Genomic DNA, 71,481 nt, shown 5'->3' on the forward strand with positions numbered 1-71,481 from the left:
TTCTAGTGTAAATATTTCTCCTATTTTCTCCTTTTTTCTTTTTCTGTAACTGTATTTATTTATAAAATTTCAATAAATGTATATATTTAAAAAGTCAATACTATGACTTGAAATGTAATTAGGAATAACAATGAAAGTCTGTTTCACTTTGTATTTCAAAGAAGGGCCAAATCCTCAAATGGTTTGAAATGCCATTGCTTATTTAAGTCAGTGGTTATAGGCATATTATAAAGATTTAACTATGTTGTTTTTCTTTATCATACACATTAATCCAGAGAAATGCTCACTTTTCATAAATATTTGTTTTCTTTCTTTTTTCAGAAGTTCAGAGTTCCTTAAAGACACATGACTGCAGAGTGAGAACCCAAATATAATGGGTATTTCTCCTTAAGGTGCCAGAATTCCAGTGAACACGGAGGAATAAAAGGTTTGCTCTCAAAAAATCATGGTAAAACTAGCAAAATACATAATGAATTTCAATTCACTGAATACTTTACCTCATTAATTTAATCCAAAAGAAAAATCTTTGACCACATAATAATTATCATGACTTTTGTGAACATTAGGACATGCACAAGTCTCAAAATACAGTCTCAGGACTATAGGAGCTAAGTTTTGCCAGGTTAAAACAGGAAGGACTGTAACAGCATGTTTGAAGCAGGGTGCAAGACTTCTTCCTTTTGAGACAAACATACATAGATAAACATACACATGGACAGACACACATAGGTTCTACTCTTTGTTTCTGAGTAATTTGGCTGTGGGTGCACCAATAAATTACACTAATAGGTTTTTGCATTAGTAATGTGAAAAAGAAATTACTATCCCACAATTTAAACTACATTTCAAGCCTTTAGCTTTTTAAGAATCTTCTGGAGATTTTAACTCTTGTGATTCCCTCAGCCTAGTAAAGATCTGAAAAGGAATGGAAGAGACAAATATTTTGCTTCTCAGAAAGGCTGCTTCTTAAAAAGCAGAATACCATATCATTGTAATTCCCTTTCTCTTTCTTTGGATTAATTTTATACTTCATGGTATAAAAAACTAAGACTTCTGTGTCTGCTGAAGTGTTCTGGAAGTGATGACTGTATCTGTTTGAGGTTATTTCCATGTAATTTATAACTTAGTACCTTTTCACCTGCTTCCATGTAGTTGGTATGTGAGCAGAAAATGCTGATCGTCTTCTAATATTACATTCTCAGTCTTTAACGGAGCTTTCAAATAAACCATGAGGCTCTTCTTGGTCGTTCATGGCAGAAACTCTACACAGAGTTCTAATAAATTGCTTTTATAGGTTCTTAAGCTGTCCCAATATTTTCTAAAATACTTGCAGTATTTCACTAACTACATATAAATCAACTTTTAAAAATGCTTATTGTGTTAGCCATAGTAAGTTCATAAGGGGCACTGAGATCCACAAGTTGTTCACACGCTGATAATGTACTTCCTTGGCCTTGTGATTTGCTTTTAACTTACAACAGAGTTTTCACTCCGGAGTTAACATAAGGGTAATAGAAGTTCCAATTTGCTTCTGTTTGCATCAGAGTAGTTTGCATCATTCATCACCATACATGCTTTTATGTGATTATCTCCCTATTATCTCTGTTTGGCCAAAATTCTCACTGTTTCCATTTCCGCTTGTGCCGGTTTTATACATATGGCCACTCATATTTCTCTTCTCTTCTCTTGTCTATATCCTTGTATTTTCTGTAGTACCGTTTTTGAGAGGAGTATGTGGTGCTGTTCCTATTACAGTAATCATTCTTTTATTGATTTGATGACTCATTTGTTGGTTCTTCTGCCATCCTATCGTGTCGTTGTTGCAGCACTGGTGACATTCGGCTGCAAAGGGACAAAGTTAACCCACAGCACTTTACAGCAGAGCAGTTTAAGCCGTTTCCCTTCGGCCTGTTCCACTCGGAGCCTGCCTCCCTCCGGAGGTCTCCGCTCTCAGAAGCTCCTCCCCGCCGGCCGCGGGGCCGGAAGCCGCTGCCGGGTGCCCTGTGAACCGGGAAGGGCTCGGTTTGAATGAGATCCGGCTGATTCACCGCGGCCCGGGCGGCTCCGGCCCAGGTGAGGGTCCGGCCGTCTCCGCGCCGGGGTGTTGAGGGACCCCGCGGCGGCCTCTCCGCGGCGGCGGGAGCGCGGCCCGGGGAGTCGGCCCGAGCGCCGGGCAGGGCCGCGGACGGGACCGGGACGGGGCGGGTCTGGCGGGCGGCACCGGCCCGGGTGGGGAGCGCGCTGGGCCCCGTGGGCTTTCCGCGGGGGAAGTCCGGGCATTTCAGGGCAGCGGCGGCGCGGGGGCAGGTCTGAACGGGCCGGGGAGCGGCGGAGGGGTGCTCAGGCGCTGGAGCCGGACGGGCCTCGGCGCCGCACGGGCCCCAGGGCCCGGCCGCCTCCGCCCCGGCCCGCAGCGGCCGTCGTAGTTCGGCAGCGCCGGGCGCGGGTTCGTGCTGCGGGCAGCACCAGCGCTCTGTGCCCCATTAGAGGCACCTCACGGACGGCAGCGCTGCTGCTCCCGGAGTGCTGCATTGCCACGATCCCCGGCAGTGCAGCTGAAGTTAGAGGGGGACGGGAGGAAGTGAGGGCAAAGCGCTGGCTGGGATACCTGAAGGGGAAGGAAGCAGAATTAAATGGAAAAGGAGCGATGATCAGAAATTAACAGCGCTATTTCTAATATGTAGCTGACTTAAGTATTGTTTTTTTAACACATTTGTGTCGTGTAGTTGGATACTTGTAAACAGTTGACAAATCTGGTTGTGTGCTGGCGTCATGTCTTAAAGCTACAGTTGTTTTCGGTATACTGTGGAAAAACAGAAAACCAGCAGGGATTGAGATCCACTTTTTAAAAAGAAGCTTTATGTAAATGTATCTCAAAGCTATATATAACTGAAATGGTACTAGGCAAGCTGAAAAGTGTGACAGATTTGTATTCATCTTAAAGCTGTCGGCCCTGGGAGTCCAAGGTGTCCTGTATGCCTCGGGTAGGGAGTAACCTTGGAAGAAGATTCTGTGGGACAGAAACTGTTTGTGACCTTATTGAGACAGTGAAAAATATCTGTTTGTGAAGAAATTTAGAAATTGACTTGCATGTGGATTGCTTCTGAATCACTTAGTGTGACTTTGAGCAACAGGATTTAGCCTGTAGCTTAATGGAAAATGTTGTGTTCCATCATTTATTGTAACATACCATTTCAGTGATATTAATTTGAAAACTATGATTTAGAACATTATACGTTAGAGAATACTTTAAAATTAATATTAAATAATACCAGTATATAAATTAGTTTGTCAACTTTCTTGTAAGTGATTCACTCCTGACAAGAATTATTGCGTATAAACTAATAGTACCTACAACTACCTTGTAATATCTAGGATGATGGGAGATGGCAGGTGTTAAGGACACCTTGAACAATAGAGAACTGGTGTGATAAGTACTTGCTGGACTACAGAATAGTTCAACAATAGTTGTGTGTTTACCTGCCTTTCTGCAGATTTCAGAGAAGACCATTAGTTTATATATTGCATAAAATTAAAATAAATTCTATCCGTTTCTGTGGTTGTGCAGCTTGTTAATGAACCTTTGCTTATCCGTAAGTTTTTTGTGAGTGTACTTCAGTAGCTTTAAAGAAGTCTGTTTGAATCTGTGTTACTGAAGTAACTCCAGCTCAGCAATGAATGTAGTAGAATTAGGTCTGATGTACTTTTGGAAGTCAGAAAGCAGCGTTTGGGAAGCTGACCTGCAAACCTCCTAGTCCAGTTGGGGTCTGTTGAGATTCAGGTTCGTGTGATCCAGAAACAGGGTCTGGGTTTACAGAACCGAGCATATTTTGGAAGCAAGAGTCATGTAGCTCTGGACTTGCACTGCTGAGGCTGCAATCATGCATGACATGATTAAACTCTAGCTTTAATGAACAGATTACTTAGAATTGATGGTAACATCTATATTTTTTTCTTCTTTTCATACAAAATATATAGGAAAATAGACTAGCTCCACACCCACCCCCTCAACCCCCCTAGCCTTTTTATGTGTGAACTCTCTGTTCAGGTTTGATGACTTTAACTGCAGCGAGTTTTTGTTCTTTGCTTGGTGAAATGATGTTTTTCTGCAATGTGCAGTTTCTCAGCTGGTTTACCTCTGTAGCTGTTTACCGTCCCTAGTGAAGCTGAAATGGTTGCAGTTGCACCAAAAACCTTAAGCCACTTCTTTAGTTGCTGTTAATAAAATTGTTGATCATCTGCTATGTGTAACTCCTCAACAGGAGATCTGGAAGTGCTTGTACAAATCTTGTTATGTAGTCTCAGGTGGAGAAACTGAGTTACTGAAGATGATATGATTTGCATCCAGTCACTCAGTGTACAAATTGCAAAGTAAATTGCTGTCACCTGCGTGTAGCCTGATACTCTCTCCACTAATAGGGCAGTTTAGTAGACATTGTTTTCTATGTATGTCGAAGCTGATTTTGATACTTATTTCTTTACTAACTCAAAAGTTGCCAAACCAGGAGAACCCTCTTTCATTGAGGGATCACATCATGGAGTGTTAATGCTAGATAAAAATAGTGCACTGTAGTGTGAAACTCATGTGTCTCATGCAAAGAGATGCAGTAATTTAAGACTGTTTCAAGTTGATTTCAAAATACATGCTGAAGCATGCCAAGTATAAGCACAGTAGCTGTTGGTTTATACCTATACATGTACACACATTTGTGCATAATCCTTTTATATAATTTTATCCCTGTGTTACCTAAGGAAAAATGTTTTCATTATTAAAAGTCAGAATTTAAGTGACTTGAAAATACCAATGAACAGCTGAATAGTGAACCAGAGCCCTCCAAATGGGCAGTTCTTCCCAATTATTACAGTTACCTAACCAGTAGTATTAGGAGCAAATGTTAGACATGGGTTTTAAATTTTCTGTTTTCAGATCAGTTTTGAGATGCTCTGTATATACTTTCACTGCATTATTAATATCCACTGATTTTTCCCTTTTGAAGCAAGGACAGTTAAAAATAAAATTGCAGTAATGGAAGTTTAGATTTTTAAATACCATCCTATGACCAAGATTTTTTTAGTTACGGTGTTTCCAATCATAGACATACTTAAGCAGAGAAGCTATTTAATTCTTTTTGTCTTAAGCCATTAGTGACCATATTGATTTCAATGATAAGTACATGTCATCTAAATCCTGCAATGCACCAAAATGCAAGTTTATTATGATAACTGTCTTGCATTTTTCTGATATGGAACTATTTGATACATTTACTTCCTTAAAGTTTTGCTTTAAACAGAGACTGTTAATTCTTCCTTGCAGACAGAAGGAAACAGTATCAAAATAACTTTTGCCAACTTTGGAAGGAAAAGAGGTGAGATTTACTGTGAATTGTTTGTTTGCTTTTCTGGCTTTTATTATATACATATATATATATGTATATATAATGTGAGTGTGTGTGTGCAAATATAGGGAAAAACCCAACAGGTAAGTTGGTAATCAAACCCAGCTTTTTGCACTTTGTAACAGAGGTAAGATTCTCAGCTGTAGGTTACCATGTGTGCCTCCCTGGGGAACAGACCAAGCTCATGGAGATTTGTTTCTTTCATATCCTTATAGTAAGTGGAGAAGGGAATGCAAGACCACTGGGTGGTCAGGTGGCTAAAGGTGAATTGGGTTGTAACTCAAGCCCAGTTGATGAAGTGGTTGCAGTTCTGTTGTAGCCTGGGCTCCTGGCTCTCATGGTCTCTCCTGGATCATTGCCTTCTGCAAAGCTGGCAGAAGGATAGTAACTTTCCATTTGACTTGTTAGTGATTTCCACCCCAGCCTGTCAGCACTGAGAAACGCTGACTTGTTCTTTTTTTCCAGCTTTCTGGGAAGGTGAACACATCTTCCTTTGCTCTTGTACTACTTTGAGTTAAGGTTCAGAAGGGTCTCTGTTAAATTACCTCAGTTACTAAAAAGCAAAACAAAAGCCCTCCACCCAAACAGAAACACAAAACCAACCCCCAAAACCCACAGACATTCTTTGGGCAGCTTTAGCTTAAAGAATGATTTGACAGAAATGTCTTCTGGAACCTGTATTAGTGTTAGAAGCAGTCAGCTCTTCCAAGACCTCTTTTTCTGTTATGGCAAGACAACTATTTCTGGGATGCAGCGTGAAGCCTCTCAGAGAAGTGAACAGGGTTAAACCCAGCGTTTTTGATAGCCTCTCAGTTTGCTGCAGGGCTGCACAAATGGCTGTCCTGGCAGTACTGAGAAAGCAGCATCAAGTTGGTGAGCAGCAGCAGCTTCCTCATTGCTCCTTATGTTAACACTGACATTGAAAAAAACGTCTATCAAATCATGGCCACAGATCATTTCACAGATCTGTTTTAAAACACTGCTCTACAAATGAATGAGTGGATGCAGTTAATGGGCAGTGTTCTCAGGGAGGAGGATAACATGAATTTTAACTCCTAAATTGAATGTGAAGCATTCTTTCTCAACCTGAATTCAGGCAAACCTAAAGGTCTTTGTGACTTTTCCAGTCACACCAATTGCTCTTGCAGAAATAAACAGGAAAGCTTTCTGTATCTGCAGACTGCTCTTACCCTTGGTGCTTAGGGGATCTTAGCTACAACAAGAGCTTAGTAAAAAAAGACTGTGGTTTTAGTTTCTAACAGCAGTTTAAATGATCAATTAGCTTTAAATTGCTTAAATTAATTATTAAAGTATTTTTACATGTAATTTTGAGAAAATTGGAAGCGTCTTGCAGTATTATGGATATTTGAGCAAGACATGGCATGTACCACTTCGAGGGATTGTATGGTAAAAGGAAAAGAAAAAACCAGTAGACTTTATTTGGGTTTTTCTTCAGTGGTGCCTTGTCCTTTTGTAGCTTATCAATGTAATGTATCTTTTTGCATGTGTTTCTAAATTTTACTGGGTTTCTGCCCTTCTCGTTTCTGTTTCTTTCTACAGGAAAGAGATCTACTGGTATCATCTTTACAGTCAAAAAGTGGGGAGCTGCTGCTGAGTTTGTTCTGTGAGCACCTCTTGCTGAGCACCAGGTTAGAAATGCATAGTTGCTTTATTTGTAAAGGCTAAAGTTACCTTCATTAATGTCTAAAAATCTTGCTTAAGCTGTTTTAAGTTTTACAAAAACATTGTTTCAGAAATGGAGTCTATAGCTGAAATAATATTTAGATACAGTGGATTAACAAAAATTAAAATTTGTTCTGATTTGCTTCACTGACCTAAATTCTTCAGATGTTTATACATCTGAGTAAACAGTTATGTTTAGGTCCATATAATCTATGGCTTACTAAAACATACTCAGTTACAAATAGGCAAGTAAAGCATTAGTTGCCACAACTCTAACCAGAGTCAAGTCATGGAGCTAGTGAAATAATTTGCAGTGCGTCTAGAACTGGGTTTTGGAGATTTTCTGTCTGTGCTGCTGTCTTGAAAATCTAAATATCTCAGTTCAGTGACTAGTCTGTGACAGTTAGGTGGGAAATGTTACATCCCTCCAGTTCTGTAGGACAGTGAGATTTTGTTGTAAAGTTATGCTGACAAATAATCAATTTGTTTAACACATTAGTCTAATCCAACTTTAATATGGCAAAGTATGGTTCTATAAATGATGTACTATTCTATTGGGTTAGAAACGGCAAAAAAAGTGTAAATAAAATATTAATTAGTACTGTCTATTATTTTTCACTTGTGTTATAGGATTTGTTATTCAATACTATTTCTTAAATGTATGTAGATAATGTACCTCATCAGCTTATGGAAGTTGCTGTAGTTGTCAGAACTACCAGTTTTAGGGTTACCAGTTGTAGAGACTAAAAGTTTCTTAAAATAAATGAACAACCATGATGGATTAAAATAATCGTTTTAGTAGCTTAAATCTACTTCTCAGTTACTCTTCAGCCCTCTTTAGTGTCATGGAAGATGAATCATTGTGGGTTTCAATGGAGGAGTATCTACCACAGAGGGGTAAAATGAACTGTAGTTGGCGTTAATTTGTGGTAACATTGTGACTGTTTTATTGAAGCCATTTAACATATGCTTACATAATATCTTTAAACAGCAACTTAACCTTTCCAAGGCAATCCTCCAACTTGATTTGGAATTTATTGTAGTTCAGGATAGAAAAGCATATACACTGTGTGCAGCTTTTACCTCTAATAAAGAAGCTTGGTTTCAGTGAACTTACTGAAAAAGTGAAGCATAACCATTGACGCCTTAATAAACTCCTTTTTAATTTATATGGCGCCAGTGGAGCTTTAAGAAAATACTTACTGCTAGGTGAGGCTGCACTTGTTGGGTTTGCAGGTTCTACAAAATCAAGGCAGTGAATCATATTAAACTAACAGCCTGATAGTTTATTAAACTGGGAAAGTGAAATTAGCAAGTAAAGCAAGTATTTCTGATCGATGTACCTTGGATAGCTTATGAAGTCATTAAAGTAGGAAGTAAAATGCTGCTTCTCTGTGTGTTTAGAAGCTTAAACTATTTGTTTTAAACTTATACTGAAATAAAGTTTGTTAGTCTTTAGCCAGTAAAAATTCTAGCAAATTTCAGAAGAAATGATGAAAATGATGGTGATGTTCATCTTCAACATGAAGATTTTTTCATATACAAAACAAATACGTTTTTCAAGTTCTTTTGCATAATTACTTTCAAAAGAAGACTATTGAATTAGTGTTATTAATGTAATCTGAAATCATGTATATAATTCTCTTATGTGTAATGTAACATCCACTTGGAGAATGAATGTGTTTTGGAAATCATACTTTGTGTTCTCAATTGCTTTTATATCACCTAAACAGGCTTTGTTGTGTTGTGTTAAAACTTGTCCAGTTAAGACCATAATTTTCGATGCTGTACTTTGTATCTTCTATTTCACAAATAAAATAAGCCAGTAAAATTTTCTGATTTCTGTAAGCCTTGGAAATTGCTTGATTTGCTGAAAACAGATGTTCAAAAATAAATATTCAGTAGGCTTTTTAAAATTTTATCCTTAAGTTCTGTTGTATAGAGCTAAGAAGTTGAAAAAGCCAAGTAAGCATGGGGTAAAGTTCTGTTAAAGCTGGGGCAGAACCTGTACTTAGGTATCCACCATGAAATTGTCGATGTCTTTTCAACAATAGAAAGTAAAGAAACTAGAGAAAGAAATATCAGTGTAATTTTTTTGGTTGGGCACCTTAACAGCCTTTATTCCTAGGGATCACCCCTTTGAAAGTTACAAGACATAAAAACTGATGGGGTTGTTTTTTATTGGCTTTTTTTCTAAGGTAAGACATTTCATTGATTGGAATAATCTTGCACTAAAGCAATGGCACATGCAACACTGGAAATGTATTAAATGACTGTACTGTCACTAGTCTTCTAACTATATACACATTAAATGTTTACTTTACAGTATTTCTTTTAGTATAATGAGTTCATTAAAAAAAAGCTTTTGATGCTAATTCAGAGATCCATAATCTGCTTAGTGTCTTTCACATGTAGTTTTGATGATAACTGACAAGCTGTAAGTTAATTAGCGCGGAACTTACTAATGAGGATGCTAAAATCCTTACTTTAACATTTTTATTGATGATTTCTGAGCAAACTGAAGTAAATTCGATTGTATATCTAATAAGTTTTAGGAACTTTCTGGCTGTAGGTACTGATCATAAGCAACAAAAATCCCCCAATTAATTGAATGATGGGAAAGTTTTGAGAAGTTTGACAAGAGTGTTCATCTTCAGAAATGGGGATAACCCAAAACCAAAGCAATAAAACAAAGTCTGTTAATTAGCATGGAAGACAGCTTCTTGAATTAATATGTGGTGTTAATTAACAGGAAGTCTGATGTTGTGTTGTAATTACCACCAATATTTTTGACATACTGAGTGACTGAAGGTGAATTATATAGATAGCAATTTAGTAAACATTTTGAGTTTGGGAACATTTTTCCTTTGTTTCTGTTTTTCTAGAAATATGGATAGACTTCTGCGACTGGGAGGAGGTATGCCTGGGCTGGGACAGGTTAGTATATAGCTTGTCAATCTTTTCTTTAAAATTAATGAATTCTGGAACATGCCTTCTGTTATATTTTAAAACAGCACCAAAAAGCAGAGTTCATAGTAATCTTTGACTCAAGAGACTCTATATGTGTATGCAAATCTTTGTTACAGCCTGACCTTTTTTTTTTGTAAATACGAATACCTGTGTTGGCACTAAGTTTACAGAATGTTTATAGACCTTTCTTTTTGTGTCTGAGCATTTTAAAGTTTGAATTGAAAAGCATTGGAAACACATAATATATTTTTTTAAAAACCAGTTGCAAGTAATACAGAATTTCAGAACATGAAGGGTATTCTAAATGGCCAAGCACATCCACTGCTCTGTCATAAATTACATCTTTCGGTTCTTGGATCACATTGTGAATGGGGCATTATAAGATACTGAAGTATAGGTAAATTTCAAGAGGTAATTTGAATTGGATTTATCACGTATGGGTAGTTGTAGCTACCTGTATGTGTGTTTTATTGTGTCTCCTCCTGTTGATTGTCCTCACTTCTCTAACTACTCACAGCAAAAAGGTCTCCCTGGCAGCTGTCTTGTTCCAGTGAGAGACCTATTCACATCGTATGGCTTCTCCTACCTTTACAGCAAGTCCTAGTGCTTTTTTCCTTGATCAACTGGCATTGCCAGCAGTCTTCAAAAATAAAATCAAGCTGATCTTATTACATTGTGCTGATTACTCTGGATACAGGGGAAAAAATAATTAGGAACTTCTTTGTTTGAGGTCTGTAGAAAGAATTCTTTCCTTCAGGAATGAGCCCCAGCGTAATTTCCTTTGTAGTCTTGGTTGGCTGCAATAGCTGGCCTTTCTCTGTTTCCTCATCTGCCTCCTGGGCTCTTTCTAAATCGGGAATCCAGACTCTTGTTCTTCCGGAGTAATCAGTTCTGTATGTCTTAGGCTTCATGATGTGTAGGCAGGGGTTGTTTCTGGGATGTTTGAAATTGCTAAACCCAAAGCTTCTTTTGGTTGTGTGTAGTGTGTTTGTGTCCAGTATAACTACAGGAGTATAATACTGAAGCATTTGGTGAAATATTCTAGGCTGATCTACAGACTCTAGATGTTTTGCCAAATAAGCTGTAACTTTTGGTGCATAATTTTTTTTCCCCTTTTTATAGCTAAAATTCTATTCACGTTCTCTTAGTGAATCTTCAAGCCGCCCTCAGTTATTTTTAGTTTCACTTTCTTAAACAGTTATTTCTCTTGTTCCTCTGAGCTGCCAGCCTGCTTCATGACTCTTCATTTTTTTAACATCTGTGCAGTCTAATCTCTCAAGCTTTCACTTCTTAGTCCTCTCTGAACTTGACGCATATCAAAGCTGTTTTTCACATTTACGGTTAACTCTCTGCTGTTTTCTGAATTTTTCATCTTTAACTTAAGGCTTGCTAAAAAACTGTGGCAGACAATAGAACATAACATTCAGAGGAAGCTCACTGAACTCCTCTGGTAGCTTTGGCCTGCAAAGCTGCTCTGTGTATGTTTAAATATGGAATTGTCTCTTAAATGAGTTGATGAGTATGTGTTGGATTAAAAAAAAACGCATAAAATTGAATTGCTCTTTACTCAAGCTGCTGCTTGCACTGGATGTCTTGACTGAATTTGTAGTCTTTTGGTTTATTGAATCAGCAGGAAGGCTTTTCAAATAGAATATTTTTACGTCCTTAAAATACTGTGTTTCAATGGACCTTCAAAGGTCACTTATATCCTGAGTATCGATTGATAAAAATTGAGAGATAATCCAGAGTGAATCAGATGTCTTTGAGATAGAAGAGAGGAGGAAGGTATTTCTTGGATATATTTTGTACTGCTAGAAAGCAAAGTTATTACCATTTGTTTGCACTAGGGTGTTTTAAACAGCAGTACAAAGCTTTTTGTTCTTCTTATTGCTGTGTCACAGTTGTTCTAAAGGTTGAATGTAGTAAAAACATCTGACTGAGTCATTCTTGCCAGCATAAGAATCATCTGTGTATATAGTCTGGTAGAAAAAGGGGCATTTTTAAAGTAATTTTATCACATAGTTTGGAGATTTCTTTTTTGTGTAGCTTGGGGTCTGCTTTGCAAGAGGACTGCATGTCCTCTCCATTAAAGTTTGCTAAGAGTCCATTTGGTTTGATTTGCTTTGTAACTGATGTTAAAGTACCGGCGGATGCTTGGTCAGCACAGTTCCCGTTTCGTCTCTGCCGAGGCATTCTTTCTCAGTGACTTGCTTTAGCTTCTTCAGCAGCAGTTACTTGACTCTTTCCCCTTGGCAAAATTACCTCTTCTGATTATTGTCTCATTTAGGTTTTCTTGGTTTTCCAAACTCAGATCTGTTGTCCCAAATGAACTTTAAATTAATGTGTTTGCAATATGCTTTTCAGGTCTTTTGGTGTAGTGTATTACACTTGATAGCTGCTGTCACTGAATTTGTGGTTCTCTTTCCTTACTTCTTGCTCCTTCAGGATGCTATTGAGTGGCTGATTGGCCTTCAGTTGTCCAGTGGAGGTCAGTGCTAAATCCCATCTACCCTAAGCCTGTCTTCAAATGGCTAATAAACAGATCTTTAAGGAAGTAATCTTAAACTGATACTTCAACAATAAACTTTCCCTCCAGTGACTTGTGGCTTTTCTTGAGGCATTTCTTCTCTTTTAATCATAGGTGAACAAAGGGGAGGAGGAGGTGGACAAGAGAGGAGAAGGGAGGAGAATCTTACAGCTTTTGGCATCACATAAGCCATTCACAGTATTTCCTGACAGTGCACTTGGTCATTAACTGTGTGTTCTTTTTATGGCAAGGTACCTGTGTTTAGTTTTGAACTTGATGCCAAAAGTATGACCTTCTTTGGAACACTGCTTCATGCAGAAATTGTTTATGTCTTACACGACTGGTGTTGTAGACGTGGTCCATAAGTTTGTTTTGTCTTGAATTTATGCTCTTGTGATAAATGCATAAGATGAATGAATGAATGAATGAAGCCTTTTAGAAAAGATGTAAAAGATTCAAAGTGTTGTGATGTCTCAAAGAAAATCTTATTACTTCAGTTTCCCTCCTGTAGTTCAAGGGAATTAAGATTTTGGCAATGCACTTGTTTTTCTTTACTTATATGGTCTCCTGTCTTTTTCCTTCTGCCCCTCGACATGTTGCGTTTTTCTACTTAACTTCTCTTTCCTGATTCATTCTTTTCTGTCTCTCCCTGTTTGTCCCCCTGGAATACTGCCTACCACAGAATTTCACTAGTGGTTTAGTACTTCGGTTTGCATTGTACATTTGCTGCAGACAAATGAACAGGTTTGTGGGGTACGTAAAAGCATCCTGCTTATGTAGCAGGCGGGAATTTGGAGCAACACTCATCTTCATTTTGTATGCTGAACTATTGTTTGCTGGTGAAATCAGTTCCACATATGCCTCTATTAGGTAATCCCACTGCAAAGGGTGTGAGCAAATTAAGTGCATTTGTAGACAAGCTTTCTCTCCTCAACACTTTCAGAACAGTAATTCAAGTTAAGTTCTTGTCCATACTAGCACATGCTGTCTGTTTTTCTGAATCCAGATGTGATAGGGAGCAGTGAAATACTGACACTTTTAAAAGAGGCTGTTGAAGTAATTTTTATTGCTTGATAGATTTTTGAAAATATTCATTTACACTGCTCTGTTAGTGCAGACAACTGTTCTAGTACAATAGATGAAAAATAAAACTGATTCTGTATTTTTGAATTAACATATTTGATGACAGAGGGGAAGGGGGAAAATTCCAATGGGAAGGGAGGGGGAGACAGAGAACTGACCTGTGGCTTATAAGGAGTGTTTACACCTTGACTTGGAATATAGAAAAAGAAGTGCAGATAGCTATTTTATTTGAATCATGGACTTGCCAATTAGCCATCAAGTGCTTCCATCTGTGAAATAGTTGATCAGATGGGTTAGCTGGGATGTTTCCAGATTAGGGCATTGTAAATGGCACTTGAAAACTGTCACTTTGATTAGGAGGTTTCAAATACTGCACTGCTTGATGCTGTGGAACCTTTTTCCTCTCATAGGATCTTGGTTTTTTCAGAACATGCTTATGCTATTTAGTAAATTTCTGGCACCATGGGAACTTGGGAGACCTGCTGCTGATCTAAAGTTCTGTTTCATGTGCTGATGTGGTCGGGGTGGTTGTTGGAGGACAGCACAGTGCACTCTTTTGCATGCAAAAAAAGGCTTCCAAAGAGGAGTTGATGGTCTGGCAGACAGTGGAGGATCAGACTCAGTGTAGATCATTCCCAATTAACGACTAGATGCAAATTTCCTTGAGTTACTTCATTAAGCTGATTTGTCATTCAAAGTATATGACTTTTTCTTGCATCTTACATCTTCCATATGTAAACAGAAGCATCCACCAACAACAAAAAAACCTTAAGCCCAAAACAAACCCAGACAACTCCCATCCCTCCTCTCCAAAAAAAACCCCAAAAAACCAAAATCACACCAACAACCCAACCAGGAAAAACTGCAACACCTTAACATCTTACCGAAGATTATTTTGGTTCATTGATTCTTGAAACAGGTTGTGTTTTAATTTGAAGGGTGCAAATGTGTTGTCTTTAATGAAGTGCCTTTTTCTTTGTAAAGCTGTAGAGTGTTCTGTTATCTCAGTATCTGTTTAGCTGTATGACTTTCTCCTTTCTGTGTCTCCTGGGTATATATGCTTTATGGGGTTTGAATTGTGGTGATGCACTGTTGTCTGCTTCTCATATGTATTTGAAGCTTCAAATACGCCTTTTGAGACTATTTTGCCAGGGGAATAAATCTGAATTATAGCTCTGAAAATTGTGCATCATTTCTGTGCCATTGCTTCTGAGACATTTTCCAGCAAAGTTCTCAAGTACGAAGAATGTTACTATTTCTAGAACTCCAATGTAACTCCCAGTAGATGAGATGGTGTACAGTTTGGGTGGGTTATTCCAGTTTTACTTTTTTTCCCTGGAAGCTGTCAACGCACTTAAGGAATAAAAAAATTTTCTCAGTGACAAACATTTTTTATCCATTAAAAACATCTAACATGAAATCCCATAGAAAGTTCAGAAGACTTAATTGCCTGCATTATCTTCTGTAGAAAGTCTCAGCATCAGTTTTTATATACAAAATATGTGATTTTGTTTTAAGGAGAAAAAAACCACCTTAGAGATAGTAAACTGTGTTGTTTTACTTTCATTGTCTGGGATGAATGTTTTACTGCATTGATTAGTGCTTTAGTACAGGTCTGTTCAACAAAAGCTTCATATCAAATTTAGGGTACAGGTGTGGCCTGGGTCTGATTTCGCTGGAGACAGTAACTCCATGGGTCATGTTAGGCTTGTTTGAAAGTTGCTGGGGATTGCAAAGGCAGAGTGTAGTTCTCATACATTTGTAGTACAGTTGAGTCATTGTAATGTGATTTATCTCCTAAGGGGCTGATGGGAGAGAGAGAGAGAGAGAAACCTGCTAGAGTTGGTTTAGAGCAGTCATATAATTTTACTTAAACCCTGTGTGTAATTTGTGTTATAAAGGCTGTCTTAAAGTAGGATGGCTGGACTATAGACACGTCTTATGTATTGATCACAAACATAAAACTGAAACTAAAATACTAGTGGATTGTGTCTGAGCATTACAGTTTCCTCTGATCTGCTGTTTTACTCTAGAGAACATTTTTAGCTGCCTCTTCTTGGCCTCAGATCTTAAACTTCAGTATTTCTAATAATTAGGCAATTAGGTTCTCTCTCCTCAGTTTAATTGACAGCGCAGTCCAGCTGACTTTCGACTTTCCCCAGAAGAGACAAAGGAGCTTGGACAAGGAAATGAGTGTAGCCATAACGAGAAAGAGCTTGGGGAAGAAAGACTAAAGAAGAGACATCTTTGTGCATTTTGCATTGCATCTATTCACTTGTAATGTTCCTTTCTTCAAGCACGAAACAGCTGCCTTATAGTGATTGATGTAATTTATTTCTCTTGGAAGTTGTATCTTCTTTCTGAAATCCCATGCACTTGAATATTAAGTTGCAGTGCCACTATCTACCACCTTTGAACAAGGGTTTCTGTTTTCCTCCTGCTGTGTAGAAGAGTCCTCTTCAAGTTTTTCTGGGAAGTTTGAAATGTTTTTGTGTTATAGTGGTGTGGTTTGGGGGGCTGGTGGGTGTTGGTTGATTGATTGTTTTTTTCAACTGTTGCAAACAACTGACTTCCCTGCATATTGCCACTGAGTCTCCCAGTTCACCTGCTTGTATCCAGAGAACCAGATCTTCACAGCAGAGAACCTATAGGCATATAGAACCCATTACATTCTTCTGCATATTGAGAAGATACCTTTAACTGCTTTGCTTCACAAAGTGTACTTTAGGGTGAGCTTAGGCAGAACCTGCTGAGGGCAGACCTTCTTCTTGGCAGAACTGTGTCTAGAATAAGGTAATTAAAAATCTACATTAGAGCAAGACTTCTGAAGGCAGACAGAATTACAGGTGCTGACTTGTCTTCTGCCTTGAGGCTCTCAGTTCTAAATCCCAATACCTTCTGTAATGCTGATTGGAATAGATAACAGGTTAGTCCTGGTTTTATTCTGGAATGAAACTGACCTTTGTATTTTCTGGATTTTCTTTTTATTTACAGTACATTGAGGCTGTGAAAAATAATAGTTCTTTTCAAAAAGATATACAGTGTTACTGAGGATTTGTTTTGTGTCCCTGATCTTATGGCTTTTTGCTAACCATAACATTGTCATAGAATCATAGAATGGTTTGTGTTGGAAGAGACATTTAAAGGTTATCTAGTCCAGATTGTCCTTATGCTTGATAAGGAATATTAAATGCAGTAATACAGCATACCTACCCCTTTGTGTAATGTCTCTCAAGGAATTTGTAGATTAAATGGGGTAAAGATAGCGGAAACACTGACCCAGGGAAGATTACACTTAAGCAGCCATTTCATGCAATGGTTATACTGGGACCATTGCAGGAAGTCTGACTATTGCAAGTTGCAACTAGGTGATATATGTAAATAATTTTCTATCATGAATACATGTTAATATTGAGTAGTAAACGTTTATTTCTGATAATAATATTCTCTGAGTGTCCTGATAAGCTAGAGATTATTTTTGTTTGAAGTTCTGCTTAGTTAGAAACAATCAAATAACAAAACAAACTGACCAAAAAACCCCTAAAAAAGAACCGAACCAAAAAACCAAAAACACCCCCTCACCCCCCTGCCAAAGCCCTAGCAAAAAAACAAACCAAAACCCACCCCACACACACAAAAAAAGAAAACCTCTCAACCACCCCACAGAAACTAAAAAATTCTAAACAAGCAGAAAAGCTAAGCAGTAAAATTCTGGCTCTGCACCAAAGAGGTGTTGGCAAATTTATGATCCCAACCCGTTTAACCAACTGCTCAAAGCTATACAAAGTTCTGTGGTTTGTAATTTTGGTTTTGAAGAGGAAGGGAGATGGGGAATGTTATATATTTCAAGTCCATCTATATTGCTGTTGTAAATGTGAACCTGGGTAAACTTTTTTTAGGAGACAGAATTTTGTAAAACATACTGAGACAGTTTTTATCTAGCCTGTTAAGCTGGGGTTTTTTTCAGAGAATTTTCAATTTAAGGTAGCAGTTGATGCCACAATACTTCCTTAGTATCCCTACTCCATTTTGGAGTCTATGAGACTAAACATATTACTACAATTTTTATTTCATCTGACATATGGTGTATCAAGACAATGTGATCCTTTGAGAAATCTAGGCTGTTTTTTGAGACTTATGGTATTTTGTGGTCTGTTATGCATGCTTGATTATAAGTGGTATAAAAATGGACCTAAACATACAAACTGTTTAGACATAATGCTAGCTTCAAAATCTAATCCTGTTGATCTGGAACTAACTACAAAATTGTGTGTGTAATAGCTTGAAAATAACAATAAAATTCTAAATTGCTGCTAATTAGTATGTGATTCACAGTGCAAAGTAATACGTTTTTCCCTTTTTTTTTTGAGTTCTCTGATTTTTTGATATTTTTGTATGACCTCAATAATTTTCTCTGCCATGACTGATCACGTTAACTTCCTGTACTGCAGAAAATGCAATACGTGGCTTCTGGTGCTTGTCATGACGAAGTTGTTAGAACCATTGAGATTTCAGAATATGTCTCACTCCTTTTGCCACTTCCACTGATGGAACATGAGTTGGTAATTTCTATAGGTGTATTGTCTCAGTCCAGGAAAAAAATTGTTCCACAATCCCAGCTCTGCTTAGATTTTTAGGCTTAGCAATGTGTAAAAAGCACTATGCTGATCTAAGAAATTTCTTATTCTTTATATCAATGTATCAGCAAGTTGTACCACTTACTGGCCAAAAGTAGAGAAGAGCAGTGGTACTCTGGTGAACTTTTAAGGCCTTACTATCATTAATACCTCTACCTCCTCTGCACACTTGCTCATATTTGTGTCTTCTCTGCAGCTAGTATTTTATAGTGGTTTTTTTTTCCTTCTACCAAGCTATACACACGAAGTTGAATTTACCTCCACAAAATGGCAGCTATAAGCTCACTTTAAGTGCCTCATCCTTCCATGCATCTTTTAATATGATAAACTATTGTTTTATAATTATTGTCATTGCATTTGTACCTCAGTTGCCTTTCTCCCCCTTACCTACATAATAAAATGTCATCTTTACCTGAAACACATGTTCTGGAGGAGGTAGAGAAGGGCAGTGAAGAAAAATTGGGGGGTGAATAAATTCAAAAGTAATGCAAGGGGGTTTTTTGTCCTGGGTTTTTGTTGGTTTGTTTTTTTTTTTAGCTAATTTTTCTCAATTGTCTTTGGATATAACAGCTGAAAATATGTAGTGAAAGGGTTAAGTCAGCATGAAAGAATTCATTTCCACTTTAATGACCTAGCCTTGCTGGGTTAGGACGATGGGGAACATGCTTCTGACTTGTACTCCTATTGCCAATTAACACCTCCTATAACAGGTTGCCTCAGCTAGTCATTGAAGCAGAGGCAGTAGAAATAGTTTACATGCAGCTTGTTTTTCACACTAGTTGTTTAATACCCACAAAATTAAACTATTAAAAGGTTCTTTCTTAGCTTACTGGGAAAGAAATAAAGCATGATAGCAGTCATTGTTTGCTTGTGTGTCCTATGTTTGTGTTTAAATCATTCCAGTTACAAAAATAAATAGAAGTAGTAATGATTCTTTTATTTTACACAGTGATATGTCATTTGGTGCATTAAAGCTGAGATGTGCTTCACAGCACTTAAGTTGACTGCCTTTGGGTTTTTATTACAGTTGCCCCTGCAAAACTGAGTTTCTTTGAAACAGCTATGATGTATTTCAAAATCATCTTTTGTGCTATTAGCATGAAACCAGAGCAGTGTTTAAGATCCATCTAAACAATGGAAAGTGTATCCATTTGTGGAATATTTCTCAGTTCCTTGTGTAATTATTCAAGTCCACTTTCTATACCTATTTGAATAATTCTAAAATAGTACAAATAAAGAGCAGTGCTCTAAAATAACACTTTAGCTCACATTTAATAATAAAATTGGTTAAATAATTGATATCAGTTCACACTAAGAGAAAGGTGAAGTAATATACGTAAGAGTGTTAACAAATTTGCTAAAAGGCCTGAGTAGGTAACACTTCAAGGCGTTAGTTTTTATCCTGTAAGAATGGCAAATGCCTTTAACACTTCGTCAACAAGGGCTGCCCAAGTAAAGGACTGCTTTTTATATTGGATCATCTCTTTAACTATTTGAAACAAAAATAGTAACATGCATAATTTAATATTACAATGTAATTTTCTGTCCATAACTTGCATGTGAATCTTTTTCCCTTTCAAGTCTTACTAAAAAAAAAAAAAAAAAGTATTTTAATAGCAGTAACTTAATTTTATCAATTATTACTGAACTTGGAATTCTGCTATTCTAAATGAAAACAAACCTAAAGCTTGGTTGGGTTTTGTGAGGTGGTTATCAGGCAGTTCATTTCACTGACTGAAAGCATAAAGTTAATTCAGAAGAAATACCAGTTTTTTAGTAGCACATAACAGTATTTTTTACAGCAGTTCTTTAATTTTAATAATTACTGTATCCAGCTTATACATGCATAGTTGGGACAAAGAATGTTCAGTATTCCTTGCAGTTTCCAAATCTAATTTTTCTCTAATTCCCCAAGAAATAATCCAATAAACCTGTAGGTATGCAATATTCACTGTTTACTGTGGGATGGACAGTCTTCTAAAACTATGCAATGAGATAGCTGTTCTTTGAATATGATAATGTAACCAAAAGTACCAGCAGCTCTTTTGCATTGCAGACACAAACGCTTTCTTGTCTGCTTTCCTGATACCAGTTAATTTAATTTGGTGCTCTGCTTCGTAAGGATGGTGCTTCTTTGTTAAAGTTGGCAGGCAGTGAAGTTTATGAACAGTGGTAATAGCACATGCTGTGGAGGGTCAGTGTAAAATATTTGCCTCCATGTAGAGATTAGCTAATAAAATCTTTCTTCTTCTTTGCTTGATGAAAGAAAAGCATAAACTTTTGTGAAAGACTACCAGAAACAGGCCAAAGAGATCTCAAAACACTAACTGGTAGCTGGCTCCCACATACTGTGTAACTAACACGCAGAAGCTGGGGCTGTCACTCCAGGGCTGTGTTAGATTATCAGCCATTTGTGGAAAAGGAGGTGATCAGAGATGGAAGAAATTGGTTCTAGTTTCCAAATGTCTTTTTCTTCAAATCATCTAAAGTCAAGTAAGCTACTTGGAAGACCCAAGTTCCATTTGGTTTTATCTCTTAAATCTTTAAAAGTTTTGTGTTAAGAATTTGATGAACTTTGGTTTAGAATTTTCTATAGAAATACAAATGTGTGCTTATAGTATTTTATGTGGCAGTTTATCTTTGGTAGAAAAATAATTTCCTCCTCTAAATTCCTGAATTTCAGTACTCTTGAGCAGCTCATTGTAATCGATATTCAAGACAAAGGAAGGAATATTAACTTGAAAATTAATACACATAATTGGTACAGTGCAATGAGGACTTTAATTTTCTCATAATTTAGCTAGTAATTAAAATCTATAAGAAGAACAGAGCAGACGGAAAGGAGCTAGTGAGGTCACACAAAGAAGCATCAGTGACCAAGGAAATACTTGGTATGTGCTGTGTCTGAGATGACTGAGAATTAACAAACCTGCCTTGTGTACTACCATTAGCTAATTTTTACAAGTTCAGGTAAATTGGTTGAACTGCATGGTAAGAGTGGAAACTCATGTTTAATATTTTTACTGTCTCTTGCATGTGCTTAAAATGAAGCAGTGAAGTATGCAGTTGATACCTCCTAATCCTTAATGTAGTAATTTCTATATATATTTAAACACATTTAGTATGTAAATTCCTTCACGGTAAATACTGTGGCTTTAAAAAAAAAATCGCAAAAGCTAAGCAAGTTGGTTTACACCAATGAAAAATTCCTTTATGAATTAGCAATGTTTCTTATGCTGAAAAGAAATTGTTGGCTATGGGTGGTGGCAACAGGAATTCAATGTAAGTTTTGAAAACAATTTTATCTCATAGAATGCCTAAAGATTTGATGAAGTATAATATTAAGTATCCCCTCGTCTGGACCCAGCATCAAGGTAAATGAGCATTTGGATGCTCCAAGGAGTGTAGAAATCATAAGGAAATATTTAGGAACACCCTGTCTTAATTCCTACTTTCACCTGAACTAAAGGTTGATTCATTTGCCTTGTTACAGAAAGAAAATGTATTAATGTTTGTCTTTGTTTGTTCCCTGTAAGTGGTGAATCTACTGACTGATCCTAAAATGAGAAAAATTTTGAAGAATAAGCTCTTACAAGTTGAGGACACCAGCATCTATATGGAGGACAGAGCTGTGATTAATGCCTCAGCTGCAGGACAGCTGTCAGTGTGATTTTAAGAGACGCTAGAAATTCCATAGGGGAGAGCTCATTCAAGAGCTGGAGTAAATTCTAGTTCAAGCTCCTGATTTTTGAGAAGTTAGTCTCAGTCAAACATTAAGATTAGCCTTCCAGAAATCATGGAAGTATTTGTGCTAATCTGGGGGAGATTTTTATTACACGATTCTTTATTTTAAAAATTACTGAATGCTGTAATGGGATGGTTGCTTACAGTGAAATGTTAAACCAGATCTGGAGCAAATGTAGAATGCATTTGGTGATCACAGCATGGGTATTACGGTTCTTCCTAAAGCACAAGGTTACTTACTAGTTATTTTTATCTTCCCTTTAGACCATCTCTGGTCTAGAACTGGTAGAGAACTGGGAGAGCTTTATGTATGAATAAAGGGTTTTGTTAACAGACTAGGAAGTTACTTTTAAAATTAAAACTCAACTTACATGGGCTTTTTTCTTAGCATTAAGTGGCAACATGAGTCTTTGTGCTTTCCAAATTCTAAGTGAACAGTGCTAAGTGAATAGACTTAAAGCAGGACAGATAAAGTTAAAAAAGTAAACTGACATGTTTATGGAGAAAAAAACATAGGAACACCATTAAAAAATGATGGGGCATTTGAAGCTTTGCCAGTCAAACAATTTAATTGTAGAAAATTCGGTGTAAATAATGCAGGTGCTCTGCCCATTTGGTTCTGGGAAATGTTCTGAAGAACTGAAGAACAGAGTTTTCAGTGTGAGTGCTAGAGGAGCACTTCTCCACGGGAGTATCTCACTGTTGGACTAGGGCTAAGCCAGGGAAATACTTGATGAAGGGGTGAGGTTGATGAAAAATGGACCTTTGCTGAGAATACTATGGAAGGTGAAAAGTAGGGAAATCTGCTGGAAGAAAAGGCCAAAGTGACAGAAGAACTAGCAATGAGTAGTAAGAAATGAGGAAGGGCAAATATGGAGAGATGATGGTCAGCAGTGTCAAAGTTGGAAACAGAGGTTTGAAGCTGTTAGGAAGTGGGTATGGTTGACAGATCCATGCATATATGTGAATTTCAGAATACAAAGATTGGATTTATAATATAAAGCTTAGATCTAGAACTAATAGATTCATTGACTTTAGGGGGGAAAAAACGCACAACTGAATTTTCTTACTGTCTTTAAGGCTTTATTCTGAAGACTGATGTTTTTCTGTGTGTGTGAAAATCAAAGTATGCAGAAAGGATTATTCCTATACAAATGTAATGTGTTGATGACTTAAGTATCTGATTTTATCTTCAGGAAGTAATGGCTTGTGTTGATTGCTGTGTCTTGTTTGATGTCGTGTGGATGCATGTTGTGTTGAATTTTTTCACTTAAAGTGAAAAGTTAAGAATTTATTAGAAACTTTTTTCCCCCAATTTTGCTTATAACTGTGGAATCAAAGTTCTAAGTCTACAAAGTATTTGTGTAAAGGCACCATTTTTTCTCTTTTAACTTGAAGTATCTTTTTTTTTTTGGCCATACCCATAGTTGGTTTGTTGCCCTTCTAAGTTTACATCACCTCATGCTGAAGTAAGCTGTCTTTACAGTGGAAATTTGTTGTACACAATTTGGTAATCAAGTAATGCATTTGCTGTTAATTGGCTGTAATGAGGTATGCTGATATGGAATTCTGTATATAAGAGCAACATTTCTCTTGCTCCTCAAGAAAGGGACATTTAAACTGCTGCCTCCTGTGTTTTTCAATTTCAACAGTACATAGAACCTGTTTCAACCAATCATTCACACCTGGGACAGTTGTGCTAATTTTTGAATAACTACTCATAAGGCAAAGAGCAAAGTATTTTGTTCACAGCTTTTCCACCTAGGGATCAGAGGTCCGTTTTTTCTCTCACTGTACCAGTGTATCTGCAAAGTACTCCCATAGCCTTTTATCTGCAAGTCCTCTTTAGCTGAAAGCTGATGAAGCAAAGGGAAATTGCTGTTTGTGTTGGTGCCAGTTAATCATGCTAGCCCAGCAGCATTTACATTCACACCACTGTAAGAAACACATAGTTAATTGGAGAACTGGCCATATTTTACAGCTGACGAAGGTTAGCATTGCAGCAAGGCTGACTAATGGAAACTTAGATCTGACTCTTAGCCTGAGTGTCTTGTAACAGGTTTGTATCCAGTGTAGTACTTGCCTGCTTTATATTTGACTGGTTCTGGTAAGGTTGCTCTTTAGACTGTGTTGTTTGGGGTGGGGGAAGACAAGATGATGGTTAGGTGACCTATTACAAAATAATGTTAGTGAAGGAAGGTGCTGTAAAGAAGGGTTTGGGGATTGGGTGTGTGTTTTTTTTGTTTTGTTTGTAACAACTGCATCTAACCCACAAAGTCACAATTACGTATGCATTTTTCTGTAAGTTTTGTAGTATACAAAACAGAAGAAAATATTTAGAAACTGCAGAATAACAATGATGGTGAAAATAATTGTTTATTCTTTTTATAGGGGCCACCAACAGATGCTCCTGCGGTCGATACAGCGGAACAGGTTTATATCTCTTCCCTTGCACTGCTCAAAGTAAGTGTTCTGTGTGCATACTATGTCTGAATATAATGCTGGAGATAGAGCACCTGGCAGCTGTCCAAAGTTATTGGACTTGTGTTGCCTAAGTGCTGGCCAGACTAATATTAAGAATAAATTAATACTGATTAGAACCCTCAGAAACTTACTTTAATTAGTTCTTTCATTGGCTTTGTTTTTACTATTTTATAGTTTGTTACAGTTTCCAAAAGTGCTACAAGTTGCAAATTAGCTATAGATCAACAAAGGCTGAAAGAACTACCTCAAATCAAACTCGAACCTTCTGTTAAACATATGGTGTCATTTGGTCTTTATTCCAGATGTTGAAGCATGGTCGTGCTGGTGTCCCTATGGAAGTTATGGGTCTGATGCTTGGGGAATTTGTTGATGATTATACTGTGAGAGTGATTGATGTTTTTGCAATGCCACAGTCTGGAACGGTGAGTTCTTTGCATCTAGACGTTGAAAATTTTATTTGCTTGTTTGTTTTTTTCCTTATGGTAAATATATTTTTTTAAAAAGCTTTTTGTGCTTTACCTCATTGAAGCAATCTGAAGGTATAAGCTGCAAGTTTTAATACAAACAAGTCTAATGGTTAAAGGGTTTCAGTAAAAAAAAAAAATGTAGTCAAAACTTATTTTTTAGTAAAGGCTAGTACTTAAGTGTGTCTATCAATATATGCAGATGTTATGTCCTTATGTATGTATAAATATATTGGTATAACGTGACTTATAAGGCTTATAAATGGATAACTTTCAGAACTCATATCCTATGAGCCAGCAGAAAGATTCAAAATGTAAAAGGTTTGATTAGGAGTGTAGCATGCCCTTAATTCTGATGGTGCTATAGATAAACTTCACACTAGATATACTTCAAACTTGCTCTCTTTGACAGACCTTAGTTGCATGTCTCTTAAATGATACTTCTGTGATTTGAAAAAAATACGTATTTAAATTTTGAGTACAATATCCATTTTATGAACAGATTAAAGAGATGTGTCAAGGGGCATAATTGGAATTTATGATTTTTATTTTGTGTAACTAGAATGAAATGTTCTTAAAACAAGCATGGAATGATTCCTTTGTAACTCAGAGCTGCACTCCATAGAATTTTCAAATCGTTTTGTCCTGAGTTTATTCTATACATGTGCATAATATAAAAATCTGCAAAAAGCCAGTATGTTGAATAAAATGTGTAGTGCTGAACTTGGGAAAAACAACAGGCCACTGTGTGCAGACCAAACAGAGGAGAAAAATGTGAATTCCTGTGCCTATTTAATCATGTTTATTCATAGTAAAGATTACTTAAAAAGCAATTCAGAATAATCTTTCAGTATTTTAAAAATCACATTGAAATACATTTCCAAAAATTACATTTTGCGTTTAAGGGAGTTCTGTCACGTAGTACTAAAGTATTCAGGTTGCCTTTTTAAACAGATGCTTATGAATATTTTTGTTTGTGCAAAGTTACAAGTTAAAAGATAATATTGCTTCATGTACAACTACTATGATTTTTGTCTGTCTTTTAAATTAGGGTGTCAGTGTGGAGGCAGTTGATCCTGTATTTCAAGCAAAAATGTTGGATATGCTGAAACAGACGGGAAGGTAAGTCACTGTAAAGAGGGCTGACAGTAACAAGTACTCCCTCCACAGTTTTTTGAAGAAACAGCTGGCTTTCTGCAAAACTAGTGCTCTAAGGGCTATTAATAATGTTTAAAAATGAAGAATTGCCCTAGAAATTAGGAGAGTAGCTTAGCATGTAATTCAGTCCCCCTCATGCATTTCAATTGTCGGGAGATTGTCACTCCTGTTAAACCTACAGCTTTGATTATCGCCCAGATAGATTAGAATGCTGCTCAGTTTAGCATAGGCGATTACTACACAGTACCTGCTTAAAAGACTGATTTTTTTATTTAACCCTTTAAATAAGATTTAAAAAATTTTTGAAGTTACAGCTTATTCATGAGCAATGTTAATGAAAAGAAAGGGAAAATAATTTTGTAAAAGATCCTAGTATTTAAACAAATTTTATTTCACTCCTACCTCTCAACAGTTGTCGTCTGCTTGCTCAAATTCTTTTACTGTGGGAAAAACTTCAAAATTAGTGTTACGAAAAGGCTCAGCAGCTGAACAGAACAGTGCAAATTGCTTTTTGACTGAGTTCCTAGTTCTACTGCTGGTTTAATTGATATTTAATCCTTTCCCACCGTTGGTTCCCGTTGTCCATGTCTGAAATGGACTTTCTGCCGTGAAAATTCAACCTTCGATGCCAAGGAGTTAAAAAGTGGATATTTACTCAAGTGCTGAAAGGGTAAAAACTGGTTCAGGGAAGGTGTGGTAACAGGGTGAAAAACTGAAAGCATGATCTACCACTGCTAATGTGTATCCCTTAATGATAGCCCTCTTTTGTCGCATTTATTCATGTCCATGTTTTCACCATACTGTGGTGAGTAATTTAAATATTACTAATGGTGTTTTTTTCACAGCTTATCCTAATTTATGCCCTGATATATTCCTACTTCTTCTTGTGATAGGTGTTTATATTTTTAAGACTCTCAATGTCCTTTTTGTTTCAGACCTGAGATGGTAGTTGGTTGGTACCATAGTCATCCTGGCTTTGGCTGTTGGTTATCTGGTGTAGATATCAATACTCAGCAGAGCTTTGAAGCCTTATCAGAAAGAGCTGTTGCCGTGGTGGTGGATCCCATTCAGAGTGTAAAAGGAAAGGTATAGTAGGCTTGCTTTTTATTTTTAAGGTACTTCAGTAGGATTTAATATAGAAGCACTGTAAATACGTGTAAGTACGTGATTTTGGAGGCCCATACTGTATTTAAAAAAAAATTAAAACAAAAATCTCATTGTAAATGAAAATATTTCCAGTTTGTTCTGCATCTTATATCGGTCCTGAAACAGGCTGGAAGTCTTTCATATTGTCAGTACACATAACCAGTCATAATCCTCTCAATATTTTGTTATTTAGGTGTGACTCAACAGGTTTATAACTAATAATCCAAGTATACATTGTTTTATATATTACAATTTAGGCACAAAATCAAAGATCCATTACTAACAGATTGGAATAGGTTCAGCTCCTTAACATGGGTACTAAGAATGCACTGATTTGCAGGCATTGCATATGATGAATGGTATTAAAATTTCTATTCAAAATGTTTTGGGCAATAAAACTTTACAGAGAAGTTGGTATTAAACATTTGGATTTTTGAGAAGTGTGCAGATAAATGATTAAGTACGTTAAATTATTATGAAAAGAGATTAACTTGCAAAGCATATTGGGTTATAGTTGTCCTTTGTTGAAATCTCTTTTGTTCTTGTTTAGTTCTCTTTTTATTTCTTTCTAGCCCCATATGCCATTTTCCTATTTCCTGCCTCATGACAGCAGGGAGCAGCTCTATTATCACCTTCACAGAGCTGTCTGCAAATGTGAGAGGCAATTCGATTTTGCTCAACCACAGGGAGAGTGGATTAGAAAAACTACAGAACGTACAGAAATTGGCTAGGTGGTTTACTGCTTTAAAATACTGCTGAGGTGTTTTGTTTGAGCATGCACTCCCATTGTATTGTAGAATAATTATTGAAATGTGTCATGGTATATATGGATGATATTCATGTAAATTTATAAATATTTTAAAAGTGTTTATCTTCTATAGAACTGTAGTATCATATTTCCTGTGAGGCAGATCTTATTAAAGCTACCAAACACTATGGGTTCTCTTAATTTCATAGCCGAATGTTCTGAAGCCACAGTTGCATTTTCAGTTGTTTTTTTTTTAATTCAGAATTTTATAGCAAATATGTTTATGTAACAGGCAGTTGAAAAATTATTAGCTTCTGGTTGTTTGGAAGCTATTAGTCCTCTGTATAAATTTTGTTCCTTTTTAAATTACATAAAGAGTAGAAGAAAATACAGGTAGTCTGGAGGGAGGGGGGAAGATGCAATAGAACACTTAATTATTCCTGACTTATTTTTCCTAGAACTTTTATTTTCCCACTCCAATAGAAATGTTGAAATAGGATTCTTTTTATTTTGTCAAAATATAATTGTCAAGACTATTACTAGTAATTAATTTAGACCTCACTAGCTATTAAATCCATTAAGAATAAAAGCCTCCCAATAAGTCACACTACTGTTATAACACATTTGCTGACTAAGTGCTTCTTTTTAAAGTAATTTTATTGCTGCTGTTGTTTGACATAGATGTCTATCTTTGAGATCTTTGAGTTCTTCAATAAAGTAATCTTTGGCATATTTATTTTGAATGTGAATAAATTTTTGTCCATCTAAGCATTTCTCAGTTACAGCTGCTCTTATGGCATTGCTGCCAGTACTTGAGATTACTGGAAGTCTTCTAATGTTTGTTTTTCATACACGTTTTTAGCTGCTACAGTCAGATTAAATTACGTTCTCAGGTTTCACATTAAAAAAAATTTACATCTGTCATGTTTCTGGCAAGTGCATCCTTTAAAGCTTAGAAATAAAAAGAATCTCCCAAATTATGAATACCACTTGTAATTAACTTCTTGATTTGGAAGATGTGGAATGTGTTCGACTTTTACGATCCTAGTTGGCAAGATCACTTATACTAAAATGTGTTTGGATTTTAAATGAACTGAAAGAAGAACAGATATATTAGAGTCAGGGGGGTTTCTTAGGTCAGGTTTCAGTGCTTCATGTGCCTGGCTAACTTATTATGGCACCCAGAGCCTCTTTGTGTGCTAGAGAGCTCAAGCTTAGCCTATTTCAGGGAAGTATCTGCATTTGTCAGCAAATGAAGAACCACTTGCAGAGGTAATTTTGGTGGTGTAGTAACCACTGTACTGGTGGGGTTTAGCTACATGAGTCCAAGATCATAACTCATTGTACCTTATACTGGCATGACTGTCTGGCAAAAAAATACAGTGAACATGTGGCATAGAAGATTTTAATATGGTGTGTTTTGTCTGAGATTAGATGTATTTAAAAGCAAAATCCAAAATAACACATCAGCTAATTTTAAACCTGCCTCAGGGCAGGTCCATGCCCATATAAATTGCTATGGTTTATGGTCAGTGAAGCAGTCATGGTTGTGCTAGTGAAGAATAACTGGGGCAGAGGTTATTTTCATGTGTCAGAAAGTTGCAGTGAATTCTGATGAGGAACCTCAGGTTCACCTTGACTAGCTAAAACATTGAAAAGCAGTTTGCCCTGTTACTGTAGAAAATGAAAATTTGTTCTTTGTTAACTGCCTCATCTCCATACGTGTTTTCTACATAGGACAGGGCTGTATGATTGCAGTTTAAAGATAAGTATACCTGTAATTCTCATCAGTTAAAAGAAAAAAAACAAAGTCACTTTATGTCTTAAAGCCAATGAGCAGAAATAAAAAGTCACATAAAATCCTTATATAAAAATACACCACTCATATAGATCTGTGGATTAAATGCCAACTGCTTTAATGACCATTTTAGGACTGGGATATTTTTGCATAAATATAGTAGGACACATGAAGGACAAGTAATTTTAAATACTGATCTTACTACTCTACATACATATTCTTGCACACAAAGTATGTTTTTTCATGACTGTGTACCATATTTTGCAATATTTAGGCTCATAGTGCTCCAGTTGTCTGTAAAATAAACTCGCAGCAGATCAGTGAGCTTTAACTGAGGGTCAGTGTTCTCAGAACCCAGAGAGGAAAAGCTTTGTTTTGACTTTTCTTTTTTTTTTTAGCTTGATTTCTTTGAATGAAGTCAAAATAAACATCCTGAAATATGGCCAGTGGGGCAACCTGGCTAGCTGTTGTTTCATTTTTTACTTACTAATAAACCTTTCTGTTATCCCCTCCAGTTTTCCAATCTGTGCAATGAAAGCTGTAATACATATTTAGAATATTCCACAGAAGCAGTAATTTCATTAGAGATCTGGAATAAAGCTAAATATTGACATTTCATATTTATTTCCAATATACACTTTGAAATGTCTGTACAGAGAACCATAAACCTTTGCCAAATGTTAAAAATAAGTGTGTTTTTTTGGACCTTAACTTAGCAGCTGTTCATCACCTCATAAGGAAAATATATCTACATCAAACCCACTGTAACATAGTATCTTTAACTCCAAAAGCATTAACTTACTGTGTTGCACTCATAGTATTGGTAAATTAAAAAAGAAAAATGTGGTGTTTTCTTTTTTGAGCTGTTTTAAACTTTAGATCTTTAGTATAACGAAGTCACCATTTTAAATGATTTGTTCTTCTGAGAGAATTAACTGGTTTCCCTTGATTAATAACTGCTTGCATAAGGATCGGTAAAATATCCAAAACTGTCGGAAGTCCACTTTGTACATCTGAGAAGCTCATTGGCACTTGCGGTGTTTAGGAGGATTGGTAGCAAAATCTCTTAGGCATACAGCAAACTTTCATTTCTGTTAAGCCATATTTTTTCCTAGCAAGCACTGATAGAAGTATTTGTAGGAAGATCTGTTGGTTCATGGCAAAATTCTTTTTTTTAATTGTTTGCTGAGGAAAATAGTTGTCTTTGCAATTACTTTTTTATAAATTCTCTTTCAGTCACCTCTGACAGATAAAAACAAATATGCTATGCATCTTAATCTTGTGCTTAAACCAGATCCTGCCACTTTGATAAGAGGATTTTGCTGTGGTACTTCATCCTTAACTTACACTCATTCAGATGGTAAAAGAAGAAAAAATGCATACATTTGGGTAGCCTGGAAAATCAAAGTAATTCTAGTTGAGAGTGATCTGTGTAGATCATCTAGCCCAACTTTGTGCTGAGCACAGTGTCAACATTGAGTTCAGGTCAGCTCACTTAGTGTTTTGTCCATTTGTGTCTTGAGATTCAACAGCTTCATGGCAATTCCTGTTCCAATATTTTATTTTTCTTGCAGTTGTTTTTTTCCCCTTGTATGCATATAGCCAGCAGCTCCTCTTTTCAGTTTATTGCTATTGTCTCCTGCCACATACATCATTGAAGAACCTTGTTCTGTGGCCCAAGCAAGCTCTTCTGGAACTGGAAGGTTTTTTATTTCAAAGAGTCAGAATGTGGGCTGTAGTTTGGAACCACTTTGTGCATGCAGTTTCTTTTCATTGGTAGTTGAAAATTGCTTTCTTTTGTTCAACTTATGAGATCATTAGAATTTTCTTCTAAATGGAGTAAAAAAATGTGCTGAACTTTATCATTTGTTCTTTTACTAATTTTTGAAGTATGAAAAAAATTACTCTTATCATGCTAGAGGGAGAGAAAGATACGTGCTGGTTTTATCCTCCTTACACAAATAAAGACCCTGAGGAGAGCTGGAGGACTTGTTTTAGCAACCTCTTTCCCCTTTTTTGTCCATTGGTACTTGTAAATCTAGGTGACAGTTGTATGTAATTAGTCACGTATATGAGCATTACGGGTTTGTTAATACATTACTTCAGTTTTTTACTCTTCAGAGTAATAGATGGTCATTTTGTTGAGTGCTTATCATAAAAGTAGTGATTTGCAAGTAGTTTTGATCTCTTTTGCTACTTTTATGCTCCGGTTTAGATTAAATTGTCTGTATATGACACTGTTTCAGATTGGTGAGTTCCGTTTTTGTGCTGCAAATCTTCCCAGTTTATCAAGGCAAATATGTGTGTGAATGGTTTCATAATTTGGTAATTAGTTGTTAGTCTAAAATACTGAAACCAATAGCTGACAGTGATTCAACAATTAATTTCCTGAATATTGGAATTACCATCCAGCTTCAAGATTTTCTTCAGCTGAACACGTCTTACACTAGTTTTTTGAAAGATTGCATGGTTTTAAACCTCCACTCTTTTATCAAAGTGCTGTTATTTTTCCTTTGAACTTGTCTTTTTCCCTTCTTTGTTTGAATTAACCACAAGATTTAGAAACGTTGTTTTTTAAGAAGGCAGAAAAGGAGCAGTCCTTCAAATGAGATTTGTGGAGTCACTAGTGTAATGCCTGAAATTTAAAATAGCCCATTAAGTTTGTGAGAACTATAAGCAGATTGGAGCCACCTAACAAGACTTTTTTAATATACCCAAGTCCTCCACCCACTTCATGTGCATGTCTTGATCTTTGCCGTAGTAAGTCTTCTAAGACTTCTAAAACACAAGTGAATTCAACAGTCTTTAGGGTACAGTTAAAAATCAGTAACACTGTAGAAATTAGTAGTTAAAAACAACAAAACAGTAAATTGACTGTATTGTCACTACTTTAGAGACATGTCTGTTCATTGTGAATTATTATGCAGATAGCATTTAGAAGAAAATGTATTTTAAAACATGATGCCTACAATTTTGTCTCAGAATCTTTTATACCTGGAACAACTTCCATTGTTAGAACTGGATTTGCTAATACTTTTCTATTGTAAAGGGAAAAATCCTAAAATGGTTAACATAACTTTGCAGTGTGTAATTTTGATTGGAGTATCAAGAATATGTTTCTGAACATTTTGCATGTATAGTACATTTGCATACTCTCACAGTACTGTGCTATTCCTTACCATTGACTGGACAGAAACATCCTAGTTTGATCTAGGCAAGAGCTGGGTTTCAATAGGAAGGAGCTTGGTTTGGAGAGTAAGGAAGTTGTGTGTGCTGGGTTTGATCACTGTTGGTTCAGTAAAGATTGATGTTCTTTTTCCTGGAAAATCATCTTTGTAGGAGATTAATTGCATCTGCATCACAGTGTGGGCCACTTGGTGTTTTCAGTTCAGGCTGCGTAAACCTAGGTATAAACTAAAAAGTTTTATTACTGCCAGTGCACCAGTCTTTTGTTACATTTTCTAGAGTAGTTACATGTATCCAGATTAACATATTTTGCATATTTTACTTCCTCTTTTCTTAATGGAGTGCTGAAATTGTTAATATCAATGCTAATGTTCTAAAATTTGTTATGTAATGTCCTTTGGACTTGTTGTGATTTAATTAATTAATGTATGTCTACCTACTAAACCATTTACATAGGTTACTTCAGTTCATGCCCTTCCCTAAAACAGAAAGTTCCAAGACTTCGTTGAAAAGTATTAAATGTTTAATTTCCTTTTGCTGTGGTGGATGTAGAATAGTCCATTTATGTTCATTAAGGCATATAGCTTTAAAACTTGTGGCTCAGCTACTTGGGAGTTATGGATGCATGCCCTCACTTGTCAAGATAAATGTATTATGCTGTAGTTCTCTTCCCCTTCCAGTATGGATATTGAAGTTGTACTGCAGATTTGACCACAAGTAAATAATTCTCCAAGGATAGAGAAGGAAAATGCACATACTCCTAGGAATATGTTTTCCAGAGCTAAAATTGACATTTTATAAATAATTTCCATGTTGCAAACTTCAAAATCACAATCACAGCAATTCAGCGATATGCATTTGGCATGAGACAGTTTCAGTTCTTAGTGCTTTTCATTGGAAATGGCATAAAAAATATGATTTCTTTGAATTTTTTATGTTGTGGGCTTGCAGGGGACAGAAGATGTTCTTCACTTGTAGTTGTCTAACAGTGCATGGCAGCATAAATAACGAAATGGTCATAAACCTGAGCTGCACTTCTCTGGTCACGTGTTCCATTTCATTTTTAAAGAATCTAGGAACAAACTAAGCAGTTGATAACAGGTCAGTTGCAGGTGATAAAAGAGATTTTAGATGGGACATTACTTCTTTTTCCACACCTGGCATAACCACACTCTCTCCTTTGCAGTTGTCTTGCAGCACTGGTATGTTTGTTCATAAACATATGGCATAAACAATACATCACTATTGGAATTCCAAGGACACAATGCATTTTTAAAGTCACCATATGCCGTGGATTCTTTGCTGGAAAAATATTGATGTTAGATTTTAAAAAAAATTTAAACAATAAAGGCTGACTTACTCCTAACTGAAGTTAAAATATAGTGGGACTTGAAAAACAGGACTATTTCATTCAGTATTGTTTGGAAATTTAATATTGGAGAGATTTAAGGATCAAGTGTGTAAAGTGCTCTTGAATTAATTTTTTTTTTTTTTTTAAATACCCCATGAAGTTATGAAGACTGTTTTAGAAAAACTGATTATATATATATAAGTATTCACACTTTCAGGAGAAGCTAAAAGAAGTCTGGCTACTAAACATCCTAAATTTTAATCAAGTCATTATTTTTAATAACTATGTGGAGACTATAAGAGGCCAGATTTTTATCTAGCTAGCAGTTGAGGTGTCCAGTGCTCATCTTAGATTGTGAGTAAATTTGAATCATATTAATTATAGCTGTCCTGAAATATACACAGAACAAAATTGTAAATTTTCTTTCTAAAAATACATTATATGGACTCTAGTGTGGGCTGTTGACCCCAGGCAAATGCTAAAAAAATGCAGTATAGTTATTGTTTCTCAGATTATTATGCATTTTGAAGCTAAGACAGATGTACAAAAAGATGTAGTTTTTATTTTGTATTGGCAGCTTCCAAATATTTAGTATCTATTTCCAAGAACTGCAATTAGTAAAGCATCCATGGTACTGAAATCCACACATCCCACAAGCTAATTATATTTGCAAGGTCAGATTGAATACATATTTTCAGAAAAATAAAGGGTTATATAAATGTGTCTTCTACTTGGCTGTTAAATCACAGTTTGTTGATCTGGAGTATAATGTGTACAATTCACAAATTTGTCTGATAACAGAAAGTGGTGTGTGATTGTGTTTATTTTACTAACCAGTATATTCACAGCAATCACTTCCAAATATCTCTCCAGTAAAGATGTGTTAATTACAAAACAGACAAGGTCTTCTATTATATTAAAGCTACTAACAAGAAGACAGCAGGAATCACACATGTAAATAGCATCATCAACCCCTATTTTAGTCCTCTGTTTTGATCTGTGAGTTGCGCATAGACCAAAGGTGCTATTAAAGACTCAGTATATGAAATAGGCAGCATTATATGAACAAAATTTATTCAACAAGAAAACAGACCTTTAACATGAATTTAACAAGCCTGAGAAATTATAAACTCTCATATGCTGCAGATTCATGCAGCGATAATAAACAAAAAAGGAAAGTAAGAGGTTTCCTTAAGCTAGCCAAACTGCTAATGGTTTTGTTATAAGCTGTCTGCTGTTGAAATGACCTCTGAAAAGTCTGGAGACACTTACACAAGGAAAAATTAAATGGTCAGAGTGGTGAAAGAGTTGCACTATGGAAGTGCCTTTTAAAAAAAAATTACCTTCAAATTTCTGGAAAACATCCCAATAGCGTAGACTTCTGGCTAACTTTTTAATGTCTTTTTAGAAAAGGAATTTAGCATGAATCTTGGAAACAAATTTTTACTAAAAGAGTACATGCTGCATTATATTATACAGGTAATTTAAGTACAATGAAAGCTTAAAATTTTTGGTTGGGAAATACTGACGTTTTACAACAAAAATCTAAGCAGCCAAGTGGTGGTTTGTACTGGGTTTAATTAATCCTTAGAAGTTCTTTGTTCAAAATACTGCATCTAAAGTTTGCATCATAGAATATGGGGTGACCATGTTTCTGTCATCAGCCTGCATCATTCTGTACTTCGAAATACACAAACATAGAGAGGAGACTTCAACTTGTACACACCTCCAAGTGCTCACTGGGGCTTTTTTCTTGGATCTTACTGTGGCATAATTAACACCTACTTCACCCATTGCTCATTAGTACACTGGACATTAATGAGTCTATTTATTTTTATGTAATCCTCTAAAGGCGGGACTGATTTATGCTCGCTGTGAAAAAAGCAACTACATTTCATAGAAATGAATATGTAGGATTTATTGTTGTATTTATGTTTTTATTGTGTATTAGGTCTAAATTTAGCCTCCAGGTTGCTGAGCATGTTAGTTTCTTTAAGATGGTTGCTATAGTGATAGCAGAAAATTCCTTTAATCTTAGTGTAGTTAAAGTATTTAGTTACCATTGGTCATCAGAGTGCAACTAAGATGAAAAATAGCATTTGCACATGTACTTTTTGTACCCCTCTGAGATTGCAGGAATTGCAATTTTAAAAGCATATTTGTGATTTGTGATTTCAGTTTTTCATATGGCTTTCTGTTAGATTTATATTTTTTCTACTTAGGAAATACTTGCATGGCATTCCTTCAGGAGGACAGATAGATAGTGCAGTATATTGCCATGCAGCTTGTACCTGAAACATAATGAACGTTACTTCTCGTCAGAATTAAGATGATTGAGCAATATTGAGTATCCCTCATAAATAATTCAGCAACTTGTTCTCATATTTTAATGTGAAGTTTAACTAATCTGAAAACTAACCGAAATGTTGAATTTTCTTATCAAAACAAAGTTTAATAATTTTTTTTATTTTACATGGCTCAAGTCCCAAAACAAATCCATGCTGCACAATGCCATTCTTTTTGGATAAGCTCAACATTGTCTAGTGAAGTTCTCAGTTAAATTCAGGTCTAGAAGCATGGCTGTTAGTAAGCTATGAAACAACTCCTTGTCATTATAGTATACTGCCAAGTTCATGTTTCTTGCTCCTCAGGGTAAATTTTTGCTTGCTTAGTTTTTTTCCATTATCTAGCTTGTCTCTGGAGAATCTGTGGTGTGCTTTTTTCTTTTTTTTTTTTTTGCTTTGCTTGACTTTTTAATTTATACTGCCTGGTTGTTATGGTTTGGCATTTCCAGGTGTTGATAAATTAGAGCATCTGGTTAAAATGGAATACCAAGATACGTACGAAAGCTTGTCACAAGTGTTCTGAGACAGAGAAAAACGGTAAAAAAGGAAAAAAAACCAATTACTTCTTACATTATGAGAAAGAATGTATAGATATGTAGTAATTGTTCTAGATATTTTTGAGAGTTAAATTCTTCTAAATGTTAATTCCTTTTTTTGTAGCATTGGTATCAGATAGCATGCTTCTGCTGCATTCTAAATCTGAATTTGGGGTTTTTATTGTTCAGGGGGAAAAAAAAGTCACTGGTAACTCACTTTAACTGGGTCACAACTGAACATTTTTAATAAAGAAGATCTTTTTTGGAAGGTTTTCTGCATGCAATTTGAAGATATGGCATATGCAGGTAGATCTGGCCAACAGCTGAGAGACCAAGCAATAGCCCTTAGTGGCACTCAGTCAGTCAACACCACTGTCTCACTTGGGTCTCAAAAGTAAATACAACAGGTGATAAGTTTGGGGTTTTTTTCTGTTTACACCTGATGATTTTTTTTATTATAAATACTTGCCAATTAATGTAATTTCCACATGAAGGACCTCAATATTTATCTTGTAATCCTCAAATCTGCACATTATTTAGTTATTAACATTTGTGTAAATGGAGAGGAAAGTGCTGGAACAAGGTAGGAGACTCAGTGTCACTTTCAGTGCAGACTTTCAGTGACAGTGGTTGATTTCTTATTTGTTCAACGTAAGCAAGATTCAAGTCTAATTCCTCAAAATATCAAACAAGCCACGTAAATGCATCTGTTGTTGTCCAACTCACAGTACGGAGAGGAAAAGAATAAAAATTATTATAGAAAAAAACTGTTAAAATGAGATTTAAGTTAATAACTCTTCAAACATATACAGACAAGATGCCTGCAAAGTCTGCCTGGTACTGTTTTAGTGGATGTGCAAGGCTGTGCCTGCAGTGGTCCAGTTAAAAGACTGGAACCTAAACAAGAATTCCTATCTTGCAGTTATGAACCTGTGTTGGTCAGGACACCGTAAGAGTGGGTTTGAGTGTATTGTTGTTATGTTCTTAGCTCTGTTTCAGCTCCTATAGGTTTTGGATAGGGATGGGGGTTTTATTGCATGGGACCATGAATTTCTCTTTCCAAAAATTTTCATAGAGAAATTTAGCACAGGACGGAGTAAGAATCAGTGATGGGTTTACATTATTTGCAGTAAAATAGCACTGAATACTGCCTACCATGTACCTTTAAATCATAAATGACCTTGGCTTTCTTTTACTCTCTTTTTTACTCCTGAGCGTGACACTGACAAGGACTTTTTAATCCATCAGACAGTTTATAGACCCTTTCGTAGTCACAAGAAGCAAAAAGCATCTGACTAGAAGGGAATACATGGGGCAAGTTCCTTGCTGGCTATAATTTTGTTGTCATTTCAAGTATTGTGGTAGTATAATTGATGTGACAGGACTGGGCTTTAGACTTGGTCCCTTAGCTTGTGCTCACTTTCAGTTTTAGTCTCTCTCTGTCATTCATTTTGATTGGATAAGATTTAGGTGACAAACATATGCATAGTTTTGAGGCTTAGAGTAACTGTACGTAAAATTCAATGTTATATGATGATATAATGCATATAAAACTTACAGTTCCATGGAAAAGGTAATAATTGGTGTCACCTTACAATACGAGGTAGTATAGTGTGCTGATCACATAGCCAGCAGGAGGTTCTTTTTTATTAATATTATAATTAAATGATTTTCTGGATAAAGGCCAAAAACAGATGAGAGTTGATTGTGCCTTGTCCACTGTTGCTTGGCTCTATTAGTTGCATTTTCTAAAAAGAATTGACTTGACATCTTGTTTTTACAGGTTGTTATTGATGCCTTCAGGCTGATCAATGCTAATATGATGGTCTTAGGACATGAACCAAGACAAACAACTTCAAATCTGGGTCACTTAAACAAGCCGTCTATTCAGGTAAACCTAGGGCTGATAGTCCTGTAAATTGCAAAATTTATTCATCAATTTTTGGGAAAGGTACTTAAATCAGTAGGTTAAAAACTATTTATTGTTCTCTCTATTGCATTTTTTCACATGCATTTAAATTATAAATGTGATTCATCAATGAAGATGTATATGTGAAGGGTTTAAAATTGAGCCCTAAATTAGCTACCTGAGTGTGAATGCATGTATTTAATGTGTACAGCAAAGATTCAAGTAGAAATTTATGGAAATGCAAACTTTTAAAAGTGACAATTGATGACATAACATGTGATGCAAAACAGGTACTGTTTTCAGTCCTGCAATTTAAAATCTGCTGCTTATCAACATCTCAGCTTTCTTCAAGATAAGTTACTCTCAAGTAAATTATGGAAAAAGTTCTCTCTTTTCTTTTTGCTCTAAATTTATAGAGGTTTTTGTTTATTATGTAATCCAGATTAAACCTTGTATTGTGTCTTAAATAATTAATCTCTGATTTTTATGTAATGCATGTAATTTGCTGAAAAAATGGTGGAGGAGAATATTCAATGGGTGAAATGGATGCCAGATTGACTTCTGCTGTAATGTTTCTTTTGAATACACATTTGTGAAACTGAAGTATTCAAAGTTTGATTTCTGAAGTTGACTTCCATTAGAAAGACAGAAGTTTTGGTCTTCATTGAAGCAAGCCTTTATTTTGAGAAATAGCTTCTGTCCTGAAACAAGTATCCTCTGGAGTGATTAATGCTTTTATCCCTGTCGTTCTTCTGCCTCAGTGTTTTTCCCTTTAAAAAACTTCTCCCCCTTGCTATGTATTCTAAAAAGCATGTGTCCTTGAAACCATGAAGACCAGTTCCTGCTTTTTGTTCCATTATTGGAACAATAGAAATAATATTTGCTATTTAAACATCCAAGAAAAAGACCATCCACTAGTCAGAGCAGAACTGAAATAAGTGCTGAACTTGTGCTCTGAGAGAGCCATCCTTTGGGAGGCACTAGACTACCATACCCCTATCTTGCAAAAGATCAGCAGATTTTTTGTTACTAATACATTGAAACCCTTTGCTGTTGATATAAATGCTAGCAAAAAAGAGTCTTTAAAGAGTGTCTTCTTCAGGAAGCTGTGTTTTACTCTTGATTTTCGAATTGGTCAAAACTGTGAACAATAATGAGTATGAAATAAGCAGCTAATACTCTTGATTGGATGTAGGCAAGCCCATGCTTGCATGTTTCAGGGCTTTTCTAACTGGGCTGTTCTAGACCATGTGTAATGCTCTCCCTTGGAAACCCCTGCAGTATTATTCAGCTTCATTATTTTAAGATCACTGTCACTACAGCATGGCATATTTTGGCCATGGGATTTTGGGTTTCTGTTGTTAAAATGGGTAGTTTTTGTTTGTGTTGATTTTTTGCAAGCTGACAGTGAGCTGTTGCAAATGTCACTGTTAAGATAAAAATCATAGTTTTAAATAATACTCTGTTCTTAAAGCTGCAAGAGCTCTCTCAGTGTTGTTTTGCTTTTATTTTAAGCCATTAATAAAATCTGACCCAGCTGAGCAAAGAAGCAAACTAAATACTGATTCAGCTGGGCTAGAAGCAGGAATTATGAGACATTACTTAAAATCTCAGGAAGAAGAATAATAGAATAGTACACGCCTTGGCTTCATTCCCTTTTTTTCACCCCAAGACAGTGTGTGTAGTTTTTTCTTGTGTTCCCTTATCAACAGCTTTTTTACAGTTGTTTATCTTTTACATTTGCCCACTCTTTTAAAGGGTAGTTTTTGGAAGGAGAGAGGAAAGGGAGAGGATAGTGGGAGAAGGCAAACCTGTTTGTCACATTTTAAGAGCTTGAAAATCAACTTCCTAAGTATCTACACTTGAATTTATATACAAACACCAAAATCTCATATGCAATCATTTTGAGTGTGGTAAGAAAATAGCAGTGGAAATTACTTACTGCTAATAGTTTCAACTATAAATTCCTTTATTGATGATAAAACCTGTATTTTACAATTTTAATTAAAATAAGTTGCACAAGTAATGGTTTTCTGTAAGTGCTGGTTCTCATAACTTTTCAAGTAGTTTTGTATCTTTGTATATGTGTTTGCAATAGAAATCTGTTTAAAATGTATGTATGAAACCAGTTTCAGCTTTCATACAGATAATTTTGTAATGCTGAAATATTAAATTGCACAAGATGCAAATACACATTCATTTTGTGTAGTTCTAAATATATATTAAAACATATTTAGGTGGGATGCTTGAAACAGAAGAAGTATTTATCACTAATTCAGCATACTTTATATATGATTTATCCTATCTTGTTTGTAAATGTATACTTAATGTGTAAAATTTTATTTGAAAATAGACTCTTTTAGTTGTGATGAGGATTGATCATAGAATTTTACACCCCCAAATATTAATACAATTCACCCTTAAGTCATATATGTAAAAAGAAGTATCTAACGCGTGTGAGCAAAAGAGAAAATACATGCATACAGATATCACTAAAACTAATCTCAGTTGATCAGATTGTATTTGCAGAGGGCATAATTACAGTGAAAAAGGTGGTTTGGTTTTTTTTTGTTTAAAGTTAAAAAATAAAATTAGCTTTAATACCTAAAGTTAATTTGATGCACATTGTCTAACTGAGGTTTTTACTTGCTTCAGTTACTCTCTCTTCATATTGTACCCTGGAAAATGAACTTGGGAATGTTGACAGTGGCTATAAATAAATAGATAGCAAATAATCTTTTGTTTGTAACAGAATATTTTAATAGGAGTGATAACCAAATTTATTGAGAGAGGACGGATTTGAGAGAAATATGTTTGTGCATATGTATCGGTCAAATGTTTGCAGGCAGTTACCATTTTTTCTTATTATAGTTGCTACTGTGTGAAAAAAAGCTGTGGTTTAGAAATAGAAATCATAACTGTCAGTTAATGAACACAAAAAGAGAAACAGAACCAGGTATATTTACTTCATATTTCCTTATAGTCTCTGTTTTTTTCTTTGTGTTTTTTCTTTTATTTGAGTGATGTTTAAAGATGTTTGTATTGAAATTAGCTTTCTCCTTCTGATACTTCTTCGTTTCAGCAGTGGGTGATTTACTTCAGTTTCTCCCCTAAATTTTGCAGGCACTAATCCATGGACTAAACAGACATTACTATTCCATCACCATCAACTACAGGAAGAATGAACTAGAACAGAAGGTAAATGTTTCAGCTTTAATTCAGAGTAAAAGGAACTTTATACAAACTTTATAAGATTTGTGGCAATATTCTGATTTCAGTGGCTGTTACTTTCAGTAGTTGTTTTAACTCTCCTGGAATAGGCGGCTTCTCTTCCAGAAAGCACTTGGTGGTACAGTCATGATGATGAAACTTTCCAAAACCACATTCTAATGACCATATGAATAATTTAACAACATTTTTGTCCACCTTTTGGAAAGTTGTCATGCTGTTCTCTGGACTTAAGTTCGTCCAAAGTTTCAAGTTTTCAGTGATGAAGCTGAAAGATATACTTGCTGCCTTCAGTTTTCACAGGCTGGAATTCCTGAAGCTAGGAGAATTCTTAACCGTGTTTTCCAAAATGGAATGTATAACCAAGGGATGTTGGGTTTTTATTTGCTATAATCACTTTGACAGAAGGTACTTCCAGTTGGTATGATTGGAACTCCCCAAGACGTCACTGAATATCCTGCATTTACAGAAGAAATATTATGGATTTACTGACAACAAATGTTTTCTCTTACTTTTGCATCAAACTTCAAGTTGCAAGCGAAATCTTGCTTGGGAGTCTCAACCAGGAAAACAAACGGGGGAAAAAAAAAAAAAGCTTATTTATCATCTACAGAAGTTAATTCTTGAAAAGCCAGATTGTGTCCTCTGTGTATGTTCTCTGATATGTCTGTGCATTTTCATGGCCTTGTTAGGGTTATAAATTGATCTCAGGGTTTATGATGAAATGGTCAGAATCATTTTTTCACAGAATGCAGACTTTTAGAGAGGTACAAGTAATAAGAAAAAAACCCAGTTTCAAATAGTGGAGGAGTATGTGTGCAAATTAGGGAGTTTGAAAGAATGTGTGAAATGCATAACCCTTTGTAGGGCAGTATCAGACTTTCAAAACCTCACTGAAAAGCGTAACTGGTCTAACAAAACCAGCTCTCTCAGGAAATGTCCATGAGGCTTCCAGGGGGTTATTGTTTCCATTCAAATGCAACAGTTTGGCAAATCCAGTCTTGTTCGAAGTTCCAAGTGTGTATTTTCAGCAGTGGCTTTACATAAGTGTTGTTACCTTTGCAAGTAGGAGAATTATCTTGACCAAGTTAGGAAAACTTTAATCTGTGAGGCAACAACTCTCTCTCACATCTTTCATAAGGCAGCTTCATACATATCTCAAACCCCCCTCGTGGTGGTGGTGATCTGTTATCTCCATCTGTAGTAAGAAGAGTACATGCTTCATGTATTAGATTAGGAGCTCATCACACCAAACCATAATTTTAAAATCAAGATAGCCTAGCTAAACTGTCCATATGCAGTTTGCCTACGACTCCTTCTGTCAGTAGCTAAGATCTTGCTAACACAAATTATGACACAAACTTTCAACTCAGTTCACGTGTTCCAAAGCCAGGTTTCTTTGGAAACTGTATGTAGGATGAAACAGGTACCTGAATTCAGGTGATACCAATTACAGGGCATACCCATTCTCAAAAATGTCTAGTAAATGTTCACAAATTGAAGGCAAGCTGAAACTGTTTGCTGAAAGGGTCCTTCCTACAATCATCAAGTGTGCAGGAGATCTACAAAATATGCTTTCTCTGTTCATGAAAATAAAGAAATTGCTGTTGTAGCTATTCCTTTACTCTTTCAAGAATGACATCAAAGTATCAAGTAAAACCTTTCAAATATTTGTAATACTGCCTGCATTCATCACCATCAAACCTCTGCACATTTTATCTTATGGTTTTTATGTTTGTTTATTTTGTATGAGGCAAAGACACACAAGTCATGCTTTGGTCACTTTCAAAGTTCATTTTATCATAACTGTCAGTTGCTTGCATACAGATCAGATAATCAGTGTAGCCTATATAACTAATTTATGAATTTAACCCAAGCATTAAAATATTTTTCAACTTTGTCAGAGTTCCTCATATGGCGGCTAAAGTATTCAATTTTCTTTTAGCCCTGCTACAAGGCAACTGTGCATTCTCAACCTGCAGCAAAAATAACAAATCACAGAAAACAAATCTATCTATTCCTGTCAAAGTAAATGCGACCCATGTTTCCATGCCTCATTTACATATTTAGGATTCAAGAAGTTTCGATCTTTAAAAAGTATGCAAGTCTATCATCTACTCTAGCAGAATAGTTGATGATTGTATTTCCTCTATTTAAACATTGACATTGTAAGATCAATATTTTTTTATTATATTCTTCTTGCTATAAGTTGGTTTTCTGTCAAAGAGATCTTCATAGTATTCTGAAAGTATTTTATGATGAATGCTCTAAAGAGGTTTTGTTTTGCAGATGCTGCTAAATTTGCATAAGAAGAGTTGGATGGAAGGTTTGACACTTCAGGACTACAGTGAACATTGCAAACTCAATGAAACAGTAGTGAAGGAGATGTTAGAATTAGCTAAGAATTATAACAAGGTATTCATATCCCATAATGATAGTATAACTGTAGCTGTGTTTATGAAATGAAGAAATTAGTTGCTTAATTTCAGAAGGAATTGATTATCACAAGCTTTGTTCAGAATGACTGTAGTTCGTACTAATCAACTACCTAAGGTTTTGTGTGAAGTTGCCACATTAGCTCCTCAGGCATTGCCACCAGACTTTTTTCCCTAAACTGTCGAAGTGTTTTGTAACACACTTTGCTTTGAAATGTGAGTAATCACATCTATTTTGTATTTTTACTTAGTGACGAGAATTTAAGATTTCTGTAGATCAAAATGAGCAGTTAGTTGTATTTTTCAACCCTTCAGTCAAGGACTATTTGGTCACTGTAGCAGAGTAAAGGTTATCTATCTGCATCAGTCTACTAGATAGTCTATAAGTGTTTAGAACACATTCCAGAGCCCAATTCAGTGTTCTGTTTAGATAAAAAATTTGTTATTGGTGTTGTCAGTAAGAGGAATCACAGCTACTTGTACTGTTTTAATACTGACACACTTAGAAATGTTTCTTACAAGTATTAGATCTCAACAAGCATTCTATGAGTAGTAATCATGTCAGTATTTCTTAACAAGTGTTATTTTTTCAACTCCTTAGAAGTCCTTAAAACCAAAATTCAGTATTACATTCACTAGTTAAGTTAGTGGATGAACTTTATGAAGACACCGTATTTGAAGGCAACGTAACAGTATCAAAATGTATTAAAATACATTACCTTAAACAGTACTAAAATTTACTGAGATCAAATCTCCAGTAGTTGAAACAGTATAGATAATGCTGGGTTGGATTCTGCTTTACTATTCTAATTGGTTTTAACTATCTTTAACTATTGATACTGCTCATTTAGGATTTTTGCTTAATAACATTTTGGTGAATATCTGACAATAAGACCATTCGTAAGTATTTGCCTTGATCTTTTGCACTAACACTCAGTAATTAAAACCACGTCTGCTGAAAAGCTGAAGTACCTTTCCTTTTGACTTTCTGAAATGTGTTGCTGTTTGATTTTTTTTTTTTTTTTTAAGGAACAGAATTGTATTTTGAGAATCTGTGGCTTGGGGAAAAAGTAAACGAAATCTGAAACACTGACCTTTTCTGTGTTTCTTTCACAGGCTGTTGAAGAAGAAGATAAGATGACACCTGAACAGCTGGCAATAAAAAATGTTGGCAAGCAGGTGAGGTGTGATGAATTAGAGTGAGGTGGAATGATATGCTTCGTTCATTCTAAATACTAATTTTTTACATGTGCATAGGTGATTTCAGTTCTGTGTGCATGATATTCTCAGTGCTTCAAATAATACATTTATTTTTGTTGGAGGTTATGGAAAGAACGGGGCCTTTGACTGTAGGTAATCGGCAGAATATCTGCAAGCCATGTCCTACGTGTGTTTTTGTTACATACTGAGGAGCAGTGTTGAGATTTAGTAGTTTTCCCTTTTCCTTCTTCATTGGTTTTAACTTCTTCTAAGAGGCATAAAGATATCCAAGTCTGTGTCAGAGAGACCCAAACTGTGGAGACACTTAAAAAATGGTAATCATGGAAACAGAGGTGGGGGGAGGTGTTTGTACATTGTCGTGGCTAAAGAGCCAGCTCACCCCTGTCCTCAGTTCATGAACACACTGTTAATGCTTAGCTCTCAGACACACATAGGCAGGTAGGCTGAGTTCCTTTGTATTGGTGTTTGAGGAAAACTGTTCAGGACCACAGCTGAAACTGAAAACACCCACTCAATTCATTCCATCCCTTTGCAATGTCAGGATATAATGTCTTTATAAAGACTCAACAAAAAACTATTTCTACATTTGATTTCAACATAAAGGTTGAGGAAATGTGCTTTCATGAGCAAGAGGAGAGCAAAGCCAATTTGTAAGAGCTTGTGTTCAAGAAGGGCAGTGGAAACAAGACATAGCTTTTAAAATATCTAGTGTGTCCTTAAAGAACCAGTACTTATCGTATTGCTAGTAACAGTAGAAGAATTTAAAAGATTCTGGATTGCTCTTATGTGTCAGCTTCTAGCAGCAATGTCATAACACATCTGCACTATTGTTCAGTCACTCATGTATTTCTGTAGCATTCAGAACAATGGAGTTTATGCACACCTACACATACATAAATATATACATATAAAATATGTAAGAAGGGTTGTATTTTAAGGGTTATGATGTCATCTCAAACAGAACTTGAGCTTCACTAGTTGTTACGCATATGTGAAAAAAACTCTATTTTGATACAGTTCTTCAAAAAGAAAATAATTCTTTTCCTGATAAAATTTTTAAGTTTTCTTTAAATTAAAAAAATGGTTCAGTGAAGTAATTTTCAAGTGGGGTTTTTTATGAAACTTAGATTAAAAAAACTTTGTAAACAAGCAGCCACTCACAATAAGGATATTATGTTATTAGGTGATAATTTGTTAGGAACAGAAAGAATATTGGAGAACCGTCTGATCTTTGAAAATGAGTTATTTAAGAAGGTCAGCATACATGGATTCAGTAGCACTCTTCTATATAAATTTAGATGGGTTCATTACATTTTGACAATAATTCCATTTTTTAAAGAAGTTACAATTCCCATGCATGATTGTCTTCTGTATTTTAATTTCTTTACACACAAGAATTACTACAATGATACTGTAATAAAGTTCAGACATGTTTTTGAGGTATGCCTGATATTTTTGCAGTATTTGGAGATTAATTATTTAATATCAGTGGTGAAACTGAAGAAGTGCATGGGTATGATTTTCAGCCAGAAATAATCTTACTGTTGTATGTAGATGCCCACAAATGCCTACATCAATTGAGTAATAGTGTGTGGGGATATGTATTTTCAGAAAACTGCTCAGGCTTAACATTCAATTCCTAAGAGCATTTGAACAGGGCATTGTTCATGTTTCATGTTTTTATGGGTATAGATATGCTAGTTTTCTTGCAGTCAACACAACTATTCAAAGACTGTGTTAGATGATTCTTGAATCTTTGCAGGATTGGAATACACATTTGTGCAAAGATCTGAAAACAAATTGCAATGTAGCAGAAGTAAGATTAAAATATTGGCCTTAGTGAGATGTATAGTAAAATTCACATGTGTGTTGTCCTTAAAACTAGCTCACAGCTGCCACGGTTACTCTTGATATGCTGGATAGAAATTTACTTCCTAAACCTATCCTCAACTTAACTGTTAGTATGAATTAATAAAATTTTGTTCATGGAAATTCAGTCATTTGCTAGGTCTTCCTAGAATGGAAAATTTAGGAGCATTACTGGCCTGACTCCATTAACTCACAGACATCTTAAATAGACTTGAAGTAAATGAAATCTTTCAGAGATGTGTTTCAGTCATTCCTCTCATGGCATCCTTTGTATTTCAGGACCCTAAACGTCATTTAGAAGAGCATGTGGATGTGCTGATGACCTCAAACATTGTCCAGTGTTTAGCTGCTATGTTGGATACAGTTGTATTTAAATAACCGATTTACTGTTTGTGATGCTTTCTGTGTATATTTGTTTATTGTTTCTAATACTCACAAAACAGAGACTGTTGAGGCTCTATTTGATTAAACGGAGACATCTGACTTCATTTGCAATGTAAGTGCAGCACTATAACACCTCTCAGTCTCTAATTGTGCATTTGCTTCAGTTTCTTTATGTCAGGGTCCTCACAGATTCCAAAGCATTCAAGAACACAATGTGGGGAAAAATGTATTACATTTTCAATTAATATTTGGGGGAAAAAATTAGTAGTACATATATATTTTGATTGTTGCCACATAATAAAAATACATTTACAAATCTCTCTTAAGTTCTGGACAGTCTTTTTTGAGAAAGGACAGCGGGAATTAACAAACTAGAAAAAGTGTTAGTAAACATTTGTTTCTCCCTACTGTAAAACTACTGAGATACTAATTGCTAGGAAAGCAGAAATTCTCTACTGGAATTTGGCTCCCATTGATTACCAGTTACTCTCATGGAGATTAAAACAAAAAAATCATAGTGCAGAATTCTGAGGATGTACAAAACCAAAAATGCTGAAAATTCCTCTGTCAGCTCCCGTTGAATATTATTCAAACCCTAATATCTACAGAAGACAACTGACCTTAAGAAAATTAATTCAGTTGCTGATAACTGAATCACAGAACTCTCACGAGCGGTGTCATAAATAGCAGTATTCTGAGAATAAACATTAAAGTGACAGAGGCTGTTCTAGGTTACATGAACCCACCCTCCTGTGAAAGAGAACGTACATGAGATGTCCATATATATAAATATATGGAAAGAGTCCCGACTAGAATATGACATCTAAAACCATTTCCACTAACTGGAGAGGGAAACACTTGAAAGAAGGCAGTTGGTTTGACTGCTTGATTTGAAGCAGGCAAAGCCAAATAACTGGGTTTAGGGAGTGACTGCGTTTTGGGCAGGTACTGATTGGAATTGTTCATTACACTTCTTTTTTTCAAGTGTTGGATGTTGCTTAGGCTGATTTGATTCTTTTGTCTGGGCAGAAGTTTTCTTCTTCTTTTTACTGTTTGTTTGGGGCTTTTTTTAATAAACAGCAACAGTAGTGGCAGGCAAATATTAAAACTATCTCCACCTCTTTTTGAAGATAATTTTTTTTAATTGACTTCTTATTTGCATACTAAAGAAATAACCCATAAATTTGTCTTATTTTCCAGTTTATGCCCATATTTACTTACTCTTTACCATTCAGAGATTTTTCTTTTGTTTGAAATTTCTTATTTAGGCCTTTTAATTTACTATTTTAGACTAACTCTCTCTCAAAGTATATTTAGCGTGCACTTACTTCAGAGGGAAACATGCAGATTTTTGCAGCTGCCCTCCTTATGGCCTTCCCTCTGCCCCCACAGTAGGCAGTGGAATATCAGACTGGGAAAATGGAGACATACCAAACCACATTTGCCTGTGTGTAGTTAAATGGATGTTCTTTCTGGCGATTCCCACTGCAAGCCTGCGGGTGGTTGAGGAGGGCTGCATTCAGGCCTCGCCGTTGCCGGATGGGCACGCCCGGGGTGAGATGGGGCAGGAGCTTATCGCGGGACCTGCCCTGGGGCTCGTCTGCCAGGGGGGCTCTGCATCCCTGCCGCTCTCTACTCCCACACACACGTGTAACACCACGAGGGAGACAGAGTTTGGCAGGTCGTGGGTAACATGGCACTGCAGAACAGGAGAGGAGCTAGCGCAGTGCTGCAGTGTATACATGCGTGAGAGGCTGGTGTAAGCAGGGAGACAAACCAGTGAGTCTTACATATTCTAAATTAATTTTGACAAATGTACATCTTGCAGAGGGTAGCTGAAGGGAGTCTGTTGGAGACGCAGATCTCCCGTAGTATAAGCATTTGCTGTGGTACCCTGCTTTCTATTCACTCCTCAGTTTAACTTGGAGGCACAATTTTCCATTTACCAAGATGTTACATGAATAATAAAAATGCAGGGTTTTGGGGCATCCTTCCTTATTTGTGTCCAGTGCTTTAGGAGCTACACAGAGGATTTGGAAGAATGTGTGTATGCTGTAACCTGAAAAGCAGCAGCCCGTATACCATGTTGGAGGAAGAAAGAGATTTTCAAGCAGCCACCTTCTGAGCCTCCAGCCGCAATGGAGCAGATCTTCATTAGCAGCATGACCCCTTGTCACCTGTCAGCACGAAGGACGGGCATATTGTATTAGCAAACCTCACTCCATTCTATGACGATTCTGTAACACCACCTGCCATTGCATATCCCCCCTATTATACCAGTTTAGGAGTTGTGCACTGAAGATTTTTGGCATATATTAGCACTTCCGTGTGATTGGCAGTATACCACTGAATTCATTGCAGCTCCGCATCTATATGGGTGTAGCTCTGTAATTCAGGGCAGCATTTCCGAAGGTTTATCTGCATTTTGGTCCATCTCCTGCCTATATAAGTCCATTACCATTCTGTTGTTTCAGACAGGGAAAGGGAAGGGTGAGCACTGGTGAAACAAGTGTCGGAAACATTAGCTAGAACTGGTAATAATGAAACTGTTCTCTTAACATAGAAAGAAGGTGGTGTATGGAAAGTTGCATGCGCTGAACCACTCGAGTAGAACAGTGAACTGCTTGCTTTTTGCTTCATAAATTATCTTATTAGAATAATTTCCTTGCAGAGTGTGTGTATGTCGGCATCTGTGAAACACCAAATAACTGAAGTAGCTCACGGTTAAGCAACAGAAAAATAAATGGCCACGGGATTTGTGAGCATTGAAATACACATTCTGACAAGTCATCCTGGTTCTAGTCTTCTCTGGATTTGAGTTTGCAAAGTTTCAGTCTGGCTTCATGCAATTACACGGTGGTTCGGTTTTATTATGCAGTGGTTCAGGCTGCATTATCTGTCAGTGGAATTTGAAGCCGGCTGCTGATGTCACCTGGGAAGAGATGTGGTCTGTAAAATACCTGAAGTCCAAACCACTAAGGGGACAACATACACTAAGAAAAATGGAACAGGAGAGCTCCTCTCCGGGCAAAAAAAACCCCAGACCCACAAAAACCGAAAAACAAACCCCGTGCTTTTAAATTCTCGGGCTTCCCTAGGAAGAGAAATTGAGACTGGTGCTTGGCAAAGGCGGGGTGGCGAGCGGGCCCCTTGAACTCTTCAGGCGCATCTTCGCGCCTTGGAGGGTCCCGCTTTCAATAGCCCGAGGCTCGGCCGGGCACAGCGCGGGACCCGCCGGCTGGTCCCTCCGGTCACTGGGTGTCCCCGCAGCTCCCCCGAGGGCTGGCGAGCTTCGCCCCCGCTCGCCTGGGAGCGCAGCCCGAGCCGCGGCTCCCGCGGAGACCCCCCGGGCAGAGGGTGCCGGCGGCTCCTGCCGCAGCACCGTCATGGTTTGGGTTTCTCAGCTCCGATCGACCCCGCGGCCGCGGCGGGCCGCGGCCCCTGGCAAAGGCGCTACCAAAAATCTGCCCCTTCCGAGAGCTGCCCGCGGGACTGAGTCACTGAGGGAAAGCAGGCACCGAGAGGAAAGAAATCCGGAGCCGGATGGGGAGGTGGACGCCTTCCACGCTGTTTTGCTGATAATCTCCGACATTACGGCTCCCAGATAAAATATTTATTTACTAAAGGACCCGTAAACATCGCGGCAAATACATTAGGGCACTTCGGCTGCGGGGCTTATGATTATTTCAGAAGTTAAAAGAGATGATACGCGGCCACTGTCAGCAGGGACGGAGGGTGTATTTTCCCCCGCGAATAGGCACGGGTGGGAAGGGTGGGGGCGATGCGCCGGGGATCGCCCAGAAGAGCTGGGGGAGAGGGGCTGCGCCCCGCTGGGGACAAACCGCGGGAGTGAGCTGAGGGCAGCGGCCGCCCAGCCCCACGCTTCGCTCGCAGTCGCTCCCCAAAGCGCCCAGGACCCGCTGTCCTCCCTGACGCACAAAGGTGGGGTACACGCGGGGAATATTTGGGGAATCACAGGGTTTGGATTTATTTTCCAGCCGTAGTCAAAAAAAAAAAAAAAAAAAAAAAAAAAGCTAGAAAGGTCACATAATAATGAGCTCTCACAGCAAACACACTCTTCCCTTCCCCCTTTCCCTTCCTTCTATCTCACAATAAAATCATCTCCTTCAATTTGCCATGATCGTCGCGACCAGGAGCCAGGTGATTATCCTAATTAATGTCTATCTAATTAAATTACTGTCAGCGGTTAACCAATGGCAGAAGCCGTTTCATCCTCTCCACAAGCAGCAAGATCAAAAGTGAGTCTTTCCTGATTGCTGCATAGTGTCAATTGGCCAATCTCTTCTCCCTGGGAAGGGAAGGGAAAAAAAAAAAAAAAAAAAAAAAAAAAAAAAAAAAAAAAAAAAAGTAAATCAAACGTTTGGGAAGCATTTGGTAGATGAAGTGCTTTCTGCCTAGTGTGGGTCCCAGGATGTCTAGCTTCTGATACTGAGAAGCCCTTTCAGATCCAGGGACTGAAGGGTTATTACTGTGGTGCTAGAGCTATGCAGCTGGAGCATTGTCTTTCTCCCTCTATCATGCTCTCCAAGAAATTTCTCAATGTGAGCAGCAGTTACCCACATGCAGGCGGATCTGAGCTTGCCTTGCATGATCATCCCATTATCTCGACCACTGACAACCTGGAGAGAAGTTCACCTTTGAAAAAAATTACCAGGGGGATGACGAATCAGTCAGATACAGACAATTTTCCTGACTCCAAGGACACACCAGGGGACGTCCAGAGAAATAAACTCTCTCCCGTCTTGGACGGGGTCTCTGAGCTTCGTCACAGTTTCGATGGATCTGCTGCAGATCGCTATCTGCTCTCTCAGTCCAGCCAGCCCCAGTCTGCTGCCTCTGCTCCTAGTACCATGTTCCCTTATCCCAGCCAGCATGGACCTGCTCACCCAGCCTTCTCCATCGCCAGCCCCAGCCGCTACATGGCTCATCATCCTGTGATCACCAACGGAGCTTATAACAGCCTCCTGTCCAACTCTTCTCCGCAAGGCTACCCCACGGCGGGCTACCCGTACCCCCAGCAGTATGGCCATTCCTACCAAGGGGCACCTTTCTACCAGTTCTCCTCCACCCAGCCGGGGCTGGTTCCCGGCAAGGCTCAGGTCTACCTGTGCAACAGGCCACTCTGGCTGAAATTTCACCGGCACCAGACGGAGATGATCATCACGAAGCAGGGAAGGTAAGCCACCGCGCGGACCTTTCTGGGTGTCGGGGCTGAGCCGCGGACTTCGCCGGGGGAGCCGCCCGGAGTCTCCGCCGCCCCGGCGGAGCCATCCGCCCGTCACCGGGGCCCCTGCCCTGCTCGCCGGGAGCGCCGGTGCCGGTCCCCGCCGGAGTTGGTCCCCGCCGGAGACGGTCCCCGCCGGGGCAGCCCTCTCTGCCTCCCCGCAAGTTCCCGCGCCCGCTGCCCTCATCCCTTCCCCGCGGAAAGCTCGACGCTCCAGGGAGGGGGTTTATTTTGATTTTTATTTCCCGGTCGCTATCGGGAGCCGTGAGGATAAAGCACAACGGCTGGTTCCTCCGCGTGTGCCTGTCGCTGCCGGTGGCTTGCTTTCCTTCTTCCTTTTCTTTTTTTTTCCCTTTTTTCTTTTTTCTTTTTTTTTTTTTTTTAGGCGCATGTTCCCTTTCCTAAGCTTTAATATTTCTGGTCTCGACCCTACGGCTCACTACAATATTTTTGTGGATGTAATTTTGGCGGATCCCAATCACTGGAGATTTCAGGGAGGCAAATGGGTTCCTTGCGGCAAGGCGGACACCAATGTACAAGGCAAGTTCCTCCAATTAACACTTTTGCCGACACATATGTAGGTGAGAATGATTAATTAATGCCTTTGCGGACTGGCTCTGGCAACTTCTTAAACGCAAATGGGCCAACGATTTTTTTTTTTTTTAAGGAAAGAAAGGAGGGTGGAGGAGAAAGTAAAAGGTGTTCGGAAAAAAGCTGTTTTAATCCTTTTCTTTTAAAATGAAGGGAGTTTTGGCAGTAAAATATTGGTAACTTCACGGGGTCCTTCGCCCTCGTGTGCGGATGCAGCGGCAGAACAGGGGTACAGGCGAGAACTCTGATGTGGTTGTGTTTTTTGTTGTTTTGCTTAGGAAACCGGGTGTATATGCATCCCGACTCCCCCAACACGGGAGCCCACTGGATGCGTCAGGAAATCTCCTTTGGGAAACTAAAACTTACAAACAATAAAGGAGCATCAAACAACAACGGGCAGGTCAGTGCGGGAAGGCAGACGCTGCCAGAATTATTTTTATTGTTTCAGTTAAAATCCTACCGTTTCCGAAAGGACGTGGGGTTTTTTTGTTGTTTTGGGGTTTTTTTTAGATAGTGTCGTTAGGTGAAAATAAAAGGGGGGTGGTGGTGAGAAAGTCCTCCCATTTTATTTCGCCACGGGCCTCGTCGGCCCTGAGCGCGTTGCCCAAGCTGACACCGCTGTCCGGTGCGGCCGGGGAAGTCCGCAACCGTCCCGGGGAGGCGGCGGCCAGCGGGCATCGCTCTCCTCGTCCTTCTCGCACTAATTTCTTCCTTTTTCCCCGCGTCCCCCTCCCTCCTTTTGCCATGCCTGACAGATGGTGGTTTTGCAGTCCCTTCACAAGTACCAACCTCGCTTGCATGTGGTGGAGGTGAACGAAGACGGGACGGAGGATACCAATCAGCCGGGCAGAGTGCAGACATTCACGTTCCCCGAGACGCAGTTCATAGCCGTCACCGCCTACCAAAACACCGATGTAAAGAGCTCCCTAGTTTATTCCCCTCGCGGTCCCCCCGCTCCCCGCAAGGCATCCCACCAGGGACGGCCCGGTTGCTGCCCACCCTCCCCTGGGTCTCCGGCGCCAGGAGATGGGGCTCCCTGTTCCTCGTTGTGTGGCATCGCTCCCTGGCCGTCCCGAGGGCGGCCGCAGCCGCTCGGGCCGCCTTCGCCCCAGGAGCCCCCTCCGGGCGTCCGCAGCGGCATCGTCCTCCCCCGCCCAGGACGGGCGCGATCCTGCCCCTCCGTCCGGGGCTGGGCGCTGGCCCGCGGCGTTTATCTCCCAGTCGGAAACAGCTTAGTTAGCTGTTAAGCTGTTATCTTAAGCTTTAAGTCTGCAAAGATCAATTAACATCCTCATTGATTGCGCCCGGGGGTGACGGAGCAACTTCCTCAAATTAAAAGCTCGTTAATGCCTGGATGCGTTTCGGAGTGGTCTGGCTTTGCTACAGACTGGTGCCCCCTTTTCAAATGACATATGTTCAGTCCACATTCTCGCTTTAATTATTTTGCTTGATGCAAATGCAAACTCCTAGTTACCATTCTGCGGTACGTTTTGCCTAATTTCTGGATTTCAATATATTTATACCCATGCACTAGGAATGCTGAACACGTCTCAAAATATGGGGTTAAATACTGAATTCTTTTGTACTTTTTACAACAACGTAAATCTTAAAATTAGACGGCGATGTCTATAAGCATGCCAGAGCTTATTTTTCACGGTTTAAAGGCAATATGACTGATTAGAGTAAAGCTTGGTCCTTTAAAAACCTGTTGGCTGCAGTGGGGTATATTTTTCAGGCTTTCACAATGTGTGCTCTGCTCCTCTTTTTCCCTAGATCACACAGCTGAAAATAGATCACAACCCTTTCGCGAAAGGATTCCGAGACAATTATGATACGTAAGTAAACCGGATTTTTACTATCTTTCTGCCGGCTGCACACACATGTCAAACGGGGGAGATTTAGCATGAGGGCTGGCTCGTTTCACACCGAGATATGTAATGTCAGGCTTTTCCAGAGCCCTCCGGGAGGGAAGCACGCGCCCGCTCCGGCACAGGGGCTGTCCCTGCGGCGAGGCCCTACGCAGGCCTGAGGCCGCTTCCGCGCCTGGGGCCGCGCTGCCCGCACCTGAGTCCGCATCTCGCTTTGGCACTTGCGGCGGTTTTGTTGTTGGTTTTTCCTGGCACGTATCTTGGCGCCTCTTTCCAAGCTTCCGTTTCACTTGCGTGTAAGGGCTCCGAAAGCAGCACCTGAGCAGCAGGGGCTCAGTCCCCGGCAACCCGCCGGGTCTGCATCATCCCGGGGTCCGCAGAGCCGGGGTCCGGAGGCAAACGTCTTCGTCTTGTTTTCTTCTTCTCCGGGGTTGGATTTTTTTCCCCCTTCTCCCTTCTGGGTGGAGCTAAAGCCTCTGAAGTTTTAAACGCGGTTTGTCCGTGTTCTGCCTCTGCCCGTCCGCCTCCGAGGCGTTCCCAGCCGCTTGACCCCCCGGCCTTGACCCCGCGCCACACGCGGCTGGTGCCCCTCCGACTGCAGCTCCGGGGCGGCATCAACACTCCCGCCGCCGCCTTTCCCGGCCCTCGGGACAAATACGGGGATATCCCGGCCTGCAGGCGCTGCAGGCAGGCTTCCCCTGGCCCGAGGTGCGGCCCGCCCGGCATCCCCTAGCCCAGCTTGGGGCAGCGGGAGGTGGCGGCCGCAGGGCGGCCCATACACCCAGGAGAGCAGGCGGCTTGGGATGTCGCCTGTCCCACTGCAAGCTCTGGTCTGTGGGATGGGCCCCCGGCTTTGAGGAGGAAAACCTTTTTCCTCTCTGAACTGTGGCGGTGAGCAGCCTCACTTGGCCTCGAGCGCCTCATCCCGTGCGTACCTTCAGCGCCTGCTTCAGCCTCTCCGCTGGACCGCGGTCCAGCAGCCACCAGCAGCAGGTTTTCAGGACAAGGGTGGAAACGACGCCAAGAGCTGAATTAGTGCGAGAGGGGCCCGGGGCCGAGCTCCAGCTCTCCCCAGGGAGCAGCTTGTGGTGCGGCCGCTCTTCCCCAGGGGCGGGGGTCGCGGAGGCTGTGGCGGGGAGCAGGGCCGCCGCCGGGAGGACAGCGGCCGTTCCTGGTGCCACAGAGGGTGGCAGCCGAGCCTGCCCGCTCTCCGGGAGCTCGGCGAGAGTATGTGCGGCCTTTGGAAAGGCTGCGTGGCCTTCGCTCCCAGCCAAAAGTGCTCTTCTCTTTTTGATAGGGAAAAACTTTATAGGGCGTCACTTGAAAGGAGACGGGGGGAGGGGGAAGCTTCAATGTTGTCTAGCACGTTGAATTTGTTTAAGGGCCAAGTTTATTTTGGATAAGAAATTCCAGGAGGCGTGGAGGGTTAATTAAAGCACAGTTTTAGCCTGAATTAAATACAGATAGTAGTTATTCATCCATTAAAGTTTTTATAATCGCAAATTACAGCCCAGCATGGGAGAATTATATATAGGCCAAGCAGGGAACACTGGAAGTGTCTGGCTTTACATTTCCTACAGTAGGTGTTTAAAGATTAGCTTAATTTAAACTCAGCAAAATGTTGATGGTTCGTCTGTGACTCCCAATAATAAGTGTTAAACAGCCGATAGAATTCCGTAGTCTGCCACTCATGCTGTTCGCGGCAAATGACCGGGCTGCCTGTTGCGCATGTGGTGGGGCCGGTCAATGTGTCACCGCGCGGGATTCCATGCCTTTGGGTTGTGGGTTCCGACCGGACAGAGGGATCTCAGCCCCGTCAAGGAATGGCCAACCGGTTCCGAATGATTTATTCTCCATGTTTGCCCCCGTCTTTCCTCTTCCCCGTTAAAGGCCCTCGGCACTACTGATGCCGGAGGCCAAGCCCGGAGAGGAGCGCAGGCTCTCGGCCGGGCAGGAGCGCGCTGGGACGGCGCCGTCCCGTTCGTACCCCGAGGGCCGCGTTCGGCCGGGTGCCGCGCCGAGGAGGCCGCCGGGCTGCGGCGGACACCCAGCTCTCTCCCCTTCTCTTGGGCAGGATCTACACGGGCTGCGACATGGACCGGCTGACGCCTTCCCCCAACGACTCGCCCCGCTCGCAGATCGTGCCCGGGGCCCGCTACGCCATGGCCGGCTCCTTCCTCCAGGACCAGTTCGTGAGTAACTACGCCAAGTCCCGCTTCCACCCCGGGGCAGGAGCCGGCCCGGGGCCCGGCGCCGACCGCAGCGTGCCCCACACCAACGGGCTGCTCTCCCCACAGCAAGCCGAGGACCCGGGGGCCCCCTCGCCGCAGCGCTGGTTCGTCGCCCCCGCCAACAACCGCCTCGACTTCGCCGCCTCCGCCTACGACACGGCCACCGACTTCGCCGGCAACGCGGCCACGCTGCTGTCCTACGCGGCCGCGGGCGTCAAGGCGCTGCCGCTGCAGGCGGCCGGCTGCGCCGGGCGGCCGCTGGGCTACTACGCCGACCCCTCGGGCTGGGGGGCCCGCAGCCCCCCGCAGTACTGCAGCAAGTCGGGCTCCGTGCTCTCCTGCTGGCCCAACAGCGCGGCGGCGGCGCGCATGGCCGCCGGCAACCCCTACCTAGGGGAGGAGGCGGAGAGCCTGGCCCCCGAGCGGTCCCCCTTGCCGGGCGCCGAGGACTCCAAGCCCAAAGATTTGTCCGACTCCAGCTGGATCGAGACGCCGTCGTCCATTAAGTCCATCGACTCCTCCGATTCTGGGATTTACGAGCAGGCCAAAAGGAGGCGGATCTCCCCCTCGGACACCCCGGTGTCCGAGAGCTCCTCGCCCCTCAAGAGCGAGGTGCTCACCCAGCGGGACTGCGAAAAGACCTGCGCCAAGGACATCGGCTATTACGGCTTCTACTCGCACAGCTAGGCGCGGCCGCCGGCCCGCCGTCCTTTTGCACAATAACTCCTCCGCGTTAGCGCACTGACCCCCTCCCCTAGCTGCCCTATCCGTGCCCCGGCCCGGCCCGGCAGGGAGGCAGGCAGGGAGGCTGAGCCGCGGCCGCCGCCGCCCCCCCCGCCCCGCTCCCCGCCCGGCCCGGTCCGGCGGCGCCCCGGGGGCGCGGGGGGTACTGCCGCACCGAAACCCACTGATAAGTAGGATGCTTAGACTCTCAAACCGTACAGCGCTTCCTTCCTTTTACCACGGATGGATTCTAGGGGAAACAGTAATAGTGGGGAAAACAGCCTGTGAAATGCCTGTACATAGTATTTATTTTATTGTAACAGATTACTTTTCTTTGGTTCAGTTTATTTATTGTTTGGATTTTTTTGTTTTGTTTTCATTGTTAAGTCACAAAACTTAGATCCTGTTTAAATTTCTTTACCCCATTCCCCACTCTTTGCTCCCTCTTCCTCGTGCCCCTCCCCAGGTAAACACTTTTCCTAAATGCCTCTGAAAATGTAAGTGGTCCATAGCTGTAGCAGCGAGTAATGGGTTTCTCACTTTCTCCCCAATTCCTCGCATGAAATAATTACGCGGTGCCCTGGGATAACACAGCTAAGGAATAGCTCAGCTTTCCCTTCAAAAGAACAGAAATACGTCTCATGGGAAAGTCGATTAAAGGAGCATAATGCCTTCCAAAACCAAAATTACCTGCTTCTTATTTTTCTTTGAAAGGAATAGCTCGAGATCAGCAATATTATTATTTTTGTGGTCTCCCCCTTCCCCTGCCCCCAAGTGCCAAATCCATTACTGGTCCCCGCAGGTGCCAAATATGCTAACAAACTATTTTCAAATTTCTTTGCAGTTTCCCCCTCTTTCTTTATATCATTGTAAATCTTTGTAATGAATAATCTTAAAAAAAAAAAAAAAAGAAAAAAAAAAGAAAAAAGATATAGACGACTGAATTGTTGGTAACCATAGTGTAGTCCAGTGAAGATGAGTTGTGAGTTGTATATTTTACTGCATTTAGTTTTGGAATTGACTTTTTCATAAAGTAGCTAACCAAGATCTGACTTCCTGGGGACTCAAATGCACATCGAAAGTAAGAGTGATCATTCTTGTAAACCTCTTATCAAACTATTGAAGGAGAACTAATATCCCTCCAGGACTCCCCCCCCGGCGAAGTAGAATAGTAAGTCTTCGAATTTTGAGTAGCAAATCTATACAATTAACGCATTTTTATATGGAAGAAAAAAAAAAAAACAGTTACGAACTGAAATATGCATCAGGCTAAATATTCAGTCTAGATTACACTCGACGGGGAGATTTCCTAATAGAAATTCAGGGTCATAAACGTGTGTATATTTTTGACTCTTCTGTAAATCGAATGTTGTGATTTTTATATTTGTTCTGTTACGTCTGTGGAACTGAATAATTTATACCAGTACATGCTCCATTGAGAAATGTTTCGGTTTTTGCCCGTTTGTATCGTCTGTGTATAACAAGTAAAATAAACCTGGCAAAACGTTAACGTCGTGTTGGAAAAAGCACTTCGCCGTTTTGCAAATAAGAGATCGGGTGAGGCCAAGGGGAGGAGGCTGGCGGACTCTTCCGCTCTCGGTCCGCCGCGAGGTTCTGGAGCGGGAGTCCCGTCGCTGCTCTCCCTGACGGAGCTGGTCCACTTGCCCCGCGTTTGTTCTTTTTTCCTTTTTTTTTGGGGGGGGGCTGGGGGGGTGGGTGGAAGAGCGTAGGGGACAGTGCTTACACCTCGTGGCCAAGCGTGGAGGTTTGCAGTCGGTGAAAGAGGGAGATGAAACCCCGTCGGTTTTGAGAGGTTTATAATTATCCCCGTGTTTGACGCTTAAAAACCCTGACAGCACTTTGCAGGCGGGAGAGGTGCCTGGCGCGGGGCGGGGGGTGCCATCGCTGGCGGAGCAGAGGCGAGGGACAAAAAGCTGCCCGCCCGCAGCCTTCCCCTCGCTTTCCCAGGGCGGGGGCTGCCCTGGTGGAGCCCCACGGTGCCCCCAAGGCGGGCGCCCTTTCGGGGGAGCAGCTTGCCCTACTGCGAGGGAGCGGAGTCCCCAGTCCTACAGCACTACCTCTCCCTCTGCGACCTTCCCGGGACTCTGCCCCCTTTAGAGACAACCACCTGTGGGCTTTAGAACAGGCGCCGGCCCGGCACCTGCGTGGGCCGAGTCCGCGGGGGCTGGGGGGTAGCAGGCTAGGTTTACTCTTGATTCCGCGGTGGGGTAAGCGCGGTGTGGAGCCGTCAGAGGGATTCTGTTCTGCCGCGGTATTGACGGGGGGCATCTGAGGAGCCCAATTGCGTTCCGTTCCTTCCACCCCCGCCAAGGTGCGGGGCCCGAGCGGGGCCCTGCGCACCCAGAGCCTCCGCTGCCCTCTGGGGCCGCGCGGCCGCCGACCTGTGCCGGCGGCGGGGAGCGGTGCCCGCCCCGCGGTGCCGTCGGGCTCCAGACGCTGTCCCGGGACGTCTCCCTGAGAGGGGACGTGGGGGCAGTGTCCCCGGGCTCGCCCCTCGGAGGAGCGCGGGCGATGCGCGCCCTTCCCCAGCCGCCTCTTCCCGAGCGGCGGGGGCCGGGGCGCCGCACGCGTCTCCCCGCGCATCGCCCGCACCTCTCCGCCTCTCGCAGGCCCCGGCTGCCCCCTCAGCGGCGCCCTGAGGGGCTGTCGAGGCGCCCTGCCCGGGGCTTCCCGCACCCTAAATAACCCATGGCATGTTCCCGGCCCTCCTTCCCCACTCTCGGCCAGCAAAAGCCGCCCCCTTCTCCTCCCCGCCGCTGCCAGTCCCGCTGCGCTGCCCCCCGAGAGGGCAAAGGGAGCGGCCCGAGGCACCGCGGCGTTCCCCGCCCGCCTCGCCTCTGCTGCCGCGGTGCCGGGGCTGCTGCCCGCCGGGCGGTCACCCCGGGCAGACCGCTCCTCAGGGAGGTTCCGCTAGGTTTCATTTACAGCGGGTTATCCAGCGGGTCCGGAATAAATACGTAACGTGTGACAGGTCTGAACAAAATTCTTTCCTGTGCGTGAGTGGTTGCTGTTATTCCATAACTATTTGGACAGGGTAATTCCATAACTATTTATGCGAGAGACTGGAAGAGATAAGGGCTGCAGAAGTTAAAAAGGCTATTTCCTGTCGGTAGGTCACTTCGTTACTATTATAATTTCTTAGAATATTATTTTTAGAGGCGCACCTGTATATCTGCTAAACATATGTTTACCAACACGTTAAAGCATTTGCGTTCACCGAGGAGTGAATGCGCGGGTTTTGACCCGGTGTGTTTAAATTGCAGCGTGTGCAGTTTACTTGGAGCAAACCCCCGTGTATGAATTTGTTAGAACAGCAATTAATTGCATGAATTTTGCGTGAAGTATAATTAGTATTATTATTCTAGGCATGCTGAATGGGTTTTAATTTAATTGTTGTGTAAAATAATCTATTTAATTGCCCTTCCCTTATTTTATATAACACAAAATCAAGCTCCAATATGTAGAAAGTAATTCAAAGTTCCTATTGGTAATACTTTCTATGATGTTTCACATTAATACTATATCAAATGTAATACAGTGATTTACGCTCTACAGATTTTGCACGAGTACGCTATGCATATTTGATGACACATTGCATATTTTAACAAGGTTTTTAATGACTGATTGAAATGTTTGCTAAGATATTTTTTAAGAGCTGGAGGAGAAATGGTTGTGGAAAATGTGTGTAATAGAATAGTGATAAGGATGGGAGGGTTTTGATTGACAGTATGAGGAAGCAGATGGATGACTAGGTAGGTCAGAGGTAAAGATGCCTTTGACAGCTTTTTAAGTTCCTTTGGCCATTTTGGTCCAATGAATCATGCAAAACATGTGTACATTACCAAACTGATGTCTCTGCATCGTTTACTGTTGGAATCCTCATCTTTTCAAACCCACCCTAACCTTCTTTCATCACCACTTGACGTGCTATGTCTAAACTAGATTGCAAGATCCTAAGAAGGCAAGAATCTGTCTTGTATTACTTGTCACCAAAAAAAAAAAAAAAAAAAAAAAGAAAAAAAAAGAAAAAAAAAGAAGAAAAAATTAGGGAAAAAAAAAATCATGTAATCCTATGGAGCTAGAAGAACAACTGCGACAGATTGGCAGAATAGGCGTAAGGTGGGACACGTTCTTCTTAATTTTCACTGTCTGGTCATCACTCCTCTTCCCTAGGTAGTGCTCAAGGGAGATGTGGTGAACAATGATTTTTCTTTTTTTTATTCCCCCAAATGGCATAATCTGAATTTTCATAAATCTGATAAGAGACCTAATTGCATAATTTTCCTTTTAACATTATGCAGTGAATGCTGTTGTGATAGTTAAAAAGGTTTTCATTGCAGTCTGTTTTTCAGGTGCTTTGTATGTCCCTCACAAATTACTTTGTCAACTGGAAATGCTCTGATTTTTCCCTGTAAAAGGTTACTGTTTTTGGAAATCTTGTTTAATTGCATAGGACAATTTTAAAATCTCTGTGATACAAAAAAAGAATGTGTGTGTATTGGGAAAAGCAGAAAGAAAGGATTTTGCATGAAAGCACACTTTCCAGGTACTTTCTGTGCAGAATGGACGCAAGTTTTCATTCCAAGTATTAAAACTTGTCATAAATGTGGTTTTCAGTAGGGAATGTGTCACTTGCTAAGATACGGGGGCAAAGTCAAAGAAAAAAATATTGAAACAGCAGAGTGATAAGTAGAGGGAAGGCAGCAGACTGTTTGCATTCAGTACCCAGCTCTTTCCAGATAATATATTTGTGGTAGGTCTAGAGAGCCACACAGCTCACTAGTAGCGTTTCATGCTTTTGTCAGAGTGCGTATTAATCTGGAAATGCAAACAAAAGCATCTCTTATTTCAGAGCATGGTGGCTTGAAAGCTGCCCATTTGTTCAAATATGTATGTCTGAAAAAAACAGATATTGGTTGAAACATATATATTTACCTCTTGAGTTTTTGAGCATATGTAATATTTTACTTCTTGGATATAGAATAATTATGAATCCATTAGAATCCAAGGCTGCCATTGCTGATTAGATGTAACTTTTGACCTTATAAAATATATTACACAATAAAACCTGTGATGTTTTATTCATGCTATCACTGTGATTTGTCATAGTTGGAGTGTTTCTAATTCTAAGGGGCTAATGTGAGTATGAATGATCTTCCTGGTCTTAAGTTGACTTTTTAGGCCAATTTTTTTTTTTTTTTTTTTTTTGAACCGAAGGCAACAAGGATGAAAATGTCAGGTACTTTACTTCTGTGTAAAACTGTCTATACTATTACATGGATAGTAAGCTTTAAATAAGAAACAGCTGGTAATGACTTTGAATCCGTTTTAAGAGACATTTTAGGTAAAATGTTGATAGCTTGTAAATGTGTATTTCTGCCTTAGTCTCTGATCGTGCATACAAGTTCATATGTGTGAACAACGTAAAGTAAGAGGTCAGTCCTACAAAGACTATTCACTTGTCTAAAAATTCACAGACATAAATGTTTTCAGGATCAAGGCCTTTTTCAATAATTGTGATAGTCGTGTACCTTGAAGTGACTGACTAATTTAGGATACACTTAATAATTTGATTTTTTTTTAATATAGCAGAAACATTGATGAGTTACCAAAGCACATCATCCAAGCTCCTACTTCAGTCATTTGAAATACAATTTTTTGGCTTGTTTGGGTAATTTTTTTTTTAACTGACGGCACTGGCACATAATTTAAACTTTCTAAAAGTCACGTCAATTTCTGTGGGCCATGCTATGGAATTCAGTTTTGTAAGTAAGCTTCTTTCTTTAATCGTATTTAGTTACACATTGGCTGCTTTTGTTTATCCAGAAAGCAGATAATGGTCTGGGACTGAAGGGTGAAAGAGCAACATGGATATTTTGAGTTGAGAGAAATTTCATGCTGCTGAAAGGTGTCCTAGTTTAGATGAAGACAGCCACCCACCCACTGAGAATTAAACTGAAATCATAAATGTAAGCTAAAAAACATATTTTGTGATTGATCAACACCCCTATTACAGCTTATTTCCCTTCATCGAAATGTTTGCTGTCACATTTTTGACTTCCAACTCGAAATATCGGTGTTGCTCTCTCACCCTTCGGTCCCAGACCTCCTGCTGGAGACACTGCGGAAATATGGTGGCCCTCTCTGGCCCTGGGGAAAATTGTGGCTCATCCTGCACTGTCTGGGAAGTCCATTTGAGGGCCTGGCAGGAGCACCTCCTGTCTTGCCTCTTGCTCTGTGATCGGTGCCTGCACGTCACTAACTGAGATCTGTGGTGCAGTGACACAGAGAAAGAACCGCTCCTCACACTGCATCCCGCCTCGGCAAACCCTTCAGGCATCTCCCCTCTCCCCAGATTCCCACTGCTTTCCCACTATACTTCTAAAGCATGAGGGGTTTGTACATAGGTGTTACTTTAAGCTTTGTGTAAGCTCTCTCCTGGAAGCTCAGTTTACTCTTACACTAGGAGAAGGAACATTTCCCTTGAATTAGATGCAGGGTATTGAGGAAGAGGTAAAGGGCTTTGTTTTCTATTGTCAGTTCTTGACTTTCCAGTGGAACCCACCGTGCATAAGTGATGAGCGTAGGGACATTTTTCAAAAACCTCCAAGTGGTTTAGTCACCTGTGTTTAGAAATTATGGAAATCTCACTGAAAAATCTCCAGTGCTTGTGGTTCTAAATGACTTTCACACTTTTTACAGTTTTATTCTTGGGCACATCACCGAGCAGTTATTTCAGTTATGCATTGAGGATGGCATTTGTTGCAGAGTTAGGGTCAGAACAGCATGGATTAAATCCTCAGCTGGTGTATAGTTATGTCATTTTATGGGCTTCAGTGGTTCAATACTGCTTCGTATTGAAACAATCTGATTGTCCCCTCTTGTGGTTTAGATACCATCCAAAGCAGGTGCTGCTTGATGGAAAGAATAGGACCAAGTATTAATTGATATACAAACTGATACACTAATTTGTTTCTCCCGTGTTAAAATAATTATGAAAACATAAATGGATATCTTACTCTACTTACATTTTTGTCTCCACTTAGATTATAAGAATAACTGAAGCTTCCTTCCTGCTTATTGTCAAAGTTGATCCTGATGATTTAATTGTCTTAATAATTGAATCAAAAGCAATTTTTTCAGTGTGTGTAATACAAGAATTTGCCCCCTTTTGGGGGAAATATTTAGGCCAGCTATATTCTTTTAATATAAAAGTATTGTTCAGAAATTGAATGGAAAGGAGTTATTTCAACTCTTCTTAGAAATGTTTAGGATTTTGTAATGCCCAAATCCTTTTCACCTTCTCTGAAGTGTTATCTAGTGTAGCTCATTTTTCCCTTTGTGTTAAATACTAAAAAACCCTCTGATGTTACATTTAGTATTGTATTTTAAATACTTCGGTATTTCAGTTGCTGTATTTCCACATATTGTTCACTTATAACTTCTTTCTGATCATGATATAATTGAAAATTATTTTTAAATCATGTTTATTTAAAATCACAAACAAATTCATTTGTAAAAGCAGATGTAAACTCAAGTAATGTGAAATGTAATGGCAGAAATAAAATATGGGCCTATAAAAATTAACATTATTTTAATGGCATGAGGATACAAGATTTCTTCAGGACTATATTGCCCCGTAGGCCATTCAGCCAGATGTAACCTGAAAGGCCAAACCCTAAAGTAGTCCTTTACTGGTATATGTTTATTTTCCAAATACTCTGTAACTGGAGGAATAACAAAAATGTTTGCCCTGTAACAGTGTAAAGTTTAGTGTATATGTGCACGTAAGTCTTTGTAGGATCAGGACCCAAGTCTGCTCTGCTTCGGCAGTACTCTCTGTTGTGGGTTTTGGGGCGGTATTTTTTCCTCCTGGTAATTAAAATGCAGTTCTGTCACTGCGGTCACATTTCCCAGTTATAGAGGGCCAAGGGCAATGCCTGTGCTAAATACACAATGTGCTAAACAGCAGCTATATTTAATTTTGACTTTGTTTTAATATCTACAGTTGCCTCAGGATAAGGATCTAGGAGATTTCAAGTGTAGTTCTGTGTACTCAACCCTTTTCACGAGGGTTGCTTTGCTGTCAGCTCAGCTCTCTGAAGTCACTTGGATTGTGATGGTGCTGTTGCATGGGAAAGGCTGCCAGGCTGGTGGGTGCAAGGCCACGACAGCAGGAAGCTGGTGATCCCTTTCACAGGCAGGTAGGAGCTGGGCTTACCTCTAACCCAAAACCTGCTCTCCCTGAGGTGTTTAGGATAATGCATGCGATCGCTGAATTCCCGGGGCGTGAAGCAGCAGAGCTCCAGGCTGATGCACATACACCAGTAGTCCCCAGATAGCTTCTTGTCTCTTCCCCTGGTAGATCTCCAAAGCTTCCCAGGAGCTCCAGCCCCTGCCTTTCTCTCCAGCACGCTTTTCCTTACTGGGGAGCACTTCACTGGCTCTTCCATGGCTTGTTGTGTTTAGAACCTGAGCATGTAGATGAGTGCTTTCTCCTGTAGCTCCTTCTGTGGAGGATGCTTAAACAAGGAAAACCTTGCTCAGGATTAGTGAAGAGGATGAGATCCATGCAAGGCTGCTTTCTTTTGTACCCAAACTTCTAAATTTGCATTTACATACATTTTCTTGTGATTGTAAAGGGTTTACCTCATATAAAACATTTAACATGACACATTTTATAAGAAAGTACAATGTAAAATATTTTTAGCATTTGTAGTTGTATAATCAGCGTCCGTTTCTGAGTTTTTTCTTCAGCAGCATGTAACAGGTGAACTATTTTTATGGGTGTTGCATTATAATTTATGGGGCCTCTGCTGATCTAACTTTGATTTGTAATAGCTTTTTGATTAAAAAAAATTAGAATTTTAGCACCATTTTCAAAAAGGTTACTGGCAAGAAAAGATCTTAAAATAACCTACTTAAAATTTATTATTTTATAAAAACGTTTAAACTTGTAAAAAATTCTCGCCCACTCTGTAAGAAAAGTGTGTCATGTTAAGTCAATACAGAATTTATTTACAAGATTAAACATTGTCTCAAATAATATTATTTTTGAATAATAGAAGAACATTCTATAACTAATATGAATATTTTTTGAGTTACACATATGCACTGTTTTGCCTGAGAAATACTGAGGTTTATGTTTTTTGGTTTGGCTTTTTTTTCCATAGAAAAGTAGTCAGTGTAATGCAGCTTTTTCTTCTGTATTTTCCCCCATCTTGGTGTCCTCTTATTACTCATCAGAGATTTAGGAGCAACTCAGCTAGTGCTTTTATTCCATGCTATCACATTTTTCTTCCTTTTTGCTTTGTGTAAGATTAGGTTGTTATTATTATATTTTCAATATCCTTTGCAAAGTTTCATCTTGTATTACAATGCCTGCAATGACAAACCACAGCTAGTCTGAGACTGGGAATATTTTTCCCGAGTGTCTCCACCATCAGTCTATGGTGTGTGTATGTCAGTTTTACCGAAAGCTTGGATAGGGTATCAGCTGTCACTGAAACTTGTCTAGATTTATATTCTAGCTGTAAACCTCACAACTGTGTGAAGACTAGCCTCTGCAATCTAGGCGATGAAACTTCGAAATTCTTCCTCGCGGCTGTTACTGGTGGCTTTGTTTCTGACAGCTTCTAATTTTCTGTACATAATAAAATCAATTATTTTGCATGTATATGCTAAAGCTAGAGGCTGTTTTTTGACTGTGCATGCTACAATTAGTTATGTAAATAGCAGCATATGCTACAAGTTTTCAGTGCTCACCCTGTCTTTACAGAAGTGTTGGCTCAGGCTCTGCTTTGAAGTTAGTTGGCAGAGGTGTTTGGTGCTCCATGGCTCAGGCTTTGAAGGCATTGCTTTCTTCGGCAGCTCTCTCTCATGTTTAGTGTTTCAGTCTACAGTACCTGTGTGTACACCAAAGCCAACTCATGGCTTGACTGCATGAGGGATTTTGGTAGTCAGACTTTTAAGCTTCTCCATATTTTTCTTGATTCACAATGGGGGCATGCTGGTAATCGTGTGCTATTGAACACCTCCTGTCTGTGTACATCCATTTTCTCCCTATCCCACTTGAACTATTTCTTCAAGTTTGAACTTATGTTTCTGCCTAATGATTTCTAAACCAGACCTTTCCAGAGACTTTGGGGTATTTAATTAGGTTAAATTATAATTTATTCCCATGTGAAACCCTTATTATTGCAGTCTTTTCAGTATCATCAAATACTTTTTTTATTTTGCAAAATACTTCAGCTGCAGAGTGTAATCCAAAAGGTAGGTTGCTTTCTACAACTGCCTGAAAGGAGGCGATAGTGAGGTGGGTGTTGGTGTCTTCTGCCATGTCTCAAGAAAAAGGATAAGAGGAAATGGCCTTATTTTGCACTGGGGAAAGTTCAGATTAGATATTGGGGAAAAAATTTCACTAAAAGACTGGTTAGCCATTGGAATAAGTTTCCCAGGGAGGTGGTGGAGTTCTTTCTGGAAACGTTCAAGGGGAGTTTGGATGTGGCATTCAGGGTATGGATATGGTTTAGAGGTGACTATGGTGGTGCTGGGTTGGTGGTTGCAGCAGATGATCCTGAAGGTTTCTTACAACCTTGATGATTATGTGATTCTGTAAAGCAGGTCACTCCAAGTGGTGTTTTAAAAGTGCTCACATGCAATTGGTTTTGTTTTTTTCCCTGTAAGATTCTTCTGGAGCACTGACAAAGCACTCAGTGTGGAGCAGGTTTCGACCTCTGAATCTTAAATTAAAGCCTTTCCTAGTATGAGTCAGAAAACCAGACAGGTTTGTTAAAGCCTATTGTCTATTACCTTTCTGCTAGCTCCTTGTATAGGGGAGATATTACTTAAAGATAATTTTGGTTAAGAGTTTATGTTGTGGCATCTACTAATAGAGAATATTTGCTAGATATGCACATTCCTCCAGAATTCATTAATAAGGTTAACTTATCTCTTAAGTTAGCTCTGTGCTAGTACTTCTAAGAATCATGTATCTTTTGTATTTATGTGGTAACACCTTACTGCTGAGGGCATATGATAATAAAGCTGCAATGCAATCGTAAACAGGAGCTTCATGGCTGGTGTCAGACTGAATTTAGCTGCTGTGAAAAGCCTCTGAAAAAAAGAATTCCAACAAGATGTGTGAGAAGCCAAGCCCCTATTGTGGATTAACCAAAGAAGTCATTAGATATTTTGAAGACTAGCTGATAGACTACTATCTAAGAAGTAAATAATTCAGAGTCTGCTGGGGGCATAAGACTGAAAATATGCTGAGTTAATATATGTCATCATAGGTGAGGAAAGATCCTGAATCTAACACAGTAAAATAATAAAGTTATTTTTCTAAAAAAAGGAGCTGGCATAGTCTGAAAAGTGAAAAAGAAAGTGCTATAGCACAGTGTAATTGACGAGCTGGGTTAGTAGAAATAGAATTACAAAATGAGAGACCAATCTTAACTAGTACAAGCAACAGTCTTCCATCAAAATCCTTTGTCTATTTTCTTCTACCAGGATCATTAGCTAGCGATTACATGTGTGGGACCTCTTATTTTAGAGAAGGACAAGGGTTACTCCTTGAGCTGAAGATTTTAATTCCTGCATATTGCTAAACAGTTGCATTACTCTCTTCTTTGAGAGAGTGTTTGTTAGTACACACCCTCTACTTTGTCATAGATAAAATATTCACATCTTCCTATTTCTGAACATGTATGGTGAGTCTTGAAGGAGGAAATTCCAGTGACAAAGTGACCTGTTGGTCTAATAGCAGCTACTTACAAATCACAGAATCATAGAACATCCTCAGTTGGAGGGGACCCACAAGGAACATTGAGTCCAAATCCTGAGTCTCCACAGGACAACCCCAAAACACACATCATTTAACTAAGATGTTGGTAACCATACTTCTTAAAATTCCTTTTTTAGCCCTTTGCTCAACTTAAATTTATCTTTTAAAACCCATACCATTAAACATGTGCAACATCTATGCAAATGCAAATACTTAGAAACCAACTATAATTGTGTTAATTATATTATTGATAAGGTAAATGATAAATGTAGAAGTCAATACGTTAATTTGGCCTGATTAATGGCTTAAAATGCTGCTTTTGTAAGTATTTTTTTTTCTTTGAAAGTAAACCTAGTCTCCAAATGTATTTAAAATGTTAATAAACTATTAAATGAACAAGTAACACTATATTCAACATTTTTACACCATTTCTACAGTGGGTAAAATTGTAGTATAAAGTTGGTGTATACTCGATAACAATTTACATGTTTATTTTACCATCTGGTAAATGTGTAAACGATATTTTGAGAAGCACATTTCAAATTCACTTTAACAACTTATCCCCGACAATATGTATCCTATCTCATGTACTGACTGGAAGGATTTTGAAAACCTCTCAGAGAGAAATGCAGTAACAAAACATTTATTTTTTTTAGTGATGAGTAAGATCAAGCTTAGCATCAAGTTGGAGGTCTTTCAATATTTAGGAAGGATT

At 39.3% G+C, this 71,481-nt stretch overlaps 2 protein-coding genes across 5 annotated transcripts; both read left to right on the forward strand.

Moving 5' to 3' along the window:
- The first annotated feature begins 1,971 nt into the window (after nucleotides 1-1,971).
- On the forward strand, nucleotides 1,972-48,621 carry PSMD14 (proteasome 26S subunit, non-ATPase 14). Of its 3 annotated transcripts, XM_042040848.1 has the most exons (13): nucleotides 1,972-2,073; nucleotides 5,315-5,366; nucleotides 6,957-7,045; nucleotides 9,965-10,016; nucleotides 24,432-24,503; nucleotides 24,827-24,946; nucleotides 26,040-26,110; nucleotides 27,082-27,232; nucleotides 39,040-39,147; nucleotides 42,289-42,363; nucleotides 44,683-44,808; nucleotides 45,945-46,007; nucleotides 48,198-48,621. In XM_042040848.1, the coding sequence occupies exons 4-13, from the start codon at nucleotides 9,969-9,971 to the stop codon at nucleotides 48,294-48,296; spliced, it is 933 nt and encodes a 310-aa protein (XP_041896782.1). In that variant the 5' UTR covers nucleotides 1,972-2,073; nucleotides 5,315-5,366; nucleotides 6,957-7,045; nucleotides 9,965-9,968; the 3' UTR covers nucleotides 48,297-48,621. The 3 variants fall into 3 exon arrangements, with proteins under 3 accessions (XP_041896782.1, XP_041896783.1, XP_041896784.1); XM_042040849.1 differs by lacking the exon at nucleotides 5,315-5,366 and having other exon boundaries at nucleotides 1,977-2,073; XM_042040850.1 differs by lacking the exons at nucleotides 1,972-2,073; nucleotides 5,315-5,366 and having other exon boundaries at nucleotides 6,955-7,045.
- Nucleotides 48,622-52,670: 4,049 nt separating this feature from the next.
- TBR1 (T-box brain transcription factor 1) lies at nucleotides 52,671-60,470 on the forward strand. Of its 2 annotated transcripts, XM_042041213.1 has the most exons (7): nucleotides 52,672-53,499; nucleotides 53,933-54,087; nucleotides 54,417-54,538; nucleotides 54,894-55,052; nucleotides 55,912-55,973; nucleotides 58,081-58,198; nucleotides 58,304-60,470. In XM_042041213.1, exons 1-7 carry the CDS (start codon nucleotides 52,808-52,810, stop codon nucleotides 58,922-58,924), a joined length of 1,929 nt encoding a protein of 642 aa, XP_041897147.1. In that variant the 5' UTR covers nucleotides 52,672-52,807; the 3' UTR covers nucleotides 58,925-60,470. The 2 variants fall into 2 exon arrangements, with proteins under 2 accessions (XP_041897146.1, XP_041897147.1); XM_042041212.1 differs by having other exon boundaries at nucleotides 52,671-53,499; nucleotides 58,081-60,470.
- The last annotated feature ends 11,011 nt before the right edge of the window (nucleotides 60,471-71,481 follow it).

Source organism: Corvus kubaryi, unplaced genomic scaffold, assembly GCF_017639235.1.
Source record: "Corvus kubaryi isolate FWS band 111438036 unplaced genomic scaffold, C.kubaryi_AGA036_p1.0 37396, whole genome shotgun sequence".
NCBI classification, from domain to species: Eukaryota; Metazoa; Chordata; class Aves; order Passeriformes; family Corvidae; genus Corvus; species Corvus kubaryi.

Excerpts from the sequence above, each read along its gene's own strand:
- PSMD14 (XM_042040848.1), top strand. The coding sequence starts at position 9,969 with ATGGATAGACTTCTGCGACTGGGAGGAGGTATGCCTGGGCTGGGACAG. Across the intron at positions 42,364-44,682 it reads AGAATGAACTAGAACAGAAG|ATGCTGCTAAATTTGCATAA; the intron begins GTAAATGTTTCA and ends TTTGTTTTGCAG. Across the intron at positions 44,809-45,944 it reads TAGCTAAGAATTATAACAAG|GCTGTTGAAGAAGAAGATAA; the intron begins GTATTCATATCC and ends TTTCTTTCACAG.
- TBR1 (XM_042041212.1), top strand. The coding sequence starts at position 52,808 with ATGCAGCTGGAGCATTGTCTTTCTCCCTCTATCATGCTCTCCAAGAAA. Across the intron at positions 53,500-53,932 it reads ATCATCACGAAGCAGGGAAG|GCGCATGTTCCCTTTCCTAA; the intron begins GTAAGCCACCGC and ends TTTTTTTTTTAG. Across the intron at positions 55,974-58,080 it reads TTCCGAGACAATTATGATAC|GATCTACACGGGCTGCGACA; the intron begins GTAAGTAAACCG and ends TCTCTTGGGCAG.